General features: G+C 34.5%; 2 protein-coding genes across 2 annotated transcripts; both read right to left on the bottom strand.

Moving 5' to 3' along the window:
• Positions 1-38,663: 38,663 nt before the first annotated feature.
• Positions 38,664-40,214, bottom strand: LOC110655978 (pentatricopeptide repeat-containing protein At1g62590-like). The gene has a single exon (XM_021812478.2). It carries the CDS (start codon positions 40,155-40,157, stop codon positions 38,664-38,666), a length of 1,494 nt encoding a protein of 497 aa, XP_021668170.2. The 5' UTR covers positions 40,158-40,214.
• Positions 40,215-49,010: 8,796 nt separating this feature from the next.
• On the bottom strand, positions 49,011-51,428 carry LOC110656000 (pentatricopeptide repeat-containing protein At1g63330-like). The gene has a single exon (XM_021812505.2). It carries the CDS (start codon positions 51,266-51,268, stop codon positions 49,289-49,291), a length of 1,980 nt encoding a protein of 659 aa, XP_021668197.2. The 5' UTR covers positions 51,269-51,428; the 3' UTR covers positions 49,011-49,288.
• Positions 51,429-72,089: the final 20,661 nt, after the last annotated feature.

The raw sequence follows: 72,089 nt of genomic DNA, 5'->3' as shown, positions 1-72,089 counted from the left end.
ATTTGCCTATCACCTATTGGGGTGATGCACTTTTGACTGCTATATTTACACTTAATCGTGTGCCTTTTAAATCAGTTACTTCCACTTCATAAGAGTTATGGACAACACGTAAACCAGACTTAAGCATCTTAAAACCCTGGGGTTGTGCTGCTTATGTTCATGATCCTTCCCATCAATTTGAAAAACTTAGTCCAAGGGGAAGGAAGTGTATCTTTGTAGGATGTTCTGAATAATCCAAGGGATATGTGTTCATTGGAGGGCAAGACAATGGATATGTGACTGAGTTTGAATCACAAATGTTATATTATTAAAGAATGAATTTCCTAAGCAAGGGGTGATAAGACAAGACTTTTCTCTATATGAGACTTAAGATCAAGATATTTTGGTAATACCAAGTCAACTTGAATCACTTCCAAGTGGGAGCAATATGAACAATGATGAATTAGTTTCAAATGACATTCAATTAAATCCTAAAGTGACTCCATCAATAATTCTTGATCCGAGTGGGAGTACTATAAACATTGATGAGTCAATGTATCAATCTCAGCTCCGTCGATCAAGTTGAAAAAGCATTCCTCGTTATTATTTTGAGATTGAAAGGGAAGCATTTATGGTTACTTTAGATGATGATAAGCCTAAAAATGTAAATGAAGCTCTTACATGCTCGGCTAAGGATAAGTGGGTTAAAGCAATGGAAGAAGAGATGGAGTCTATGGAATCAAACCAAGTCTAGGAATTGGTAGATTTACCAATGGGACGTAAGGTTATTGGAAACAAATGGGTTCTTAAAAGTAAGCGTAAAGATGATGGAAGTATCGAAAGATACTAAGCTCATTTAGTGGCTAAGGGGTATACACAATAGGAAGGTATAGTCTATGAGGAGACTTTTTAACCTATCCTTGGAGTAAAGATTTCAAGGGATCATTATAAGAGGTTACTATCGCTCTAAGAGGTTACTATCTCTTACTTAAGAATCATACATCAAGAAAATTCTTAAGAGATTTCATTTGCAAGATTGAAACCCAATAGATACTCCCATTTCAAAAGGAAACTTTTTGAGCTATAAGTTATGCCGTAAGACTCCACAGGAAAGTGAGAAAATGAAGATGTTCCTTATGCCAGTGTGATTGGAAGTTTTATGTATACAATGATGTGTACAATGCCAGACATTTGCTATGCGGTGGGCATGGTGAGTAGATCAGTCTGACCTAGGACAAGCACACTAGAAAGCAGTGAAGAGGATATTGAGGTATCTTAAGATGTTTGCTAGTTTATAACACTGCAAGTGCATAGATTATGAATAAGTAATACAGTAGTGAGTAGAGTATCATTTCCACGAGGAATTTATAGGCATAAATACTAAGCTAAACAACAATTTTGACTGTTTAAACTATCAAATGTTTTAAGAGATTAATTCTAAACTACTACAACTGCTGAGAATTAAAAGAAGACAAAGCTATAACCTTAAATTTGGAAATCAATTGACCAAACAATTTCAAAATTAAGATTTCACACTTCAACTTTATTATGACTTAACTTCACTTATTTAATAGATTGAGAATTGTTACTTTGATGAAAATTAATCCTAAGATATCTTAAGTACTCTCTTAAGTCACCTAAGGTGTATTTTAATTAATCTAAACCCTACTTTCATGGTGATCAATCTTAATTAAAACTCTTTGAGCTCTCAAATTAATTATGGGATTCTACAAAGGATTTTAGCCTATCTCTAGGTTAGCTTTTCTAGGTTCAAAACTCTGATTTCCAATACTAATCTTCATCCTTCAGTTCTTTAATTAGTATCTTATATCATAATTAAGTGGGTACTAACACATAGCATGTATTAAGAACGCAGAATATTGAATCAAAGAACAAAACTCAAATATATTAAATAACTTCAATATATATCCATAAAATAAATTGAAAGTACTACTCTCCTAGTCCTAGAATTAAACAAATTACTCACTCATGGGGAGTTTAGCAAATATATTGAAATTAAAGTAAAATAACATAAGACAATTTAAAGAAATATAACAAAAGAACCCATAACAAAGATTTTGCATATTTGAACTTTTAGAACTTTAGCTGAGAGTCCTTCTCCTTGATGCTGATATAGATTCTCTCCAAGTTACTTAGAAAACTAGGATTTTTATGTAAACTAAAACTAACTCTAACTTGAACTAAAAGCTCTCTTACATGTTTTGGTATCCTAGTATTTATATCAGGTGCCTCAAAGTCATGTTTCAGAGTCCCAAGAGCCTTAGAAGTCTTTTCAAAATAAGTGGAAGGGAATTAGATTTAAAACAGAAGTCTATCTGCTACAAAGTACACAGCCCTGTGAAACTACATGGCCCAGGATCATATAAGTCTCTGGACTACTTTTGGCTTCATTCACGAGGGAGACAATAAGTTACATGGGGGTAGCAAGTTTACGTGAGGTTTTTAACATGGCCCGAGTGCTATCGTCTCTCCTTGGCTCTCTAGGTCTTTGGCTTCTAAAAGGTTGCACGGGTTTTAGTGATTTACATGGGGTCTATTACATGACCAGTGTACTATGGTTTCTCCATGCTTTCTTCAATTTCTCTTGACCGAGGAGTTACATGAGTTAAGCTCCATGCTTACACGACCCGTGTAATGTTATGCAGTAGCCCTTCTTGCTTTTTCTATTTTCCAAACTTGTCCAATTGACTTCCATGCCTTGGATCTTGCTTAAAACACCTGAAAAAGATACAGAAACATGAATTTATGCAGAGATTAACAAAATTAATAAAAACTAATAAAACTAAGTAATATGTATGCAATTAACTACCTAAATGCTATGAAATACAATGCAATAGTGCCTTAAAATACCTATATAATACAAGTCTATCAAATAACCCCCAACTTGAACCTTTATTTATCCTCAAGCAAATAAAACTTTGAAACTCATTACGGTCCTCTATTTTTCTTAGAAATACAACAACAAACTTGACTTGCATATAATTGGACTCTCTACAACCTTAATACTAATTTCCTTACCTTTAAGGCATAGAGATATCAACAATTGCCTGTTAGAATTTCATCCCCTTGATGGAGTTTCAACTAATCATTCTACTTGCAAGGCCATTAATAAGTCACAAATAACTTGTTTTACTAGGATATATTTGAGAAATACTTACTTTCATAAAATTGCCTCTATTATGCATGATTATGATGAAGTGAGGTGATATATCTCAAACCCCATAGGCATACCTCAGTTTTCTATCTCCACTAATGTAGCATACATTTTTTAAAAGATCAAAAGGTCTTTAAAAGGGTTGTAATGGGGCTAGAGGGTAGTGATTTGGCTGTTAATGAAAGGTCTTTGGGAATGAAAATATGAGGGTTACGATTGTGCAAAGGTTCCAAATACATTAGGTTTATTTTTGTCTGTTTTTGAATGAAAAGGAGGTGCCTTTGGTTCTTAATGCCAAGTATGCTTGCTTGATGCTCACTTTGAGACTTCTTTGCTTGTTTTTCTTTATTTCGTATTTGTGTCCCTTTTTTCCTTACCTCCAAACTCATTGTTTTTGATGGGTTAGAAGGGTAACTTTTTTATGTTTTTGATCACACACTTACACTTAGTTTTGAATTTTGCACCCTCTTTCTATATTTTCTCTCTTTTCACACACTTAGCATATCTTTCACTCATGTATTTTAACTTCCTCATAGGGTAGGATAAGTGTTTAGGCTAGAGGCTAGGATAATATTGTGAGTTATCAAAAATCATTTAAGGGAATAGATGTACGCTCAAATTGGCTGCAAGGGGTGAAAATTTGGTGTTGGGTGGTTAAGACTATGATGAGTTTATAAACAAATAATGCCTTAATTATCTCTTAATTAAGCATATGCTAGGCTTTCACCTTAATAGGTCTGAGAGACATGTTCTAGGGTTTGTGAGGCATATTTTACGTTTATTCATATTTCTAAAATTTTCTCCTAATTTTACAAGTCTATTGTGACAGACTAATGACTATGAAGGGGTTTAATTAGTTTAACTTCACTTAGGCAATTAAATTTTTCACAAATAATATATTAAAGTCTTTTTGCCTATCTAGTTACATCATTTCCTCTTTCCAAGAGAGATCAATTATTAGCTTATTAAGATTTTTTACTTATAGTTCGAAGATAAAAATTCTTTGAAAATGTTCAAAATTTTTCAAAATTTTTCTAGATTTAAATACACATGTAACACCCCCATTTGCATAGCCTGGTAAATTTCACTGTTTCGGTGACCGGTGTCGGTCCGGACAATTAAGGGGATTAGAACCACACTTAAGACAACTAGATAAGCCACAAACACAAAATTTTAAGAACGTCGAATTTAGCACGTTAGAGCTAGGTAAAACTGAAGTTATATTTATTATTGGATTTATGCTAGGTTATGGTACTGAAACACTGTGAAATTGTGTGTTTCAGTGGAAAAGAATACCGGGACAGAACCCGAGGAGTCGAGTCAAGGCCAACAAGCGACTCGCTTGAGGTTTGTGCACAACATCACCATGCTTTAAAGTTCATTGATAAAGTGAATGAAATATGTATTTTACATTTGCTTTGAATTGTTGAATATTTATTTGTGACATTATTTATGATGTTTTGACTTAAATTGTGGAAAGTTAGTTGTGTATATTTGAAATGACAATGTTTAGCAAATTGTTAAGATAAGTTTTGAAACCACAGTGTCATGACCATATATTTGAACACCTCACTAGCACGACTAGTGGGGGTAATTAGTTTCGAATTTTGATTCCTTCTCTGGAGAAGTGTTGAGGTGTGCCAGTAGAAGAGGATGTGAATGGATATCCATATATTTGAGCAAGCTAGCCTTGTGATGTGATTTCTCTTTAGCCTCTGGCTATTGAGATTCTATTTGTTTCAAATGGCATGATCTAACTGTGGTTTTATGAAATGTGTTTTGATACCTCAAAATGAACTTGATTTGCATTAAAATTTCATAATTCATGTTCAGCCAAATTTTTGAATAAATGTGATTTAAGTTTTGCATAAAGATTATTTTAGTATGTTGTGCACCACTGAGTCCTAGTACTCAGCGATAGCTTCTATTGCTGTCGCAGATACAGAGACTAGAGGAGCAGCTGACTGAGCTGCTGAGGTGTGAGGAGCTATCAGCTTGAAGTCACCGGGTATAATTTATACCTTGATTGTAAATATTTATTTTGGTGTATGTAATGCACAGAAATGTATGGACATGTTAAAATGGGTCTTGAGCAGCTTGTACAAAATCTGTATAAAATTCGTAATAAATTTTAGTTTGGATTTTCTTAATGTAAATTTTTATATGATGTATATATAAATTGTTTATCCTTAAAGAAATATGAATGTATGAAATTGATTGATCAGACTTGAGGATTATTGAATTTTGAACTTGAGAAATTGATTGAAATGATTGTGGAATTGTTGAAATTAATTGAGTTTGATTGTGAAATTGAAGTAGTGGTTGAGAAAAATTTTTAGAAGTACTTTTTACAGGTATTTGAAGAACTGTTTTCTCAAAATACAGAGGGAACTCTGTCAAAATTTTTATAAAATTTGCGGAAAAATAAAATGGGCCAAAATTTCCAACTAGCTTTCAACTTAATTACATGTTTTAAATACTTATTAGTAAATGCTCAACACTTGTTAAAAGTAAGAAAATTGTTTTAAAATCCCTTGTAGGGTACTTAATAAATTATCGGTAGGTGAAGTTCGGTAGTTCATTAGGTATTCTACGGGATCATGTTATGCCTTACAAAGGGGTAAGGTGTGACATGTTTTAGTGGTATCAGAGCAAATTTTTGAAGTATATTTTAACTTGAGAATTTGTGTCTTTTCTTTGTTAAGTATAACTGCTCAATGTCCATTTTTGTTACATACAGTGCATTACATCATGAATATAAACTAATGGAGGGAAATCTCCATGTGTTACTTGTTTAGGAGATACCCTAACTTCAGCCTGAAATGGAAGAAGGGGATCGCTCAGTTGAGCAGTCTGTTGAAGCTGAGGCACAAAGGGAAGCCCCAGCTTTACCGAATGTCAGTGGGTCAGTAGCACCAGCCCCACAAATGCTGTAGTTTCCTGCACAGTTCGCACAGCAGATGGCTGCAATGTTTCAACAAATGGCTGGGGGTATGCCTGTTCAAGCTCCACCCCAACCACCTGTGGCACAACCACTGCCTCCAGCCAGACAGTATGATAAATTACTAAAGTATGGGGCTGCAGAATTTAAGGGTACAGTGGACCCTTTATGTCACGACCCAACCTATGGGCCGGACCGGCACTAGGACCTGGGCCAGCCTAAAGCCCCCGAGGCCCGTAGTAAGCCTAACTGTTCATTTACCCAATTCTAAGGCCCATTTGGGCCCAATTTCAAGAAAACAAACGAACAGAGTCCGGCCATAAAATGGACTTACCAACGGGGAGTTTTCGACTCACCCGACCTGTAAACACAACATATAGTCAATTGGGGAGCTCAGCTCACCCTCCACATACTCATTAACATAAAATAAATGGGAGCTCAGCTCCCTCATCCAATCCATCAAACATGCATAGCGTATTTAGTTTACAGGTCCAACATGATAACAATATTACAGACCATAATCAAATAATTTCTGCTAACACATGCGGAAATTCTAGGAGTAATTAAAATTACACAAATATTGATAAACAACCTGCGAGGTAGAAAAGCAGGTTAACCCAGAACAAAATATCCTCCTGTGGCCTGTAAAAATTTTTGAACAGGAGTGAGCGTTCGACTCAGAGAGTAAAATATCAATCTTAACTATAATCTCTATAACTATCTGAAACTAATGCAATCCTGTAGAGTGAAATGCAACATTAACATCATATTCACATCATAGCATCAAAAAGGTAATTTGGAGCACTCACGCACCCTGTAGCATCAATCATAATATATTGGGAGCTGATCCCCTATACAGCTCTCTTAAATCCAACCTGGTGCCAGCGAAGAACTCAAGCCGGACTTTCGCTTAATACCAAATCGGGGTCCCAGCGAAGAACTCAAGCCGTGTCTACCCCGAAGGACCGGGTCCCAGCGAAGAACTCAAGCCGTGTCTACCCGTCCTATCCATAGTCCACACCACATCACACGCACGCCAACGCACGCACACTGCTCCAAATTACCACAACAACACTCATGGCACTTTAACATTTATCAATGCATCATAAATCGTGCCTAGAGTTTAACTACATAAATATATGCATATAAGTGATGCATGGGCATGCTGAACATATAATAATATCGAAATTACAATTAAAATTAATATTTTACTCACAAACTTGACGACAAATTACTGTGGCGGCTGGGCGGAGGAAGAAGGCTGTCCCGGCTCACCTGACAATTACATTACATATATTTAATAAATTTGACTCAATACAACAAAGAAAAAGATCAAGTACGTCCTAAGTCGTGCCGAAAATCCGGCAGAGTCTCCCCTATACCTAGGACCTTCCCAACCTGCAAAAGGGCTAAAAACGCACTTCTATATTCACAATCCATATATCAACAGTTCAATCATATCACACAGCCCCTCCTGGGCCCATTAAATCAATCATCCATCACAACACGCAAAATTTCAATTTAGTCCTTATTATTGATCATTTTTGCAAAACCAGCACAAACTAGCTCTACACATTTTAAAACTCTGCCCCACTGTCCTTAGCTCTATTAAGAAGCTATTGCACAAAGAATCGTAATTTTCTAAGCTACCACGATTATTTTATGGATTTTTAATCCTATTTAAGCACTATAAAAGTACGAAATAACAAGGTTCGGGTTTACCTTTGCCGATTCCGACTTGAACGCGCTCGACGTCGACAATGGGGCTAGCCAAAACCTCGCCCAATTCGGAGACTTTTTCAGAACGGTCCATTCGCCCGAATTTGCGAACCGGTCAATCGCCGAATTTCCGTGAATCGAGGATACCTACACAAGCCCATAACACGGGGTTAGTACATAAAATTTTCATAATTTTCTAAGCTCATTTAATGCTCGAAAATACACCGCGAAGTTCGTGGGACCCACCAAAAACGGTGTCGAAAAATTCGAAATTTATGTCGCTATAAGCTCTCGACGAATGGAGCGTGCTGGTGGCCTCGGTTTTCTCGTGGGATTCACGGTTTTCGAGAAATCTAGCCCAAAAGTCGAAATGGGCTAAAATCTTCCCGAGCTAAAATCGGACAATCCGCTCGATGGATTTCGGCGTTCTTGGTGTCTATGGAAAGCTCTCGCCGAGTAGATGATTTTGGACACAAGACCCGGTCCAATCGGTGGCCGGATCGGCCGGATTTGGCCGGGGAAGTCGAAGCGGCGCGGCGCGCGCAGGGGGAAGATCGCGCGCGTTTTCCGCTGCTCGCTCGTCACGGCCGCCGGGCCGGGAGGCGCGCCAGGGGAGGACGCAGGGGAGGCGGCTGGCCGGCGGCAAGGGAGGGGAGGAGAGAGAAACGAGAGAGAAGAGAGGAGAGGGCGTCGCGCGCGGGAGGAAGGAAAAGAAAAAGAGAAGAGACCGGTCCGATTCGACCGGTCCGATCCGGTCCGGTTCGATTCGGCCGGTTCGATTCGAAATACAAAATTTTGAATTTTTACTCTGCCTCGGGACCGAAAACGAGGTCCAAAAATTCCGAAAAAATTCCATAAAACTCAGAAAAATACGTAGACTCCAAATATATTTTTAGTTTTGCCACGTGGTCTTTAAATTAATTTTTAAAAATCATCAAAGTTTATATTTTCGGAAAATCGAACCCGATTTTTAAAATCCGAAAAAAAAATCTCAAAAAAATTCCTAAAATTTAAATAAAATTAAAATATCAAAAATACTCATAAATAATAAAATTTGGGGTGTTACACTTTAGAGGCAGAGCATTGGCTTGAAAGAATGGACAGAGTGTTTAAGAAACTGCACTACCAAGATGAATTGAAGTTTGAATACTCTGTGTCGCTACCGCAAGGGGATGCGTATGATTGGTGGAAGACCATCCCCCACAGCTTGGCTGAACCACGATCTTGACACAGGATGACTTCATCGAGAGTTCGCATAAAATACATCCCAGATGCATATATTGATCAGAAATTGCAAGAATTTTTGAGTTTGAAACAAGGCAACAGAACAGTGGCAGAGTATGAGAGGGAGTTCTCCCGCTTAAGTCACTATGCAGGGAGTCTCCTCTCTACCAGCAAGGCAAGATGCAAGAGATTTGAGACTGGTTTGAAGCTGAGCATAAGGATGCAAGTTGTGGGATTCAGACACAGCAACTTCTCAGAGCTCATGTCTCAAGCACTTGAGCTGGAGAGAATAGAATCAGAAGCAACCCCAGTGAAAGAAAAATCAGAGAAAGCTGAGAAATCAGAGAAAGACAAGGGGAAAAAGTCAGTAGAGCCGAGTTCTGGTGGTACCTCTGGAAAGAAAAAGAAGTTTAGTGGACCCAGCAGGGGTCGAGGTGGAAGATTTGGTAGAGGCAGATTTTCTAGACAGAGACCCCCTAGGTCTGGACAGTAGTCAAGCAGAGGTTCATACTCTGCCCGCCCCTGTGAGACTTTCGGCAAGGTTCATGGGGGGGAATGTTATTGGGCCACTGAAGCCTGTTTTAACTACGGAGGCAAGGGTCATTTAGCAAGAGACTGCACTAGTGCTCCGTCTTCGAGATATGGTCCAGCTCCTACTACTGCCGAGGGATCTATTCAGAGTCCTACTCCTAGAGGTTCACAGTCATTTGGTAGAGGAAGAGGCAGAGGTAGAGGCACTGCTTCAGGCAGTCAGGGCACAGTTGGTCAATCAGCACAAGGAAGTGCTTCAGCCAGAGTCTACACAATGAGACAGCGAGAAGAGGCTAAGACTTCTGATGTGGTAGCTGGTACATTCTCTGTAACACCCCTATTGGTATAGCCTGGTATATTTCACTGTTCCGGTGACCGGTGTCGGTCCGGACAATTAAGGGGATTAGAACCATACTTAAGACAACTAGAGAAGCCATAAACACAAATAATTAGTAATGTTCAATTAGTTAAGTATAAATAAGAAAAACAGAACATAAGAGGTTAAACGAGCCGAGAGTCACAACAATGAGTGACCTCCTCGGGAACGACTGCGAAGTCGTTTTAAACTCAAATTTGAACCGTAAAATGTGACGTTGCGGTCCTTAGGACCCTTATGAACACAGTGGAAAAGAGAAAATCACGAAAAAGAACTGTTAAGTCAGTCAAATAATTAGGTCAGGGAGCCAGAAGAAATATTGGATTATTTGCAAACCGGGATGAATCGGCGAGGGGCAATTTGGTCAATCGACCGAGAGTGACTCGACCTAATCACAAATAAAATCAGAGAAAAGAAAATTTCGGAATCGAGAATTAAAATAAAGAACTAATAGAAAAAAATAAATAGAAAAAAAAAGAAAGAAGATGGAAAAGTCAAAGGTGATGACATCATGCATGATGTCATAAAGGATTAATTAATTTATTTTATTAATTTGAGATTTTGGTCTTCTAAAAGGGGATAAGATTAAAGAAAATAAAACAAAAAAAAATTATTAGAAAAGTCTTCTTCTTCTCCCAAAGTGCCGCCACACCTTCTTCCCAAAACCCTCCATGAAATCCTTCCATTTAAGCTTACATTTAAGCTTGATTTTCTCCACTTAATCAACATAACTCCCCTAAAAACTTCACTAGACCTTACAATCTCAACTTAAGAACAAGAAAGAAAGAAGAAAGGAGGAGAGGAATTGAAGAATTGGTGTTTAAGTTGAGGTTAGTTTATTAACTTGTCATTTTTCCATATTAAATGCATATGTGATGATTGAAATGAGCTTAGAGTTAATTAAATGAAATGAAAATATGGGGGGAAGGACTATTATTGAAATTTTGTCCAGCTTGGAGGGAGTTTGATTTTGTATGGCTTGAGGGTTTTGAATGAGTTTAGAAACCTTACTTAGTTGATTGATTAGCATTAAAACCATTAAATGTAATTAATTGCATGAGATGAATGAGTTAGGGTTTGAATGTTAGGGTTTGTGAACCAAATTTTGGAGAAATGCTTAAATGATGACTTTGGTCTATTGTGAGATGAAAAATGGTCAATAATGACCAAAAGAGATGTGTGGAAATTGTGAGAATGGAAGTTACATTCGTAGGTCAAATGGTCATGCTGCTGGCAGCATGACCAAACCAACTTTGAAGGACCAAAATGGAAATTTTACAAGTCCAATTGATATGCCACCAATTGGAGATGAAAATAGACATAAAATGACACAATTTTCATTAAGGAACCATGCCCAAAAACTGACCAAAACTTGGTGAACCAATTGACCAAAGTGAAATGAGAGCAGGCTGCCACTGCACCAAACTGATCAAATGAACAGTAGTCATAATTCGAGCTAGACAGGTCAAATTGACCTGAAATTTTACCAGAAATTAGATAAGATATAGATCTAAAACTTTCATGAAGAACACCAACCCAAATTATGCCATTAACCCATTCAAATTATTGAGCAAAGTTGAGTTACTGTACCTGCAAAACTGCAGGATTGCCATTTGAGCAGTAATGTTTGAATGGCTATAACTCTCTCTAGAAAACTCGGATTTAGGTGATTCTTAAACCGATGGAAACCTAAGACATAGTAAAACATTTCATATGAAGAAAGTTAGACCAAATTATGAACTTAACTTGATCAAATTACTGAACAAAATTGGATAAAAAACCTGCCAGAACCATAGTTGCAGTATGAACAGTGCACGTGAACAGTAACTGTATTTTGGCTATAACTTGAGCTACAAAACTTCGATTGGGATGATCCAAAAATGAGAATACACTTAAGACAATAAGGAACATTTTCTATGAAGGAAGTTTTGCCAAATTCCAACAGTAGATTGACCAATGGAACAGTGCAACTTCGGAGCAGCAAAACCGAAAATTGGCAATTTTGCCAAAATGACCTAAGCTTTGAGAAAATGACCAAAACCAACAAGTTTAATGACCAAAATGTGGTATGTGGGTGAAGTTGGAGTTCCCATACCTATTAAGCCTTAAAAAGTCAACAATTTGACTTGAATAGTATAGTGAATAGTAACCCGAAACACAAAAACTTCGAGAACGTCGAATTTAACGCAATAGAGCTAGTTAAAATGAAGTGAAATTTATTTTTGGATTTATGCTAAGTTATGGTACTAAAACACTGTGAAATTGTGTGTTTCAGCTGAAAAAGACTTGGAAGCCCTTAAAGACTGAGTCAAGGCCTATAGGAGACTCCAGTCAGGTTTGTGCACAATAAATTTATGTAATTGTTTTCCAATTGAAAATTTGAATTGCTATACTTTATGAAGTCGCTGTGTTATTTATGAATTGTGTTGCCACTTTGTGACTACAAAAATGACTTTGAAAATTGTTTGGGATCTCTCATAAATTATTGAAAATAATTGTTTTAAATTGATTTTGGATTCACTCTTAGCATGACAGTATCACATTTCCTCCTCCATTTATGGGGTTGAGATCGTTTATTTTCCTCCCCCTCTGGCTTACCAGTTGAGGTTGTAGATCGAATGAGTACTCATTAGCTAGCTAGCCACCTCCCTCATTGATTTTCATTAATGGGGTTGAGATTGCTTTGTCGTGGTGTACAACGCGGCATTGATCGGAAATTTTGTGTCATGGCTTAAGTTGTGTATGACTTGGCAACACTGTGTTTATGAAATTGTTTGACTAAACTGTGTTTAATAGATTATTTGACAAAATGATGTTATTATGAACTTGGATATTTGTGAAATGTGATTGAGAAATATTTAAAGTATGTTTGGCAATGAATGATTTATTTATGGCATTTTAAATTTTTATTGTGAACCACTGAGTATTTTTATACTCAGCGATGGCTTATTTTGCTGTCGCAGATAAGAGCAAGGAAAAAGCAGCAGAGTGAGCTGCTACTGAGTTGAAGATCACATCAAGCTTTTGTACGGGTATTATTTTATACCCTTGTAAATAATTTTGATGTAAATATGGAAATGTTGTATGTATCAATATAGTTGAGCAGTTGTAAATAAATTGTAATAATATTATTTTGGATTTTCTATGGTAATTTACTATTTGTACATATGAATTTACTACTTTATGTTTTGTAAATGAAGATATTAAATATTTTAAGATGAGAAATCTTGATTTGTATTGTGAAATTATTTGAAGTGCCTTGATTGAGTTGATTTGAGAATTATTGGTGGTTGGGAGTTGTGAAACATTTTGGGAGTGTTTTTCTCAGGTAATTGAAGAACGGTTTCCTCCAAAAACAAACGGAACTCTGTCAAATTTTTTATAAAAATTGCGGCAAAATTTAAATGGACAAAATTTTTACTAGTATTTGAACTTTGAATAAATGGTTTTTAATTTCTACCAAAATGCTCACCACTTCCAAAATGTAAGAAAATTGTTTTAAAATCCCTTGTAGGGTACTTAATGAGTTATCGGTAGGCGAAGTTCGGTAGTTCATTAAGTATTCTACGGGATCATGTTATGCCTTACGGAGGGGTAAGGTGTGACATTCTCTATCTCTAATCAAGAAGTATTTGTATTGTTTGATTCGGGATCAACCCATTCATATGTTAGTGCTAGCATAGTCAGTTTTCTTGCTGTTCCATGTGTGCAAATGGGTTTTGAAGTGCTAGTAACTAGTCCGTTAGGACAAGAGGTCCGGGTCAACAGAATCTATAGAGACTGTCCTTTGGTGATCCAAGGACATGTTTTCCTGTCAGACTTGATTGAAATGCCCTTCAGAGAGTATGATATCATCTTGGGCATGGATTGGTTAGCCAGGCATCATGCCATGATTGACTGTAGACTGAAGACAGTCACTTTTGGTCTCCCTTTGTACGGTGATGTGGTAATACACGGGGAGAGGCATTTACTGCCATCAAACATCATTTCGGCTGCACTAGCCAGAAGAATGATCAGAAAGGGATGTGAAGCATACTTGGCACATGTGATAGACACCCAAGTGGGGAGTCCAACACTAAGGGACATCCCTACTGTATGTGATTTTCCGAATGTATTTCCTGATGAATTGCCAGGATTACCTCCAGAAAGAGAGGTGCAGTTTGAAATTGATGTTATGCCTGGTGTGGATCCAATCTCCATAACGCCATATAGAATGGCACCTGCAGAATTGAAAGAGTTGAAAGTGCAGTTGCAAGAATTGCTTGACAAGGGCTTTATCCGCCCTAGTGTGTCACCTTGGGGAGCGCCAGTGTTGTTTGTAAAGAAGAAAGATGGCACTCTCTGCTTGTGTATTGATTATCGGCAGTTAAATAAGGTGACAATAAAGAATAGATATCCATTGCCCCGCATTGATGACTTATTTGATCAGTTGAGGGGTGCAGCTGTGTTCTCCAAAATTGACCTGAGATCAGGTTATTATCAGCTGAAAGTACAAGAGCAGAGTATTCCTAAAACTGCCTTCAGAACCCGCTATGGCCATTATGAGTTCTTGGTCATGCCATTCGGGTTAACCAATGCTCCGATTGCTTTTATAGATCTGATGAACACTATCTTCAGACCATACCTCGACCAGTTTGTTATGGTATTTATAGATGATATATTGGTCTATTCGAGGAATGCAGAAAAGCATGATAGACATCTGCGGATTGTACTGCAGACTTTAAGGGAGAAACAACTATATGCCAAATTATCGAAATGTGAATTTTGGCTGAAGGAAATATCCTTTTTGGGGCATATAGTATCAGAAGAGGGCATCAAGGTAGATCCAAGTAAGATTGAAGCTGTCCTTAATTGGAGGCCACCCAGAAATGTCACAGAAATTCACAGTTTTCTGGGTTTAGCTGGATACTATCGTAGATTTGTGAAGGGATTCTCCATGTTGGCATCTCCATTGACCAAGCTACTTAGAAAAGATGTGAAATTTCAGTGGACGGACAAATGCCAGCAAAGTTTTGATGAATTGAAGAGATGTTTGATAGAGGCTCCAGTCCTGACTTTACCTACCCCGGGTACAGAATATACCGTTTATTGTGATGCTTCTCACAATGGGTTAGGCTGTGTATTGATGCAAGATCGAAATGTCATTGCCTATGCATCACGCCAGCTAAAACCGCATGAGAGGAATTATCCAACACATGATTTGGAGCTTGCAGCTATTGTGTTTGCTCTTAAGATCTGGAGGCATTATTTGTATGGAGAGAAGTGTTACATTTACACATATCATAAGAGTTTGAAGTATTTGGGCACCCAGAAAGAGCTGAATTTGAGACAAAGGAGATGGTTAGAGTTGATAAAAGACTATGATTGTCTGATAGACTATCAGCCAGGGAAAGCTAATGTTGTGGCTTATGCCTTAAGTCACAAGACTATGGCAAGTCTACGAGTTACTCCTTTGTCTTTGGTACATGAGTTGAGATCATTACATGCCAGCTTAGAGATTAATGATGATGGGCAGACAGCAGTTGCATGGCATGTACAGCCAGTATTGATTGATCAGATTAGAATTGTTGCCCAGAATGATCAGAAGTATCAGAAGTTGATGGAAGAAGTCCGACAGGGCAAGAAACCAGAATTCTCAATCAGAGATGATGGTCTACTGCTACACCAGGGCAGAATATGTGTTCCTAATGATGTTGAATTAAGGAAGATCATTTTGAAGGAAGCACATGAGTCTCCTTTTGCCATGCACCCTGGTGGCACAAAAATATATAGGGGGCTAAAGGAGCATTACTGGTGGATGGGTATGAAAAGAAATGTGGCAGAGTTTGTATCCAAATGCCTAACTTGTCAGCAAGTAAAGGCAGAGCATCAAGTACCCACTGGGTTGTTACATCCACTACCAGTACCAGAGTGGAAATGGGAGAGAATAACGATGGATTTTGTAATGGGACTTCTGCGGACACAGAAGAGTCATGATGCAGTTTGGGTCATTGTTGACAGACTAACCAAGTCTGCTCATTTTCTGCCAGTTCGGGTGGACTACAGTTTAGAAAGATTGGCCAGGTTGTACATTGATGAAATTGTGAGACTGCATGGAGTGCCAGTATCCATCGTATCAGACAGAGACCCTAGGTTCACTTCTAGATTCTGCGGTAGTCTTTAGAGAGCCCTAGGAACTAGATTGAACTTCAAGATCTTGCATTCCATCCACGCATGCATGGCCAACTGGAGAGGGTAATTCAGATCTTGGAGGACATGCTACGGGCTTGTGTGATTGAGTTTGAGGGCAGTTGGGATACACACTTGCCTTTGATTGAGTTTGCTTACAACAACAGCTACCAATCAAGCATTGGGATGCCTCCATATGAAGCTTTGTATGGCAGAAAATGTAGAACCCTGTTGTGTTGGGATGACGTGGGTGAAAGAAAGATGATCGGACCCGAAGTTGTTCAGCAAACTGAGGAGAAAATCAGGGTGATCCGAGATCGACTTAAGACTGCATCAGACCGTCAGAAGTCCTACATTGATCTGAAAAGAAGGGATATTGAGTATGCAGTAGGTGAGAAAGTTTTCCTCAAGGTTTCTCCTTAGAAGAGAATTATGAGATTCGGCAGAAAGGGGAAACTGAGTCCTCGTTTCATTGGGCTATATGAGGTTCTGGAAAGAGTGGGTCCTTTGGCATATCGGTTGGCATTACCTCCAGAGTTGGAAAAGATACATAATGTTTTCCATGTGTCTATGTTGAGGAGGTATCGATCAGACCCATCTCATGTACTACCAGTAGAGGAAATTGAAGTGAATCCAGACCTCACTTATGAAGAAGAACCCATAGAGATTCTGGCTTATGAGGTGAAGCAGCTACGGAACAAGCAAATACCGTTGGTAAAAGTGCTGTGGAACCATCATTCGGGCCAGGAGGCTACTTAGGAATGAGAAGAGGACATGAGGAGACAGCACCCACAGCTATTCAAAGATTAGTACCAGGTAAAATTTCGAGATGAAATTTATTTTAAGGGGGGGAGAATTGTAACACCCCTGTTTGCATAGCCTGGTAGATTTCACTGTTCCGATGACCGGTGTCGGTCCGGACAATTAAGGGGATTAGAACCACACTTAAGACAACTAGATAAGCCACAAACACAAAATTTTAAGAACGTCGAATTTAGCACGTTAGAGCTAGGTAAAACTAAAGTTATATTTATTATTGGATTTATGCTAAGTTATGGTACTGAAACACTGTGAAATTGTGTGTTTCAGTGGAAAAGAATACCGGGACAGAACCCGAGGAGTCGAGTCAAGGCCAACAAGCGACTCTCTTGAGGTTTGTGCACAACATCACCATGCTTTAAAGTTCATTGATAAAGTGAATGAAATATGTATTTTACATTTGCTTTGAATTGTTGAATATTTATTTGTGACATTATTTATGATGTTTTGACTTAAATTGTGGAAAGTTAGTTGTGTATATTTGAAATGACAATGTTTAGCAAATTGTTAAGATAAGTTTTGAAACCACAGTGTCATGACCATATATTTGAACACCTCACTAGCACGACTAGTGGGGGTAATTAGTTTCGAATTTTGATTCCTTCTCTGGAGAAGTGTTGAGGTGTGCCAGTAGAAGAGGATGTGAATGGATATCCTATATTTGAGCAAGCTAGCCTTGTGATGTGATTTCTCTTTAGCCTCTGGCTATTGAGATTCTATTTGTTTCGAATGGCATGATCTAACTGTGGGTTTTATGAAATGTGTTTTGATACCTCGAAATGAACTTGATTTGCATTAAAATTTCATAATTCATGTTCAGCCAAATTTTTGAATAAATGTGATTTAAGTTTTTCATAAAAATTATTTTAGTATGTTGTGCACCACTGAGTCCTAGTACTCAGCGATAGCTTCTATTGCTGTCGCAGATACAGAGACTAGAGGAGCAGCAGACTGAGCTGCTGAGGTGTGAGGAGTTATCAGCTTGAAGTCACCGGGTATAATTTATACCCTGATTGTAAATATTTATTTTGGTGTATGTAATGCACAGAAATGTATGGACATGTTAAAATGGGTCTTGAGCAGCTTGTACAAAATCTGTATAAAATTCGTAATAAATTTTAGTTTGGATTTTCTTAATGTAAATTTTTATATGATGTATATATAAATTGTTTATCCTTAAAGAAATATGAATGTATGAAATTGATTGACTGTACCTTGAGGATTATTGAATTTTGAACTTGAGAAATTGATTGAAATGATTGTGGAATTGTTGAAATTAATTGAGTTTGATTGTGAAATTGAAGTAGTGGTTGAGAAAAATTTTTAGAAGTGCTTTTTACAGGTATTTGAAGAACTGTTTTCTCAAAATACAGACAGAACTCTGTCAAAATTTTTATAAAATTTGCGGAAAAATAAAATGGGCCAAAATTTCCAACTAGCTTTCAACTTAATTACATGTTTTAAATACTTATTAGTAAATGCTCACCACTTGTTAAAAGTAAGAAAATTTTTTTAAAATCCCTTGTAGGGTACTTAATGAATTATCGGTAGGTGAAGTTCGGTAGTTCATTAGGTATTCTACGGGATCATGTTATACCTTACAGAGGGGTAAGGTGTGACAACACAAGTATGATAGAGGTATAATAAAGTAATAATAAAGATGAAATGCAATGCATGAATGCACCCCTTGAACTCAAATTTGGCATTGTCCTCAATGGCAATATATTATGCAAGCTAAATAAAGATGAAACAATAAACACAAGATAGTAGCAAAGCATATATATATATATATATATATATATATATATATATATATATATTAAGGAAGGCATATGAGCATTATAATCATAGTTTGTACAAAATAAGCCTACTAAGCTAGGTAGTAAATAAGACACTAAGGCCTAAGCCTGTACAATGCATCAAAATATGTCCTAGTCTACTGTCTTATGCCTAGAAAGTTTGTGATGGTGAAGAAGGTGCCCCTTCATCCTGCTTCTTGAGGATCATATCTAGTTTATTGTGGACCTCTTGGAGACTATCCTCTATGGCTCTAAATCTATCTAAAATAGTAGTCTCTAGGGTCTCATTCTGTTATTGATTGTCATCTTCATCTTTTGTAGGTATGTGAGAATGGTGTCTACAGGTGGTGGCGTGTATGGAGAGACTCTATCTAATTATCCTTCAAAGAGGGGGTCCAACTCTAGTGTGCTTAATCCTATGCTATGGAAGAATCCCCTTATTCTACTACTGCTAGTGTCCTCTTACAGATGACATTCCCTTCTGCATCGAGTAGTAGGCATGTATCCCTAACTCTTCTGCATAATCCCATAGATATACAGATAGTCTGATCTATATTGGTGGTGCCTGGGATGGGGCACAACCTAACATGCACTAGCACAAACCCATAGTGCAGGGCTAGTGCTATGATGAAGCCTCCTACCACTATGTAACAAGTGGCTTAATGAGAAATCCTCCTTAGGTGCTAGCATAAGAAGTATCTGGTGTTGCATCTCCTACCATTCACCATGCACCATAAGAAGAACAATTCATTGGCATTAACTATGGCTAAGCCATCACTGCACCCCATAATGGTGTGAGTTGCAAGTCTGTGTAAATATCTCAATGTTGGGTTGGCCAATGCTGATAACTTCAATCGACTAGAGTTGTATATCTTGGTGTTTGGGGCGATGGTCCTCCAAAAAGTGATACTATCATACTCCTGTCTATTTTGAGAGATCTCTTGGAGTCCCTCACTATCGAACCCAAAAATAACATTGAACTCATCCATGTTTATAACCTTGTCCATGCCTAAGAGTTTAAACTCAATTCTTCCTTTGTTTCCCCCATTTGTGGCTTGAAGTGTAACACCCCTATTTGTATAGCCTGGTATATTTCACTGTTCTGGTGACTGGTGTCGGTCCGGACAATTGAGGGGATTAGAACCACACTTAAGACAACTAGATAAGCTATAAACACAAATAATTAGTAATTGCCAATTAGTTAAGTATAAATAAGAAAAACAGAACATAAGAAGTTAAACGAGCAGAGAGTCACAGCGATGGGTGACCTTCTCGGGAACGACTGCGAAGTCGATTTAAAGTCAAATTTTGAACTGTAAAATGTGACGCTGCGGTCCTTAGGACCCTTACGAATGCAGTGGAAAAGAGAAAATCATGAAAAAGAACTGTTAAGCCAGTCAAATAATTAGGTCAGGGAGCCGAAAGAAATATTGAATTATTTGCAAACCAGGTTGAACCGGCGAGGGGCAATTTGGTCAATTGACCCCGAGAGCTGACTCCTTACCTAATTGTCAAATAAAAACGGAGAAAAGAAAATTTCAGAGTCGAGAATTAAATTAAAGAACCAAGAAAAAAAAAGAAAAAAAAAAGAAATGAAAATGAAAATGTGAAGGGAGATGACATAATGCATGATGTCATAAATAGTATAATTAATAAATTCAATTAATTAGATATTTTGGTCTTCCTAAGACATAAAAAAAGAAAGGAAAAGAAAAGAAAAAAAAAATAAACAAAAGTCTTCTTCTTCCTCATCCCTTGCCGCCCTCACTCTCTCCCTCACATCTCCATTTTTAAACTTCCATTGAAGCTTGCACTCAAGCTTAAATTCCTTCACTTAACCTTAAGATTTTCCATAAACACGTCATCAAAGCTTGTTATCTCAACCTAAGAAGAAGATTGAAAGAGCAAAGAAAAAGAAAAAGGAGGAGAATTGAAGAATTGGACATCAAAGATTGAGGTTAGTGATTTAAGTTGCAAAATTAGTTTATTAGTTGTGTTTATAGCCTAATTAACTTAGAAATTAACTTAAAATGAAATGAAATAAATTGTTCAAGGACCAAGCTGAATTTTGGCCAGCATGTGTATGAGAGTATTATTGCATGGTTTGATTGAATTAGAAGGGAATATAAACATTAAGGAGTTGAATGACTATGGTTAAAGGCTTTGAATTAGTTAAATGCAATGAAATTGTAAACTAGGGTTTGGACACTTAGGGTTTAGGGACAAAAATGTGAGAAATGGGTAAATGATATGTTTGACCTAGTTTGAAGTGGGAAATGGTCAATGGTGACCAAATGAAGTGTGTTGGAAGTGTTGGAGTTGAGATCAAATTCGGATTAAGTGTGGTCATGCTGCTGGCAGCATGACCAAGGTCCCTTTGAGGGACCAAAACTGAAAATTTACAAGTCCAATTTGTATGAGACCAATTAGGCATGAAAATAGACACAAAATAACACAATTTTCATTTAGGAAGCATGCCCAAAAAGTGACAAAAACCTAGTAGAACAAATTAACCAAATCCGAAAAATCTCAGTCTGCCCTGTACAAACTGACCAAATGAATAATTTTTGTTCATTTGGCCATAACTTGAGTTAGACAGGTCTAAATGACCTGAAATTTTACCAGTGGACAGTTGAGGTATGAACCTAAAACTTTCATGAAGAACACAAACTAAAATTATGCCATTAACCAAGTCATTTGGCCACCCAAAGTTAGTGACCTAAAACTACCAGAACCAAAAATTTGCCCAGAAATCTGGGTTAAGTCCAATCCGACAGCCATGGTTCAAATGGCTATAACTTGAGCTACAAAACTCCAATTGGAGTGATTCAAAAAACTTAAGACAATAGGGAACATTTTCTATGAAGAAAGTTTTGCCAAATTCTAACAGTAAAATGACCAATGGAATAGTGCAACTTAAGACACCAAAACTGAAAATTTACAAATTTGCCTAAAAGACTTAGAATTTGAGTAAACAACCAAAACCAACAAATTTAGTAATCAAAATGTAGTATGTGGGTGAAATTAGAATTCCCATACCTATTAAGCATTAGAAAGTCAACAAATTGACTTGAATAGTATCATGAATAGTAACCCCGAAATACAAATTTTAAAGAACGCCGAGTTTAGCATATTAAAGCTAGGTATAAGTGAATTTGAATTTATTTTTGGATTTACAATGAGTTATGATATTGAAACACTATGAAACTGTGTGTTTCAGCTGAAAAGAACACCGGGAAAGAACCTGAGGAATCGAGTAAAGGCCAAGAAGCGACTCGCTTAAGGTTTGTGCACAACTAACTCTTTTGTTATTTTTCAATTCCAAATTAATTTGAAATAAATTTATTGTATGATTTATGATTTTTGTTGTGTTGAGAATTTTAACTTATTGAATGAATTTGTATAAATTAAATGTATTTTTTCTTATGCATTTAAGGATTTATTGCATGGTTTTGAGGATTGTAAATTTAAAGTTTGATGTGTTGCCAACCTTGAGCATGAATTTATGATGATTAAATATGTTGATTTGTAAACACTTTGTGATTAGAAATTGTTTTGACTATGATTTGAAACCATAGTTGACATGGCAAAATTTGTTGTGAATTCTCATTAGCTTATCTAGTGAGATATCTCCTCCACTTGATGGGGCGAGTTCCTTCCTATCTGGCTTGCCAGTTGGGGAAGAATTTGAATGAGTACTCATATATACTAGCTAGTCTTTGTTTCTCCCTTTTAGCCTCGGTTATTGGGAGAATGTGAAATGTCGTGGTGTACAACACGGCATCTATTTGAATTTTGGGTCATGGGATCAACTGTGTGAATTGTTGGCAACGCCCTTTAAATTATACATAATTTGATAAATTGTGATTAAAATAAATAATTTGTTAGTGATTCAAAATATTTTTGTATTGTTTCATAATTTAAAAGAAATGTAAATAAATAGTTATTAATTGATCAAAATGTTATTCAAATGAATAATTTGCATGAATGAAAATAATGATTTTTGTATGTCATGAATTTTGAAGAAGAAATTTTAAATTTTTATTCATTATGAATTGTTAAGAATAATTTGTATTAAGTTTTAAATTATTAGTTTGTGCACCACTGAGTTCACCACTCAGTGATAACTTTGTATACTGTCGCAGATATAGAGACTAGAAGAGCAGCAGATTGAGCTGCTGAGGACAGGAGAGCTACCTGCTTGAAGTTATCAGGTATAATTTATACCCTGACTGTAAATATTCATTTTGATGTATGTATTGCACGTAATTGTATGAACATGTAAAATCGGTCTTGAGCAGCTTGTACAAAGTTTGTATAAAGTTGTAATAAATTTTAGTTTGGATTTTCTTAATGTAAATTTCTAGTATGATGTATATATAAATTATTTTATCATTAATGAAATATGATTGGTAGTATTTTATTTTAAATTGAATGAAATTCATTAATGGTATTTTGATAATTGTTGGATATTGGAAATGGTGAATTTGAATTTTGGAAGTTGATAAATGTGTTGAAATTGATTGAGATGATTGTGACTTTTAAAGAAGTTGTTGAGAAAAATTATTGGAAGTGCTTTTTACAGGAATTTGAAGAACTGTTTTCTCAAAATACAAACGGTGCTCTGCCGAAATTTTTATAAAATTTGCAGAAAAATAAAATGGGCAAAAAATTTTAACTAGTTTCAACTTTGAATAAATGATTTTAATACCTATTAGAAAATGCTCACCACTTATCAATAGTAAGAAAATTGTTTTAAAATCCCTTGTAGGGTACTTAATGAGTTATCGGTAGGTGAAGTTCGGTAGTTTATTAAGTATTCTATGGGATCATGTTAGGCCTTACAGAGGGTAAGGTGTGACATGAAGGATGACCTAAAAACTACTCAAAAATTCTAGGGTGGTGTCCCTGTATGTTGGGTGGCATAATTGGGCAAATTATATCCACCCAATATTGTCTAAGAACCTACCAGTTCTTTTTTGAGCCCGGGTTGCGGTAGTAACTTTGTATCCATGTATTTTATGGTTATTATCCTCCTGTTGTTCAGCCTAGCACAAATATCTCTATGGGCGGCATTCTTAAACTATTAGGCCAAAGCAAAATTGGGTTATGGCTGAGGTTGGGGTTGGGGTTAGGGTTCTTCCTATCTTGCTTATCTTATTCTTAGCCTCTGGGTGGTGATGGTGAGTCATTCCTTCCCCTTAAGGAAGAACCTATCCTTCCTGCAGATCTTTTGGTGGGAGCCATTGAGAGAGTTATCAAGAAAGGGTTAGGATTTATGAGAGAAATTAAAGGAGAGGGAGCATTTTTTTAGTGATTCTTGAAGAGAAAGGAGTTTTATATCTTTGGAATGGGTTTTGTAATATTTAAATAGGATCTAAAGAGATGGGCATGTCAGTTTGAGAAAATTTTTCATGCCTCTTTGGTATGATGTCTATGAAGAATTAAATGGGGCTGGGTGTCACTACTCAGGTCTCCCCGTGTAACTTTCTATTTTATTTTTTTTGAAGTAGGGTAGGTTATACAGACCATGTAACACTACACAGGTCAGACTCATGTAACTTTCTATCTCCCTTTTCTACTCCTCTTTTAGCCCAATCAACTTACACAGGCCCATGTAGCATTGTATGGGGCACCCTGTGTAAGTTTTTGTTTCTCAAAATTCCCATTCTTTTTCTCCTTCCTTGGTTACATGGGCTGTGTGTCCTTGTACGAGTCACCCTGTGTAATTTCTTAGAATGCATTGATGTGTGTGTTTTTGTGCTCAGTAGGTTACACGGGGCGTGCTTCAAAGCACGGGGCACCCCGTATAATTTTCGGGACCAAAGTTCAATGCATTTTAATTCCCTCTCTCTTCAAGTTTCAATGCTAACTTATTTCTAAATATATGAATGAGAAGTCTAACAAAGGTTAGCAACATAAACACTTCCCCAATTTTGAAATTCTCTCCCTTGTATGGTTTTAACTTGTTATCTCCATCCATTCTTTCCTCTCCGCTCTTTGCTTTTATCTATAATGTTCAAAGTTAGAGTTTAGGATCCTTATAAAATTTAAAGAAAGCAAAAATGAAATAAACTAAAAAAGAAATCTTAAAGTCTTGGGTTGCCTCCTAAGGAGTACTTGTTTATAGTATTTAGCTTAACTGTTTCTCTTAGCTCATTGTTATGTAGGTGGGTTGCTAAAGAAGTGTATTACTCCTTTCTCTATTGGCTATCCTGATAAGTATGGCTTGAGCCTTTGGCCATTGACCTTGAAAGCTCCTGAGGTTTTACTCCATACTTTTATTGCTCCATGTGGGAAGATTTGCAAAACCTTAAAGGGGTCAGACCACCTAGATCTTAGCTTTCCTGGGAATAGCTTTAATATGAATTTAAAAAGCAGGACAAAATCTCTTTCTTTGATTTATCTTCTTGTGACATGCTTGTCATGCCAGCTTTTGGTCCTATCCTTAAAGATCTTTGCATTTTCATAGGCGTCTTGCCTAATCTCTTCCAATTCATTGAGCTGTAGAAGTGTCTTTTCTTCAGCAGTCTTTAAGTCAAAATTGAGGGTTTGAATTGCTCAATAGGCTTTGTGCTCAAGTTCAACAGGGAGGTGGCATGACTTCCCATACACTAAGCGAAAGGGGGTGATTCTAATAGGTGTTTTGAAGGCAGTGTAGTAGACCTATAGTGCATCATTTAATTTCAGGGACCAGTCCTTCCTTGATCAATTTACTATCTTTTTAAGGGTCCTCTTCAATTCTCTATTTGAAATCTCCACTTGTCCACTTGTTTGAGGGTGATATAGTGTTGTGTAACACCTCAAACCTTTGAGCTCTGAATAGTATCATTGTTAATCTGTGACTAGTACTATTCAAAGATATCTTGAGAACCAAAAATAAAGAGAAAATTAATTGAGATAGAGGCAATAAAAATTCAAATGAACCAAAGACCTAAGGACTCATCGGGTATTATGAAAAAGAAGGATTAAGACCTAATGAGGGGCATTTTGGTCAATTCACTTTAAGAGTCGATTTTTAACTAAAATGTCAATTTAATTAAAGGAAAATAATATATTGAATTATGAAGATATTTTGAGAAAAATTAAGTGAAAATGTAAAAAGAAAAGAAAAGAAATAAAAAATTAAGTTTAATTACATTTATGACAATTAAAATTATAGTTTAAATAAATAAATTTTAGGGATAATTATATAAGGGATAAGATAAATTTACACTAAAAATTAAACTGTCATTTCCTTTCTTTTCCCCCCATTGTGCTGCCACCCCTCTCTCTCCCTCTCTCTCTTTCTCTCTTCTTCTCCTTCCGTCTTCTATCATTGATTCCCTTCCAAGCTTTTGATTCCCTTGAATTTCCTCCATAAATCCCATAGCCCACTAGAAGAAAACATCAAAGAAAACTTTGATTGAGGAATTAAAGCAAGAAAAACAAGAGGATTGGAAGAAAATTTGGAAGTTGGAAAAAAATCATCAAGAGGTAAGTTTCTTTTATGCTTCAATTGTTATACAAGCTTTAAATTAAGTTAGATTTTGATAAACATCACATGAGAAAGTATGAGAATCATGCATATATGAAGAGGTGTGATTTTGGCCAATTTGGAAAAAACTTAGGGTTTCATGTATTTTAGTTAAATTGATGTTGAATTCAAATTTAATTGAAGTGGTATACATGTTTAGGGTAATAGAATTACCTAGGAATTACATAAATTGAAAAAATTAAAAATTAAGGTTCATGGCAAATTAGGGCTTTTATTATATGAAGTATAATTGGTGTTTCTAATGGCAATTTATGGTCATTTAAAGTTCTTTGAGTGCGAATTGTCAATGGTAAGATGAAAGGAATTAGTGAAATGGTATGGATTGGGAAATTGCAAACTAGGGTTTATGTAGAATTAGGGCTTTGATATTATGTTATACAATTGACAGTTATAAGACCTAATTATGGTCATTTGACATATTTTAATTGAAAATTTATGTTGAATTGATGAAGTGTACATGATTGGTGAAGTAAATGTTAGGGAATTGTATGAATTGTGAAGTTGGGAATTTGTGAGTTTGAGGAAAATTAGGGATTTTGTGCTATGAATTGCTATGGAGATATTAATGTTAAATTATGGTCATTTGGGGTGAGTTAAATGTGAATTGGTGTTGGTTAGTGGAAGAAATTAAGGGGAGTGACAATTGAATCTTAGGGCAAAATTTTTGGACACTGAGTCTAGTGCATTTGGCAGCTCATAAGTTGAGCTACACAACTCCAATTGGTGTGAAACAAATTGGAAATGAAACTTAAGACATAGGGGTAGAATTTTCATGAAGATACCCTACTCAGAAAATGACCATAAGCTATCCTAAATGAGCCTTGAACCTGGAGATGGAATTCTGGAACCTGCAGAATTAGGCATGTGAACAGTAAAATTTGCATGGTCATAACTCTCTTTAGAAAACTCTAAATTAGGTGATTCTTAAATCGATGGAATCCTAAAACATATTAGAACATTTCATACGAGGAACTTTAGGCTAAATTATGAACTTAACTTAATCAAATTGCTGAGCGAAGTTAAGTCAATGAATCTGCCAGAGCTAAACTTGCAGAATTTGAATCACATAAATAGTAAATTTTGCAATATCATAACTCTCTCTAGAAAACTTTAAATTAGGTGATTCTTGAACCAATGGAAACTTTAAATATAGAAGAACATTTCATATGGATAACTTAGGGCCAAATTATGAACTTAACCTAATCAAATTATTGAGCGAAGTTAAGTTAACGAATCTATCAGAAATTTGGATCACTTGAATAGTAAACTTTGTATGGTTATTACTCTCTCTAGAAAACTCTAAATTAGGTGATTCTTAAACCAATAGAAACCTTAAACATAGCAGAACATTTCATATGAAGAACTTAAGGCCAAATTATGGACTTAACTCAATCAAATTGTTGGGCAAAGTTAAGTCACCAAATCTGCTAGAATCTACCCACGTGAACAGTAACTACTGTTTTGGTCATAACTTGAGCTACACAACTCTAAATTAGGTGATTCAAAAAGGAAAATAAATTTAAGACCTAGATGAACAATTTTCATGAGAGCACCTCACCAAATTATGATCGGAACTAGGCAAAAAAATTTAGTTCAAAGATAAGGGCACCAAGCTTTCTAAAATCCAAAACTCTTTAAAATTTACAAAGCTAACTTGGGATGCATTGGACATTCATGTAATGAGTACTTGGTAGCAATTGAGATGAGTATTGAGGTATTCTATTTGTGTGTTTTAAGTAGAAAAAGAAGTTGGGATGGACAAGGAGAAATAAGTAAGGAGAAAATACACCATTGAAGGTTTGTGCACAACTAAACTTTTTCTTTGTTTTTAAACTTGTAAATTGATTGGAGTGAGTTTATTTGAATGAGTTTGCTTTGAATGAGTTTACTTTGAATGGGATATGGTTTTTCTCTTACATTTGAGAAATTTGGGTGTTGCCACCTCTATATGGGTTTTATGATGATTTGAATGTATTTATTAGTTTGCAAATGTGACCATTGATCGAGAAATTTTGAAAAGTTATTTTGAAACCACAGTTAGCATGACAGTCCCTTTCAAAACTCCCAGTAGTAACGGCTACTTGGGGTTTGATAATTGGCTTTGATTATGTTCTCCATTAATAACGGTTAGTGGGGTAAGATTATATGAGTACTCGTTAGCTAGTTAGCCCTTCCCTTATTAATAACGGTTAGTGAGATTGAGATTACTTTGTCATGGTGTAAAATATGCATTGATCGTGAAATTTTGTGTCATGGTCTAAACTGTGTGTTGATGTTGGCAACACTTATGCTTTGTGAATTGTGATTTGTGAAGTATGATTTCTCATTTGAAAGGTGATTTCAATAAATAGTTCTTATGGACTTAGAACTATTGCAATGTTTACATGCTTAAGGAAAATATGATTTATTATGCTTTGACAAGTTGTACTTTATTTTAAGTTTTTATATTACAAAATCCCTAGCATAACTTGAAACCAAATCTAGGTTATTGGATGTATAGTATAAGTTAAATTTATATTTAAAGTATTTAAGTATGAATTTAATTGTGAGAAATTAATTAATAGAGATTAATTAATTAATTTAGATTTGATATAAATTGATTATAAGAGGAGAAATAATGATTTTGGGTTGAGAACTCAAAATTACAACATAAGGGTAATTTGGTCATTTCACATGGTGACATGTGGCACCATGAGATGGTGACACATGGCACCATATAAATTTGCCATTTATCTTCCTATCATGCAAGGTGATCAAAGTCAAGATTAAATCTAGCTTTAAGACTTGGCTTAATGTGATTAGGTCAATTAAAATTAAGATGCAATTAGGTGATGACATGTGACAAGGGTTTTAAGTGATGACCTAATTATAAAAGGGAAAAGAAAGAAAAATAAACACTCTTCTTATTCCCTCAAGTGTGCCGCCACCTATAGCTCTTTCTCCTCTCTTCATCTTCTCTCATCAATTCAAAGAGAATTGCCCATATTTCTTTGAATTAAAATTGCTAAAAGTTGTTTCTAATGTCCTATGCACATCTACGATCTCTCTAAAGGCAAATCCCTAATTTCTAATTGGTTAGCAAGGCTTGAGAAGCTAGTTTAGGGGCTGCCATTGGTGATCTTAGTATGGACAAGCTAGAGGGACAACTCTTGGGGTCCTAGGTGCTTCACAAAGGTACCAATTACATCTATAGTGCATCAAAATGTTAGTGCACATATTATTCTTTTAATCTAGGGTTCTAATGAATTAATTTATTAATTCAAAAATCTTAAATGGCAAACATAGATCCTAATACATATTAAAAGAGTTTTAATATGCAATTGAACATTGAAATCAATTAGGCATATAATAGATGTGGCATGATGCATGAAACCCTAGAAAAAAATTTTTGAATTCAATGTTCTAATCTAACAATTTACATGCTTCTGCTCCTTCAATTGGTATCAGAGCCACTATATTTGTCATTTAGATTGTTTAATATCTGATTTAATTGTGTGATTTGATCAAAAGTTGATTTATTCATTACAGGTTGGACCAACAATGTGGCGGCAAGGTATAGAGCACCATTGGTGCACATGATTTGGTTCATTCAACCATGCGCATGGTTTTTGGGCTTGAGTGTGGGCTTGGTTTCAAGGCCCATAATTAGGCCCATGACTAATTAAAATGTTTAATTAGGAGTTTTAATCACATAATTAAATTTTGACTCAATTGTTTGAATGAGATTCAAATTTAAATTTTTAAATTTGTTTGAATGAGATTCAAATCTGAATTTTTAAATTTGGTTAAATGAGATTCAAATCTGAATTTTTAAATTTGTTTTGAATAAGATTCAAATTTGAATTTTTAAATTTAGTTGAATGAGATTCAAATCTGAATTTTTTAGTTGAATATGAGATATTTAATTTAATTTTAGTATGTATGTTTTATTTAATTGTTGAATGGTAATATGCATTATGGATGATCATGGACAATAAAAGACCAATGTGATTGGATTTATTTCTTTTATTTTTCTTTGGTTGTAAAATAATTAATTTTATTTTGGTGGCATTGTATTATAATTGTTGTAATATTTTTGGGTTGTAATTTCATTTATTTGAGGACTTTAAAGTTCATGTTCTTGTAAATCTACCTTGGTATACCAAGGATTACTATATAATTGGATTGCAAGAAGATCAAGGAGGTTAAGAGCATTGGTGGAACCAGTGAGAGGAATTCAAGATCAAGTGTTGATTATGTACTCCTTCAGCAACTCTTGTAATATAAATAAATGAAATGCACCTAGGAATGCCCTGATTCAATTCTTGGTGGCTCAGAATTGAATCCCTTAGAAAGTCCATGATCATACCATTTTATATGTTTATCCATGTATGCATGAGATGTATGGGAATGTATACAAGTATATGATATATGCATGCTAATTGGATAATATGCAAAGTGAGACCATAATAGTAAGTAAGCCGACCACTAAATCTTCCAAACAAATGATTAAGTTAGAAATGGTATAATTAAGGTAATTATATCATGGGCCCTCCATTGAGGCAATTATTTTAAGAAATTTTAAATACTTGCATATGATGCAATTAATTTAAGAGATTTTCATAAGAATAATTATTAAGCATGAGATGTTGTAAATATGTAAATGGTTTGGTGGCCAATAATGGATGTGCCTGAGGACATTAAAATTATTTGCATGTTTACTGGCTCAATGGGATCAACTTAACTAATGCAAGATAAGTCAATAATGAATGTGCCTGAGATTTTGAGCATTAGGGGCTAGGTAAAGGATTGAACCTCACATGAGATGTGATGGGCAAGGAGTTACTCACTTATAGTTTATTGTAATTCCAATAATGGATGTGCCTGAGGATGATCAATAAGACTATAAGAATTCAATCACCCACTAGAAATCCATCCAACTAGGATTTCCATTTCCTACTTTGGAAGTGTAGGATTCGCTAAGTTAGTGAGAGGACCAATTTGATTCAAAGACCATAATCATTTTGGTTAATTATATGATATATTTACTAATTAATCTAGTTATTTTCTACAGTTATTCTTCTGATAATAATGATCACACAACAACCATTGCCATCCAATATCCTTACGAGCATACTTGATCACAATAGGTTGACAGGACCTAATCTTTCTGATTGGCTCAAAAATTTGAAACTTATCCTGAATCTTAAACATATAGGATATGTTCTAGACTCAAAGGTTCCTGGTCCTTTACCTCCAGAGGCCACTCAAAAGGAATATGAAACTTTAAACAAGTGAAAAGAGCATGATATGAGAGCCAAGTGTTACATGCGCGCTTCTATGAGTAATGAGTTACAGAAGTAACATGAAAATATGCAATATGCAAGTGAGATCCTCCTTCACCTGCAAGAATGCTAGGTATAAGATATCTAGACAGCTATTCTGCATGAGAATGTTTAAGGGATAGAATATTGGGGATCATGTTCACAAGATGATTCAGCTGATTGAGCAGCTGGAACATCTTAACTTTCACATGGATTTCCAACTACAGATGGATTTGATCCTACCGTCCCTACCTGAGTCATTTGGAAATTTTATGACAAATTTTCATATGACTAAGCAGGAATACACCTTGGCCGGTTTACTTAACATACTGGTTATTGCCCAAAAGAATATGCCAGGCAATAAAGGAAAAGAGGTAGCTTTGATTGCATCTTCTTCTGCTGAAAAGTCCAACAAGAAAAAGGGCAATAAGAAAATGAAACCTCAAATTCCTGGTCCTTCCAAGAAGATAGCCAAACAGAAAGGGAAGACCAAAGCTAATGGAGGCAAAGGAAAGTGTTTCCACTGCCAGAAGGATGGGCACTGAAATAGGAACTGCCCAGAGTATAGCAAGTAGTAGCAGCTTACAGTAATGAGATATTAGACTCCGGGTAGGCAATGGCTCAATGGTTGAAGCTTTAGCCATAGGATCTAAATCTTTATACATGTGTGGGCATGTTTTGTATTTAAATAAGGTTTTGCATATACCTGATACTTTTAAGAACATCATTTCTATATCTAGTTTGACTAGAGATGGTTATGACTTTTAGTTCATAAATGATGTTTGCAATATTTATTTTGGAAATAAATATATTAGTTCAGGTTATATGCATGATGGACTTTATTATTTAGATAATAATGTTAAATACAAATCTAATGCAAGCAATCTAAAAAAATGCAATGCCATGATGAAAATCAACTCAAGTTCAAAATATCTTTGGCACTTAAGATTAGGTCATATTGCAGAAGATAGGATTACAAAATTGGAGAAAATGAGGATTTTATCCTCATTGGGTTCTGAACCTACTCTAACTTATGAATCCTGCTTTCAAGGCAAAATGACTAGATCACCCTTTGTTGGACCAGGACTAAGAGCTGAAAATATTTTGGAGCTAATACATAATGATGTATGTGGTCCATTTAAGGAAATAGCTAGAGACAGTTTTCATTACTTTATTACCTTTACTGATGATAAATCAAGACTTGGGTATTTGTATTTGATGAAGTACAAACATGAATCCTTTGAAAAGTTCAAAGAATTTAAATCTGAAGTAGAAAATCAAACAGGAAAACGTATTAAAGCTCTTCGATCAGATCGTGGAGGTGAATACTTGAATATTGAATTTGATGAATACTTGAAAGAGCATGGCATTGTTTCCCAACTGACTCTTCTAGGAACGCTACAGTTGAATGGTGTATCTGAAAGGAGAAATCGTACCCTATTAGATATGGTACGTAGTATGATAAGCTATACTGATATGCCAATCTCCTTTTGGGGATTTGCATTAGAATCAGCTTTGCATATTCTGAATAAGATTCCATTAAAATCAGTTTATTCCACACCTTATGAGATATGGCATGGAAGAAAACCAAGTCTTGAGCATGTTAAGATTTGGGGTTATCCAGCGTATATCAAAAAGCTGAACACTGATAAATTAGAAATCAGATAAAAAAAAAAAGTCAATTTGTTGGATATCCAAAAGAGAGTTTTGGATATTATTTTTATTTACCTACATCACAAAAGGTTGTGGTAAGTAGAGATGCCACATTTCTTGAACAACAGTTTGTTCAAGAAGGAGGCAAAGGAAGGCAAATAGAGTTAGAATTGGAGAATTCTGACCAACCAATAGATCAAATAGATATAGATCCTTCTAGTCAATCTACACCTATTAATGAAACATCTACAGTAATTCCTCGCAAATCAACCAGGATATCTCACCCACCAGTGAGATATGGTTTTCTTCATGAAGAAGAATAAGAGTTATTTACTCATGAAGAAGTAGATCACGGAGATGATCCACTTACCTATGAAGAAGCTATATCAGATATAGACTCTTCAAAATGGATTAATGCTATGAAATCCGAAATTGATTCCATGTATAAGAATCAAATTTGGGATCTTGTGGACCCACCTAAAGGTATTGTAGCTATAGGAAATAAATGGGTTTTCAAGAAAAAAAATTAGTTTTGATGGAAAGGTAGAGACCTGTAAAGCAAGACTAGTAGTGAAAGGGTTTCGCCAAAGGCAAGGAATCGACTATGAGGAGACTTTCTCGCCTGTTGCCATGCTTAAATCAATTAGGATTCTATTAGCAATAGATGCATACTATGATTATGAGATTTGGCAGATGGATGTCAAAATAACTTTTCTCAATGGATACATTGAAGAAAACATTTTCATGGAACAACCGAGGGGTTTTGAATCCCAAGATGGTTCCAAGGTATGCAAGCTAAAGCGATCCATTTATGGGTTGAAAAAACTTCGAAGAGTTGGAACATCCATTTTGATAAAGCCATTAAGTCATTTGGTTTTATCAAAAATGAGGATGAGCCATGTGTATATAAGAAGGTTAGTGATAGTGCTATCACTTTCCTTATCTTATATGTGGATGATATTTTGTTGATGGGTAATGACGCAGGTATGTTGACAACTGTAAGGTATGGTTATCAAATACATTATCCATGAAAAACTTAGGGGAGGAAACCTATATTCTTAGGATTCGCATTATAGAGATAGAGTGAAAAGAATAATTAATTTATCCCAAAGTTTATTCTTGAAAAAGGTGTTAAAGAGGTTTAACATGCTTGATTCCAAGAGAGGATTGTTACCAGTTAGACATGGTATCCACCTTTCTAAAGAGATATCTCCAAAGACATCTGAAGAAAGAGATAAAATGGCCAGGATTCCATATGCTTCGGCTATTGGAAGTTTGATGTATGCAATGTTGTGTACTAGGCCGGATATCGCATATGTTGTTAGTTTGACTAGCAAGTTTCAATCCAATCCAGGTTTGGAACACTAGATAGCTGTCAAGAATATCCTTAAGTGCTTGAGAAGAACTAAGGATTTATTCTTAATATATGGAGGTAGTGACTTACAATTGGATGGTTATATTGATTCTGATTTCCAATTAAATATCGATGATAGAAAGTCTACCTCTGGGTATGTGTTCATTTGTAATGAAGGTGCAGTCAGTTGGAAGAGTTCCAAACAGAGTACGACTGCAGATTTCACTACAGAGGCTGAGTATATTGCTCCATCAGATGATGCAAAGGAAGCTGTTTGGATAAAGAAGTTCATCATGGAACTTGCAGTAGTTCCTTCCATTGAGTTAGCAGTTCCACTCCACTGTGACAACAATGGAGCAGTCATACAGGCTAAGGAAACCTGGTCTCACCAGAAATCCAAATACATAGAAAGGCGCTACCACATAATCAGAGAGATAGTTGGGGGAGGCGATGTAGCCATGCAGAAAATAGCATCAGCTGCAAATCCAGCTGATCCATTCACTAAGCCTATGTCACAAGCTCAGCTATACCGACATCTTGAGAAGATGGGTCTAAGATATTGTAATGAATGGCTCTAGTGCTAGTGGGAGATTGTTAGTAGTATGCCCTAGAGCATATCATTTAGTATGTATCTTGTACATGTTTTATTAATAAAAAGGCATTTTCACTTTTCCCTTTACATAATATATTTATATGTAATAGAAAAGGTCCATTGATATTTTGTTAGAAATTCTATTCTTAAGTTGTTAAGAATATGAGTGACAGTATTTCTAGCACAAAGTATCATAAATTGGTTCACAATCGAGGATACTTCACAATAAGGACATGACTTATCTAGAAAGATTGTGATCATGTTTGTTCCCAAGTTATTTATATGAGATGTAAATAAGATGGAATGGTGAGTCTCATGCCATATAACAAATATGAAAGACACTTATGCATGATAAGTAGGCCGAACCAGTGACACTTATGACAAGCACATGGAGTTTACTCTTGTTAATGCATTATCATAAATCATATTAGTGCATATAATCTTTAGACCTGAGATAGCATAGTTATCTTGTATATAGGTGGTTTGAGTTTGATACTACTTTCATACTTGTACTGTGCATGGGTATATAGGCATGTGTTAGCTCCTACTAGTTATATATAGAGGTAGGTGTTAATCAAGATAGAATCTGTTACCCTAAGTAAATAGGGATAAAATCCTTTGTTCATTTAATTGTTCTTGATGTTTCAAGTTCCTGGCCAGGACAGACAGATTTAGTCAAAAAAGAGTTTCTGACAAGAAAATCTTTTTAATCAAGAATTGGAATTAAAAGAGAACATAATATTCATAGCAAATGGGGTTTGACATAAACCATGACTCCAACTCGAGTTTGGATTTTGTAACAAAGAGATTTTAGTGCATGGTAACATATGATTATAGGTTCATTTAAGGTATTCCTTATTACTGATTGGGTGGCCATGGCATGTTATGCTAGGTGTTAACCATGGTCTATGAGGTGCCTAAGATGATTTAGAGAAATCATTTATGGTAAGAAAAAGTTCTGATAATATTAAGAGTTGATATCATATCTCATTGCCAATTAGTGATGAGTCTAGTGAGTCACACACATGCACAAGTAATCAACAAGTTAAATGTGATTTAATTGATTAATTAAAGAGTTTAATTGATTAATTAAATAGGTTTGGTTTGTAATTAGATTGTAAAGTCCCTAGCATGACTTGAAACCAAATCTAGGTTATTGGATGTATAGTATAAGTTAAATTTATATTTAAAGTATTTAAATATGAATTTAATTATGAGAAATTAATTAATAGAGATTAATTAATTAATTAATTTATATTTGATATAAATTAATTAGAAGAGGAGAAATAATGATTTTGGGTTGAGAACTCAAAATTACAACATAAGGGTAATTTGGTCATTTCATAGGGTGACATGTGGCACCATGAGATGGTAACACATGGCACCATATAAGTTTGCCATTTGTCTTCCTATCATGCAAGGTGATCAAAGTCAAGATTAAATCTAGCTTTGACACTTGGCTTAATGTGATTAGGTCAATTACAATTAAGATGCAATCAGGTGATGACATGTGGCAAGGGTTTTAAGTGATGACCTAATTATAAAAGGGAAAAGAAAGAAAAATAAACACACTCTTCTTATTCCCTCAAGTGTGCTGCTACCTATAGCTCTTTCTCCTCTCTTCATCTTCTCTCATCAATTCAAAAAGAATTGCCCATATTCCTTTGAATTAAAATTGCTACAAATTGTTTCTAGTGTCCTATACACATCTACTACCTCTCTAAAGGCAAATCCCTAATTTCTAATTGGTTGGCAAGGCTTAAGAAGCTGGTTTAGGGGTTGTCATTGGTGATCTTGGTGTGAACAAGCTAGAGGGTACCAATTACGTCTATAGTGCATCAAAAGGTTAGTGCACATATTATTCTTTTAATCTAGGGTTCTAATGAATTAATTTGTTAATTCAAAAATCTTAAATGGCAAACATAGATCCTAATACATATTAAAAGTGTTTTAATATGCAATTGAACATTGAGATCAATTAGGCACATAATGGATGTGGCATGATGCATGAAACCCTAGAAGAAAATTTTTGAATTCAATGTTCTAATCTAACAATTTACATGCTTCCACTCCTTCAGAAGAACTGGAGGTTTCTTAAGGAAAGAGACAGGCTATTCATGTCAATTCATTCACATGCAGGCAAAGCAGAAATACTTAAATATAAGGCATTTTGACATATGGGACACTAGGCAACATGTTAAGTGCATAGTCCTATAGAAACTAAATTAGATGCCTAAGGTAGCTTAAGCGCACATGTCAATATGAACATAAAAGAAAATTCACATTTATATCAAAAGGAATGGCACAACTACATATCGTTCAGAACTACTATTAGCATCCTTTATCCCAGCAGAATGAAATTATAATGCATGCAATTCTCAAAAATGTTATGAAGACCTAAGGTTCTGTTGAACAAGAACCTAACATGGAACTCCATCAGAGACCTTCAATTTAAAGAAATCTGCCATTCTCTCAAGAAGTGGATAACCGAGTGGTGCTAAAAACATGCTTAGGAACCCTCTGATCATTAATCTTAAAATCATAACAGAACACTGGAAAAAATAGGTGGACAGGATGACCTAAAGAAGCAATTCCAAGTTTGAAATGCAAGTCTCATGCCAAACTTACAGGAAAAGTTATGAACCACCAAGGAAGCACAGTTTGCCTAATAAGTTCATAAATCCAAACTCGTACTATTGTCACCTCACAAATTTTCATCTTTGCAAAAATCATATGACTCGCATAATTTGATTGATAAAGGGCCTCAATTATATTAGTAGAACCATGGAACATTATATTTACAATCATCAATTCTCAATAACCAGGCATAGGTTTTCAACAGGACCAAAGTTTGAAATCACAAAAACCACTTCTGGGTTTAGAGAACGTAAAAAGTCTGAAAATAATTGTAACTTAAGAAAGCACCAGCTAAAATTTATTTAATATCCCCTTTGCAACTTGGTTATAGTTAGAAATAATTATCACCATTAAAATTATCATTCGTGGATGCTAAACTGAAAGATACAGTCAAATCTTATAGCATAATTTAACTCAATAGTGTCCTTAAATTAGATAGTAGAACATTTCCCAATTAAATAGATATCCAAATTGAAGGACTTTGCTCTTCGCTCGCCAATATTGCATAAAGTAAAAAAAAGAGATAATATATTCATGAACAGCATAGAAAAATGAACATTGTATAGGGAGAGAAATAGAGGACTTGTAATGGAAGTTTGCAAGTCATCACATTCTACCATCACACATGGAATCCAAAATGTTAATGTGCATGTACAACCTAAAATCATGAGTACTAATCCTAAACAATTTCTAGAGTACAGAAAAAGCTACCAACTAGCAGCATTGTAATTGCACTAGTGTTGGGAAAGATTAAAGCACCAACAACTCACAACACAAATCTTACGCTTTTGTTGATCTGGCATTGATTGTTAAAATCTCACTTCATATTTACACCTTTAGAATCTTCAAACTTGTTTCATAGTTTTCTCAAAATATGATCATCATTGTGCAATAAATGTATTACCAATTCAATGGTCGTGGCATTGGTAGAGAATCCCTTACCAACCATTTCTTTAATAAGTTGACATGCCCTTGGTACATCCTTATGCCTAAGAAACCCTTGAATAATCACATCATAACACCAATCATCCGGTAAACATCCAACCCATTCCATTTCTCTAAAGACCTTGTATGCTTCATCTAGTAATCCTTCTTTACAAAGTCCTTTTATCATCGCAATATATGTAAAAATATTAGGCTGTAAACCTTTTTCAAAGAGAATAGAAAATAGGTCCTTGGCATTATTAATCTTCCTAGCCTTAAACATGCCATCGATCAAAATGTTATAGATCATAAGATCAAGCTCCAAATTACTATTTTCCATTGCTTTAAATAGTGTGAATGCCTCATTAAGGTCCCCCAATTTGCATGAGCCATGAATCATAATTGAGAAAGTTATTATATTTAGCCGCTGACCATGAGAACACATGTTCTTGAAAAGCTCTTGTGCAGTTTGCATCCTCCCAGCTTCCCACAGGCCCTTTATAAGAGTATTAAAGGTAACAGAATTAGGAACTAAACCTTTTTGAGGCATTTCATCAAAAAGTTTCTTTGAATTATCTATCCTTCTGCTCTTGTAATATCCATTAATCAAGGTGTTGTAGCAAAAAACATAAACTATTCCATCAATTACCATCATATCAAATATTTTTCTAGCATCATTCATTTGACTATATAGGCAATATGCATCCATCAATGAGTTGTAAGTGCAATCAGGCTTTATGCCCCTTTTAACCATCAAATCGACAATTCCTTGACCCTCTGAAACCATCCCTTCCTTAGAAAGAGTGCCAATCGATATGTTAAAGGTAAGAACATTTGGTGACATGTTCTGCCTCACCATTTCATTCAACAATGCCAAAGCTTCCTTCGCTTTGCCTAAATAGCACAGACCATGAACTATGGTGCTATAGGTGATCGCATTAGGCTTCACACCTCTTTGAACCATTATCTTGATTATACTTTGAGCATCTGAAACCAATCGTTTCTTGCAAAGAGTGTTAATCAATATGTTGAAGGTAAAATCATCAGGTGATATGTTTTGCCCCACCATTTTTTTCAACAAAGCCAGAGCTTGATTATGTTTGCCTAAATTACAAAGACCATGAATTAAGCAGCTATAAGTAACCACATTAGGCTCCACACCTCTTTGAATCATTTGAGTGAAGAGGTCTAAAGCCTCAACAACTAGCTTATCCTTGCAAAGAGCATCAATTACTGCAATGTAGGTCATGACATTTGGGTCATAACCTCTCTCAACCATTCCCTTTAGCAATCCAACAGCCACATTTGCTTTCCCAAATTTACAAAACCCGTTAACTATAACATTGTAAGTATGAAGATTAGGTTGATAACCTACTCCAACCATGTCATCGAAAAAATCTACTGCTTCATAGATTTGACCCTTCATACTAAGCCCATTGATTGAGGTAGTAAATGTCACAATGTCAGGCTCCAATCCAAATTTGAGGACTTTCCCCAAAATAGAGAAGTCAAAATTCACAACGTGCAAGTAATAGAAGCAATTAATCAAGATATTTAGAGAATAAATATCATGTGGGATCCCTAGTAATTCAATAGTTTTGGACAAGGAAAAGACAGTGTGATGTTGTTTCATTTTCACAAGAGCAGATAAAAATCGATTAAATTCAACTCTAGAAGGCAGAGGATGCATATGAATTATGTTATTAAAGGAAGATAAGGCATCATCAAGGTGCGTAAAAGAAGCAGATTGAACTTAAATCTGAAGAAACGTGAATCTTTTTGTGAGGCAGTGGAACCAGGACTAGAAGAATGGAAACAATTGGCAAATAATAATAGGGCTAGAGATTGAATGGTACCCATAGCCCTTCGCAGTTGAAGGTAAAGCTCCTCCAAGGTGCCGTTATCATTGATTTCTCCTCTATAATTTTTTAGGTTTGTTTGGATCAAAGCTGGAATGGGAAAGGAAGACCATAACTCATGAAGTATAATGGTAGGTGATTACTGTAAAGCAAGCAAAGGAAGGGTAAGATAGTAAACCACACATTTTTATTAATATTTTAATTAAATTTACATAAAAAAATTGGGGCAAAGCTTTAGTAACTGTGCTTTGACTTCTTAGCATATAAATTACTAGCGGTATGAATGATGTTAAATTACACTAATGTGATATTCTGATGTGGTACTATACATGACGTGGGATGTTAACGTGACATTATATATAATATGATGGTGACATGATATTTTGACATAGTGTTATATATTATGTGGTGTTGATGTGACATGCTAATATCATATTAGCAATTTATAAAACATTGACACAGCTATTTTATATGATAGCAAGAATTGGTGTACATGAAACCGTCCAAACCTATGAAACCATACTAACCCGAATTAATTTTTATGATTTTCATTTGAGTTATATTGTTTATGAGTTAAAAATTATATAAATCGATGTATTTTAATTTGATTTTGGTTTTAAAAATTATCATAGTAGCGTAGCCCAAATTAATTCAATTTTATGATTTTCATTTAAGTCTTATAATTTATGGGTTAGAAATTATATAAACCGATATAATTTGGTTTGGTTTTAATTTTAAAAATTACCAAACTGACGTAACCCAAACCGATACTTATTAAAGATACATTTACTATAAGTAAATGTTTGATATAGTATGTAAAGAAATTTGCAAAAACTTATTATCAAGAAGTCTAATTTAAATTAAATGCGTTGCATAGAATTTTTTTTTTTTTTTTTTAATATATGTATAAGTAAGAGCTGAGCTAAAAAATCTTAAAAATTATTGCATGAATTTAAAAAAAAAATTAAAAAAAGCACAACTTAAATTATCAAACCAAATCCAACCTATTTTATTGTAAAACTTAATATATTAACTTTGTATTTTATTTTGTTAGTTTCAATTTTAACACTTTTCAAAGGGACTTAATCGGTTTGCTTGGAGTAATGCACATTCTTAATAGCAGGCGCACCAAGTAAAATTGAAACTGCATTTTTTTTTTCTAATCATCTTAATAAATTTAATTTTTTATAAAATATTTTTTAATCGAGAAGGTAAAATATTATTTTTGTATTAATGTGGAGAAATAATTTATTTTTCTTGTGAAATTAAATTAAGATTATTAGAATGTTGCATTTATTGGCTAAATTAAATTAAAAAGCACAAATCGTATGCTTTATTTTAAAATTAGGGATAGCTAAACTTTGAAAAAAAATAATACATTACTTTTCTTTTCGTTCACTTTCACGTTTATGCTTTGGTTGGATTATTTATTATTTTATTTTAATAATATAATTTAATATTTTTTCTATATTATAGCTTATTGAATTAATATGAATTATATCGAATAAATTGCAGGTAGAACAGAAATTACTGGCAAATTCTATCATCCTTTGAAGCAGCATTAAAACACATAAATTTCACATTTCCACTTCACCTCAATGACCTTCAGTAATTCCAAGTATACTCTAGAAACATAACATTAATAGAGAATCCCCCTTGATAAATACTTATGCTCCAGCCCTTGAAGTTCACATCATAACAACAATTATCTGATTAACAACCATCCTCTTCCATTTTACAGTACGTGATCTTTCTTTGTTGGTGTGTGATCTTGATGTAAACATTATGTCATTGATCTTCAAGATCGTAGAATAACTTATCAATTTATGGAGCAAGCTTTTGAAACTCAACTCAACTGAACTTAACTCAATTAAGTTTTTATCCCAAAAATTTGAGGTCGGCTATATAGATTCTCTTTCTCCACTCTAAATGATTTTGGGTTAAATCCTCGGAAATGTGTAATGCTTCTAGGTTATGTTGTACTACTCTCCTCTAAGTCAATTTAGGTCTACCTCTTCTTTTCTTTCTATCCTCTAACCTAATGTGCTCTACTTGTCTAACTGGAGCATCCGTATGTCTACGCTTAATATGACCAAACCACCTCAATCTCCCTTCTCTCAACTTATCCTCAATTGGCACCACTCCTACCTTTTCTCTAATACTCTCATTTCAGACTTTATCTAGTCTAGTATGTCAACTCATCCACCTTAACATTCTCATCTCTGCAACTCCTATCTTAGACGTATACGACTCCTTCAATGCCCAACACTCACTACTATATAACATGGCCGGTCGTATAGCTGTACAGTAAAATTTTCCTTTCAACTTATTGGGAATCTTGCGATTATATAAAACTCCTGTGGTACGTCTCCATTTCAGCTATCCTGTTTTAATCCTATGAATAACATCTTCCTCACATCCCCCATCTACTTGAAGGACTGAGCCGAGATATTTAAAGTGATTACTTTGGAACAGTATTACTCCATCCAAACTAACTCATTCCCTATCACTAGTTCGACCTTCACTGAACTGGCAATACATGTATTCTATCTTTGTTCTACTTAACTTAAAGCCCTTTGACTCTAGAGTACTTCTCCAAAGCTCTAGCTTTCTATTGACTCCTTCTCGCGTCTCATCTATTAGAACTATATTATCCGCAAACATCATGCACCAAGGGATACTCTCTTATATATGTTTCGTCAATTCATCTAAAACTAATGTAAAAATGTAAGGGCTTACAGCTGAACCTTGGTGTAATCCAACTGAGATAAGAAAATTTCTTGTGTCCCCTCCCACTGTACGCACAATAGTAGTTGCTTCTTTATACATATCTTTCAACACTTGTATGTACCCAATAGATATCCTCTTTTGTTCTAACACTCTTCATAAAACATCTCTTGGAACACTATCATAAGCCTTCTCCAAATCGATAAAAATCATGTATAGATCTTTATTCACATCTCTATATTCCTCCATCAAGCTTCTAATGAGAAAGATTGCTTCCATAGTTGAACGACCAGGCATGAAGCCAAATTGATTGGGGGAGATAGAAGTATCATGACGTAGTCGATGTTCCACAACTCTCTCCCACAACTTCATAGTATGGCTCATGAGTTTAATTTTCCTTTAGTTTGAGCAACTCTGTATGTCTCCCTTATTTTTAAAAATAGATACTAAAATACTCCTCCATTCATCAGGCATTTTCTTTAAGTTTAGAATCTTATTAAATAATTTAGTTAACCATGCCACTCCTATATCTCCCAAACACTTTTACACTTCAATTGGTATTCCATTGGGTCCACAGGCTTTACCCACTTTCATTCTTTTAAGTGCTTCCTTTACTTTTAAAGATCTAATCCTTCTAGTATAATTCGCATTCTTTTCTATTGCTATGTAGTCTATATTCATGCTATTACCATTTTGACTATTATTAAAGAGATCATCAAAATAATTTCTCCATCTTTCTTTAATATCCTCATCTTTCACCAACATTTTTTCTTATTTATCCTTAATGCACCTAACTTGATTGAGATCTTGACATTTCTTTTATCTTCTCCTTGCTAATCTATAAATATCTTTCTCTCATTCTTTAGTTCCAAGTTTCTCATATAACTTTTCAAAGGCCTGTGCTCTTGCTTGACTAACTGCCTTTTTTTTCTCTTTCTTTGCTATCTTGTACTGTTCATATGCCTCATTATTATCACACTTAGGTAATTTCTTATACCATTTCCTCTTTCTCTTCACTACCTTTTGTACTTCCTCATTCCACCGTCATCTCTCTTTTGAGGGTGGTCCATGTCCTTTAGACTCTTCAAGTACTTTTCTAACTACTTCTCTAATCTTTGATGCCATCTGTATTCATATATCATTGGCATCCATATCCAGCTTTCATGCTTCGGACTCGATAAGCTCATTTTTTAACTTCACTTGCTTTACTCCTTTGAACTCCCACCACTTTATTCGAGCTACACTATTTCTTCTAACCTTACTTGAATTGTTCCTAAACTTGACATCCAAAACCACTAACCGATGTTGACTTGTTAAAGCCTCTCCCGGAATGACCTTGCAATCCTTGCATAGAACTCTATTTGTCTTCCTGATTAAGAGGAAGTCAATTTGGCTTCTATGTTGCCCACTTTTGAAAAGTCACTAAATGTGATTCTCTTTTTATAAAGTAAGTATTTGCTAGTATTAGGTCGTATGTCACAGTAAAATTCAGGATGCTTTTTCCCTCCTCATTTTGGCTGCCAAAACCAAAACCTCCATGAACATTCTCATAACCTTGCCTATCACTTCCTATATGTCCATTCAAATCTCCACCAGTGAAAACATTCTCTTCATTCTGTATGCTTTGCATTAGATCATTCATATCTTCCCAAAACCTTTGTTTACTCTCACTATCTAGTCCTATTTGTGGGGCATAAGCACTAACTATATTTATTATTTCTCCTTCTAGTACTAGCTTTACTAGTATAATTCTATCTCCTACTCTTTTCACAACTATTACAGCATCTTTCAATGTCTTGTTCATAATTATGCCCACTCCGTTCTTGTTTCTCTCCTTTCCAGTAAACCACAGTTTGTACCCTGAATTACACATTTCCTTGTTTTTCTCTCCTACCCATTTAGTCTCCTAAATGCAAGCAATATTCACCCTTCTCCTTTTCAAGGTATCCACAAGCTCTATTAATTTCCCTGTAGGTGATCCAACATTCCAAGTATCAACCATGATTCTCTTCCTATCCTGTTCCTTCCTAGTTGTTTCTCCTTCTATGATATCTTCTATTGTTCTCTATGCCTATCTTATGTTCTATTCCACTATATGTTCTACTATCTGTCCTATGGACTAACTTTTTTACCCACACCCATCCATGATGTGAGAACCCTTGCTCATTTAACACCACACTTGGGCACGAGCATGGTGCGTTCTTTCGGTGAACGCCCTACCCCCTTGCATATTTCTCACTACACCCAGGCTCCGATGTAACGCGTCGTAAGTAGAGGACGCCCCAACATTTATATCATTTGAATCCATATCATAAGGTGTGACGAAATTTTTACGTTGGTTATCACCTACCGCAACCCTCCTCCTTTATCTGGGCTTGGGACCGGCTAAGCGCAAACTATTTAGATGGAATTGGAGTAGGCTTTTGAAAAAAATGGCAAAATTCAATTCTTCATACAAATTCTAGACAGTAGGCCTCATATGATTCTACTAACCAAATGACCATTAGTTTTGCATATGATGACCTCACATCTATGCGAGTGAAGAAGTACATGCTGCAGTGTATCATATAATTTGCAGTCTGCAGGTTACCTGTTTACAATGAAGAATTGCACTATTGGGAACTTCAGGAGAATGAAGTATAAGAGAACCAAAAATGTTACAGAAATTAAGAGCAAGTCATGTTTATTTACTAAGTTTTCTACTTATGCATTCCTAAAGAAGATTTGTTTGACAAAGGTCTCATGTCTCATTATTGCTTTTAGTCACCGGTTAAAGACATTTGGGATAGAAGGGTAAATTGTGGAATTTTTGTTAGATTAATGATCAATTTTGTCTCTGTATTTTTGGGACAGGTCCAATTTAGCCTAATTATAAGTTTTTTGCCAAAATTGCCCACAAGCTTCGTTTTAAGCTCAATTTACATCCTGCAATTATCAGAGAATTCTCTATGAAAATAGCAAGCTTGAGGAAATTAATAAAAAAAAGAGGAAAACAAACAAAAATTTAAGAGAAGTTTTTTATTAGACAAAATATTATAAGAAACGCATTCTTTTCTTTACCATTTCTACTTCTTCATTCATCCTTCAATGGCTGGTTCACAACCTTCAAGCAGGTCATATTATGCTTGGTATCACAGGCATCACATCCAAAAACCCAGTTAATAAAAGAAAAAGAATAAGCAAGTCCCAAGCCTCACATGCTGACCTTATAAAAATGGCTATTGAATTTCAACTCTTAAACAACATAAAGAGAAATATCACAATAGCATAAGGGAACAAAATATATAATTTCCAATAACAACAGTAAATATGCTTCAGAATTTAAGTAGACTGAAGATATCATAATATATTTTTGTTTACTTTATCATATTCGTTCTTGGTAATCAGCAATCACACTTACAAGCGCTGTTACAAACAATATATGCATTGCACACAAGTAATTAGTCAAGTATATACACAACAGTAGCTTTCTCATAGTACAAGTAGCCAATTCAACAACTAGATTTGCCCAGTGACCTGAAAAATCTAATCATATCGTTGAAAACATCTTCCTTTCCTCCTACACTTGTGAGGAAGTCTAGATTATCATAGTTCTCCAGATAAAGCAACTCAGGTTTGGACTGCAACTCCTTTAGAGTGGGCTCCACATCTGCGACGTCTTGCAGAGCTGAATATATTATAAGATCCCACTGCCATCAGTTTTGCAGAGCTGAAAATCTTTCTTTTAAGCTGATGATAAGGAGGTAGAGGCAAAGGATTTGACTACCATAGTTTCTAAAGGTTTAAAATAAGCATTTTGAGAGTTTAACTCAGTTTGTTAAAACCTAACAGGGAAAGTTGTAAAAAAAAAAAAAAAGAAAAGAAAAAAGAACTTCCAAGTGCAGAACTTAAAAGATGAACTTGATTGGAATTTGCATATATGACTACTAAAACAAGGTATATGGAGCATACTCTTGAAAAGAAGATGCAGATTTTCATGATGCGTGAGCTGTTAACGCAACAAATCTGCCTGCAATGTTATAGAATCCCTATTTTAGAAGGTAAAATAGCACATATATTCGAACATTTAAACCATAGCATAACTGCATCTTTATTTAATTTATCCTCTACTAATTGTGAAGCCAACTGTAAGCTTGCTTTTAAAGACCTTTTAGTTTTGCTGTGAATTTAACTATTACCCAAAAACTTTGGACACATCTAAGATTTCCATGTGCTGGCTTCATAAAAAGAAGCAAGGCCTCACAACTAAAAGCTTCAGATACCATATATCTGCTCTTTAAGCACCTGAATAGAATAACTATTTTATCTAGTCTGACACACTACTTTAAATTCAAGGTCCCAGGATAATTATGTTTCTTGAGGAATAGATATAAAATTAATGGTAGTTGACTTCAAAATTCTCTAAAATTTAGATCGCAATTGCAGCATTAGAAAAATGGTCTTGGTTAACATTCTCACAAATAAAGAGAGCTGAATTTATATATCTTAGCTGGATATCAAAGGCAAACTTAGGCCAATCACAAAATTCCTAGAAGGTGGAGATGATGGGAAAGGTCGATGGCCTTTCCCACATTTTCTGACCAAGAAGAAACACAGGCTTCTTGAGAACAGAGACAGGCTATTCATGCATGTCGATTCATTCACGTGCAGGCAAAGCAGAAATGCTTAAATATATCGCATTTCAATATGTGGGACACTAAGCAGCATATTAAGTGCATAGTCCTGCAGAAACTAAATAGATACCTGAGGTAGCCTATGTATGCATGTCAATATGAACAGAGAAGAAAAATCACACTTATATCAAAAGGAATGGCGCAGGTACACATCATTCAGAACTACTATTAGCATCCTTTAGCCCTGCAGAATGAAATTATAAAAAAATGTAGTTCTCAACAATATTATGAAGACCTAAGGTTCTGTTAAACAGGAACCTAACATGGAACTCCATGAGAGACCTTCAATTCAAAGAAATCTGGATAACCGAGTGGTGCTAAAAACAACCTTAGGAACCCTCTGATCATTAACATCCAAATCATAAAAGAATACTGGCAAAAAGTTTGTTGGACAGGATGACCCATAGAAGCAATTCCAAATTAGAAATGCAAGACTCAGGCCAAATTAGAAAAGTTATGAACCACCAAGGAAGAACACTTGATGAGTTTATAAATCCAAACTCATACTACTATCACCTCACAGATTTCCATATATGCAAAAATCATATGGTTAGCACAATTTGATTGAAAAAGAGCCCCAATTATATTAAGTAGAACCATGGAACATTATCTAGTCAATCATCAATTCTCAATAACCATGCATAGATTTTCAATTGCCCTCAGGACCCCAGTTTGAAATCACAAAAACCACTTATGGGTTACGAGAATATCAAAAGTTTGAAATACTTGTAACTTAAGAAAGCACCAGCCCAAATTTACTTAATATCCGCTTTGCAACTTGCTTATATTTAGAAACAACGGTCTCGATCAAAATTATCATTCATGGATACTAAACTGAATGACATGGTCAAATCTTACAGAAAAATTTAAATTAACAGTGTCCTTAAATTAGACAGCAGAACATTTGCCAATTAAACATAAATCCGAATTAAAGGACATTTCTCTTCGCTCACCAATATTGCATAAAGTACAAAACAGAGATAATATATTCACCAGCAGCATAGAAAAATGAACATTGAATAGGGAGAGAGATAGAGGACTGATAATGGAAGTTAGCAAGTCATCACATTCTACGTGACCATCACACACGGAATAAAAAATGTTACTATGCTTGTACAACCAAAATCATGAGTGCTAATACAAAAAAAGCTACCAACTAGCAGCATTGTAATTGCACTAGTATTGAAATAGATTAAAATACAAATAACTGACAACACAAATCTCATGCTTTTGTTGATTTGGCCTTGATTGTTAAAATTTTACTTTACAATTTCGCTTTTAGAACCTTAAAATTTGTTTCATAATTTTCTCAAAGTAAGATCACCATTGTGCAATAAATGTACTACCAATTCAGCAGTCGTCGCATCGGCAGAGAATCCCTTACCAACCATTTCTTTAATAAGTTTTCTTGCCCTTGGTACATCCTTGTGCCTAAGAAACCCTTGAATGATTACATTATAACAACATCCATCTGGTAAACATCCACCCTCTTGCATTTCTCTAAAGACATTGTGTGCTTTATCTATTAATCCTTGATTACAAAGTCCTTTTATCATCACAGTATATGTATAAACATTAGGCTGTAAACCTTTTTCAGAGAGCCTAGAAAACAGTTCCTTGGCATCAATAATCTTCCCAGCTTTGAACATACCATTGATCAAAATGTTATAGATCACAAGATCAGGCTCCAAATGACTCTTTTCCATTGCTTTAAATAGTGTGAGCGCCTCATCAAGGTCTCCCTGTTTGCATAAACCATGAAGCAAAATTGAGAAGGTTATTATATTTGGCTGCTGACCATGATAACACATGTTCTTGAAAAGCTCTTTTGCAGTCCGCGTCCTCCCTGCTTCCCAGAGGCCCTTTATAAGAATATTAAAGGTAACAGAGTCAGGAACTAAACCCTTTTGAGGCATGTCATCAAAAAGTTTCTTTGCTTCATCGATCTTTTTGCTCTTGCAATATCCATTAATCAAGTTGTTGTAGCTAAAAATATCAACTATTCCATCTGTTACCATCAGATTAAATACTTCTCTAGCTTTATTCATTTGACCATGCAGACAATATGCATCTATCAATGAATTGTAAGCAATTGCATCAGGTTTTATGCCCCTTTCAACCATCATATTGACAACTTCTTGACCCTCTAAAACCATTCCATCCTTAAAAAGAGTGTCAATCACTATATTGAAGGTAAGAACATTTGGTGACATGTTCTGCCTCACCATTTCATTCAACAACGCCAAAGCTTCCTTCCCTTTGCCTAAATAGCATAGACAATGAACTAAGGTGCTATAGATGACCACATTAGGCTCCACACCTCTTTGAACCATTATCTTGATTATACTTTGAGCATCCGAAACCAATCCTTTCTTACAAAGAGTGTTAATAAATATGCTGAAGGTAAAAACATCAGGTGATATGTTTTGCCCTACCATTTTTTTCAACAAGGCCAAAGCTTGATTCTGCCTTCCTAAATTGCAAAGACCATGAATTAAGCAGTTATAAGTAACCAAATCAGGCTCCACACCTCTTTGAATCATTTGAGAGAAGAGGTCTAAAGCCTCAACAACTAGCTTATTCTTGCAAAGAGCATCAATGATTGCATTGTAAGTCACAACATTTGGCTCACAACCTCTCTCTACCATTTCCTTTAGCAACCCAACAGCCACATTTGCTTTCCCAAATTTACAAAACCCGTTAACTATCACATTGTAAGTATGAAGGTTAGGTTGATAACCTCCTGCAACCATGTCATCGAAAAAATCTACTGCTTCATAGATTTGACCCTTCACACTAAGCCCATTGATTAAGGTAGTAAATGTCACAATGTCAGGCTCCAATCCAAATTTGAGGACTTTCCCCAAAATAGAGAAGCCAAAATTCACAACGTGCAAGTGACAGAAGCAATTAATCAAGATATTTAGAGAATAAATATCATGTGGGATCCCTAGCAATTCAATAGTTTTGGACAAGGAAACGGCAGTGTGATGTTGTTTCATTTTCACAAGAGCAGATAAAAATCGATTAAATTCAACTCTAGAAGGCAGAGGATGCATATGAATTATGTTATTAAAGGAAGCTAAGGCATCATCAAGGTGCTTAAAAGAAGCAGATTTGAACTTAAATCTGAAGAAAAGTGAATCTTTTTGTGTGGCAGTGGAACCAGGATTAGAAGAATGGAAACAATTGGTAAATAATAATAGGGTTGGAGATTGAATGGTACCCAAAGCCCTTTGCGGTTGAAGCTGGAAGCTCCTCCAAGGCGCCATTATCATCGATCTCTCCTCTGCAAAATTTTAGGTTTGTTTGCACGGGAAAGAGGGATAAGAAACGAAGGCTGCATCTCGTGAAATTAATACTGTTGTATTACCAGTCTTTTGCTTATGCTTTGATTTTGTTAGTATTAATCTAAAAGATTTGTTACATTCTTTATTTAAATTAAGTTGATTTTAAGTAGGTGATCGTATATAAAGTATATTATAGAATATTATCGAAAAGTATGGCATTTTATTAATGTTAGTAAAATTAAATTATTGTATAATTTCTCCTCTCCATTAAAGCTAGTAAGGGCATGAGCTAGGGGTGGTCACGGTTCAGTTTTGAATTAGAATCGAATCGAAATTGATTCGATTAAAATCGAATTAAAATTAATTAAAATCGAAATTGATTTCGAATTGGATCAAAATCGTCCTTCTGCGGTTTGATTTATGTTCATATTTTTTAAGAACTATGAACCGGCGGTTTCGAACCGGATTGAACTGACGATTTCGAACTGGATTAAACTGACGATTTAAATATAAAAAAATTCAATAAATATGTTACCTCACTCGTAATTCATTTATATATATCATTAATTCTTTACACAATTATTCTCTGTATTTTTTTCAATTCTTAATATTTTTTCAATTTTTCTCAAATTCTCTAAATAATTATTTTCTACACTCATTTTAATTTCCAATACTCTCTCAATTTTCCTACTTTATTATTTTATATACTTACTGAAATTTTCAATACTACCTCAATTACTTTGTTATTACTTTAAATCCTCAATAAAATTTCCAATATCCTCTATTTTAATTTTTTTTCCCTTTTATACTTTTTAATTATCAATTATTATATCATTTTTAAAAAAAGGCAAGTAATAGAACTAAAAAATTTTAATTCCTCTAAATCCTAAAGGGATATTTAGGCAAAATTAAGTTCATACACTTTTTACTAATTTCTTTAAAAAAAATTAATTTCATCTCTAGTTTTTTAATCAGGTTCAAGTCTTTATTTATTAAATTTTTCTTAAAGATAAATTATTTTCTTTCTTTTTTTTCTTATTTTATTTTGATTGAAAGATTTCTAAGAAAAATTAAAATATTTTTACAAATATAACTTAAATTTTGAATCAATAAAATTTTTCTCTAATTTTTTTTGTCTAAGCTACCCTTAAATCATCCTTAAACCGCTTCCAAACCGTCCTCCAAACTGTTTTGAACCGTTCTTTTTCGAACCGCCCTTCAAACCGTTTTAAACCGGGGCTCAAACCAGAACCGGCAGTTCAGGAACCGTCTTCCAAACCGTCCCCTGGCGGTTTGGTTCAGGTTCATGATTTCATTGAACCTAAACCGGCGGTTCCTGAACCGTGGCTACCCCTAGCATGAGCAGTTACAAGTTTGGATAACGACAATTATGAAAATGAAGAGAAAGAGAGAGAATAAACGTGTGGGACAATAAATTTGAGAGCTTGTACCGGCCAACTTCATTGGATTTTTTCGGCAATATTAGTGGCATTAGAATCCTTGTCCCACGAGTTTTCTTTTGATACCTACCTTGTGTCCAATGGTGGCGGGAGAAAGGAGATCTGAAGAGAGAAAACGGGCGACAACAGATTTTCTGGCCACTTTCCCAACGATCTAACTTTGGGATTGATGATCTGAGATCATTGATGAACTTAACATGTCAAAAATGTGATCATTGGATGGCTTAGATTAGATTTTCGAGCATTTTTTATCGTCACTTTTGAGAATTATTTTCATGATAACCATTTACGTGTTTTAGGTTTCGTGTAGGTATCTTCGAATCTACGATAGTTCACCATCACCAATGCCAAGTTTCTAGTCCATCCAAATGTTTGGTGGCCCGTCTCAGTACATGATTAGTATTACAGTCAAATATAGCATTTTTAGATGTTTCGAACGCGTTTAAAATAGTAGAATTGGCAAAGATAAATCTGAATTCAAGTTGTGTGATTTTTTTCCTAGTTTTAGCTAGCTGATTAATTTATAAAATATTCCTAGTTTAATGAGATTAAGTAAAGTGAATTTAATTTATAAAAGAATAATAAAAATGACCTCCAAGAATATTTTTTTTTTCAACTTTTAGAGCACCAAAAATATTTAATTGGATTATAGCAAAATTTAGGAACAGAGCTGATTTGGATATCAACACCTAGATTAGGTTTCTTGTAGGCCCTAAATGAGCATATGATGATTGTTGTTGTGGGTCTGAGGTCAATTGTTGAGTTTTCTTGTAGGGGTTAGGTTCTAATTATAGGAAACTCTACCGAAATTTTGACATGATCCTGAAACTGTTATTTTGCTTTTTTAATTATTTAATTATTTTTGTGTTAGTCATTTGATTAAGATTAGTGTGTCAATATAGATAAATGGAACCGGCCGTCTTTTTTTTTTTTTTCAATCGGACCAACTACAATTAGGTCATCAACTCTAGGAATTAGACATTAATTATTTGTGCAATTTCAATATTATTTATATATTCAGCATGCTTATGCATTTCATAAATATTAATTTATGTATATAATTAGTAAAATATATAAGGACATTCTTATTATTATATATTTAATTATTATTAATTATATATGTTTGTTGTCCTAAAGATAATTTAGAGCCATGCATATTCTATATTGACCTAGGGAAAGCACCACTTAACATAAGAAAAAAGCATAAAAACCAATAATTAAAAAAAACACTTTATAATCTCCTCCACTGACGCATTTTTTTTTCTTTGTGTACGAGCACCTAAGATAGGAAAAAGACAAAAACAAATGGGAGCAGCAAAGCAAGAGCAAGAAGTAAAGAAGAGAAGCCAAAAAAGAAAAGAAAAAAAAAAGGGAGTGAGTCGGTGTTGTTTTGGAAGGCTACTACACGAAAAAAAAAATCACTAAAGAAGTCAACTAAAAAGACTTAACTGCCCTCACAAAAGCACAAATCTCTCTCAAAGATATCGTCTAGATATGTAATAGGAAGCACTACCACTATAAAAGGCCAAAAGGCTCTAAATAGACATAGCAGGCTCTTCAATCATGAAGGATAAAATTGTATTTCAATCTCTTCAAATCAATTGAGATTGCACTATTTACAAGAAACTGCCCTTTATTATATAAGTATGTAATATGGTACATGATGGATAGGAACCGATTAATTGGTTCAATTTTAAAATTTAATCGGTTCGGTTTATAATTTTAATAATTTGGTTTAATCTTATTTTCATAAAAATCAAAAAAATTATTAATATATAGGAAATCAAAAAAATTCGAATCGAAAAATCAAAGAAAGAATCTAAAGATTTTTGAGTTTTGATTTCCAATTTTTTTGTTTTTATGTTTTTATTATTTAGATTTAATGTTAAAAATATGAAATTTTATAAATTTCTGATTTAAAACCGAAACGAACCAAATTTTAATTTATCGATTCGATTCGATTTTCTCTTATCAATCGGTTCGGTTCGGTTTTTAAAATTTTCGATTTACACCCCTAATGATGGATATGAATTGGATAAGTAGATGTGGCTTGAGTTAATCTCACTAGGTGTTGTGCAAAATCTCAAAGATGCACGGATCGTTAACAATTAATAAAGTAGTGAGTAGAGTATCATTTCTATGAGAATCATGTTGAGTACCAAGTTATAGTAATTTTAATCATCTAGATAATCGAATTGTATATAAATAGTAATTAAATCTAAATTAAAAGAAATAAAATCTAAAATAATTAAATAATCTTGAATATTAATGTCATGACCCAAATTCTAGGCTGGACCGGTACTAGAATTTGGGTCAGCATAAGGCCCCCAAAGCTCGTAGTAAGCCTAATTGTTCTAACCCAACCATAAAGCCCATACTCTAAGTCCCATTTCAAGGAATCAACCAGATAGAATCCAGCCATAACCTGAACTATCCAACGAAGAGTTTTTAGTTCACCCGACCTATAATCACAGAATACATCAAATTGGAGAGCTCTGCTCACCGTCACAATCTTCAATCAATCATATAATCAAATGGCAGCTCAACTCCCTCATCCTCAAAACAATCCATCTCATACATTCAAAATATCCATAAAAATTAAGTTCCAAAGAAAATAGATCATTATAGTCCCATAAATTAAAAATAACTCTAGCACATGCGGAGTTCTAAATTTTAAATCAAGAAAATGAAATACAAGGTACGACTGCTGATAAACATGCGAGAAAGAAAACAGGTTATTCTGAAAATGAAACTTTCCTGTAGCCTAAAAAAAAAAGGGTTAACAAGAGTGAGTGTTCGACTCATAGAGTAAGATATTGATTTTAAATACAATTTCAATAACTATCTAAGGCTAATACATCCCTAAGGATGAAATGCAGCATATATCAATACATTCAACTAAGTTCAAACAATATTCGCACAAAGAATAATTTGGAGCACTCGCACACCCATGTGTCACATCAATCAAATATATATATATATATATATATATATATATATATATGAGAGAGCTAATGTCCTATACAGCTCTCTTAATTCCAACCTTTGCTGGCAAGATCAACTCGAGCTGGACTTTCTCTTAATAATCCAAATGCAAGAGTCAGCGAGATCAACTCAAAGCCGTATTCACCCCGATTTATTACAAAAATAATTGGGCCCCAAGTGAGACTAGCTCAAGCCGATCTGCCCATACTACCCATATCTAGTACCATACCTCACGAACGCTGACACATGCACATAGCTCCAAATTATCCTAAGGCCACACCCACATTAATTTCAGCAAATAATAGTGCAACACAAAGTGTGCCTATAATAGTTATATACATATAATTATAAGTGATTATATGAGCATGCCTTGTATATATAATAATATTGAAATTATAAATAAAATCAATATCTACTCACAGTACACCGGAGACTATTATGGCGGCTGAGTGAAAGAAGATGGTTGACCCTGCTCACCTAAATAATTGTATTATAAATTTATTAGTACTAACTTTAAAGTAAGATTTTAAAGAGACAAAAGACATCCTAATTTATGCCGAAAATCTGATAAAGTTTCCTCTGTACCTAGGACTTACTCAATCTGCAAGGCAACTCAAACAACACTTCTAAATCCAATGGCCTCAAGCCCACATCACAACAATATCATACTGTCTCTCCTAAGCCCACCAAATTAGTAAAAAATTATATAACTACGTATAAAATAATTATTTAAAAATTTAGAGTGTTACATTCTTCTCCCCTTACAGAAAATTCATCCTCGAATTTTATACAATGCAGAACAATAACACAAAGTTACATATTAAACTTATGAGTACTTGCTGCGCCTCTCCTACTCTGACTCCCAAGTACATTCCTCCACAGATTGACTACTCCACAGGACTAACCATAGGGATTTACCTTAACCGAAGCTGTTTCATCTGATAGTCTACTATGGCTACTGGTTACTCCTTAAAGATCAAATTCTCATTTAACTCCACTGCGCTTAACTTGATATCTCATAACTTTAATCAACTTTGGCACTTACCTCACTTTCATTATGCCCTAACGTGTCTCTTAGTGACTTCAGTCCCTATTCCTCTATTTCAATAAAGTTTGCTCCCTAAAGACATGACTTATGTTCCTTATCCTATAGTATCCTATGAGATGCTTTCTTGTAGCACCTATCATATGCATCTCGTTCAAAATCTTTACTTGTCCTATGACCTCAATGGTCAATACCTATGCATCTTCTCATCCCCCTTGATACTTCAAATTTCCAATCTACTTTGTGTCATTACTAAGGTCCTTAGATCAACTCTTGTCAATCTTATATAACTAGTCATGTAGAGTTCCATTCAAGTGCCAAGTGTACCCTACACCATCTATCAACATTAGAAAGTAAACTAGGTCTCTTCTCCTATATGACAAAAGTGTTTATATTCCCTGACAACCCAGTTAATGTGACCTTATCATTTCTCACTCCTTCTCTGGAATGGAAGTATCTTGACTTCTTCCTAAAGCTTCTTATTATTTGATGTATTTTTTAACACATTGGCACTTAGATTGAGGCTCTACTACTCCTTTAATCTATCATCTCACCATAATTTATTTTAAACATCCCTTAATGTGTCCTTAGCATACTTATTCCTCCTTATTCTCATCATTGTAACCAACTCTACCGAGCTTTTCTCTTGTCCTTTGGATCTTATCTACTTCCTTTTCCTATTTCTGCTATTGTTGATATCTTTCCAACCTACTGTACTTATTCTTTAACATTTGTCCTTTCTCATCATTATACCTTTTTCCTTCAAGGATGTCCATCACATCATTAACTTCAACCTTCTTTTTATTTCTTAGTCCTATCTTGATTGCTAGTTCCATTACTTTTGGACTTCTAACCTTGCGATTGGCTCCTACTAGCACATCTTTCACATTATGTAACACTTGTAATTGACCGTTAAAAATTCTTCTTATATCTCCTTTCCCAACTTGACTATCAGAACATTATCATTCCCTACTACCCTTTATAGGAAATTGCTCATCATGATTTAACTTCTGTCAATACTCTGATCTTCCTTTCATACTTAACATTAGGTACACACTTAATGTTATTTTCTTTTAAGGAAAATGTGTATGGACTGGTGCCTACCAAATTCTTAAATACTGGGTCACCTCAACACAATTTTCCTTACTTATGTAGTCTTCTAGAGCCAAAAGCATGAGCTAAACTTGAAGAGAAAGAGAAATCTCCTCCTACAGTTATCAATACACTGTTGTCTATAGAATAATGTTCAACTCATGTCTCTTGGTCTTTTTCTTGAAATTTCATTATCTCTTTCTATAAGATATCAGCTGCAATAATCCTTCTGTTTTACCACTGATTTGCCTGACATATCATCTTAAGATTTACTATCTTTACTTATACTTCATTTTTACCTTTTATGCCAACCCTCGCTCTTTTGCATCCCTATATCTTACTGTATTCTAGAAGATACCTCTCACTAACAGACTCTTCTGGAATTGATTCCAGTCATACTTACTGTTATATCTCTTATCCTTGTACTTTTTAGTGACTTTTGACTATCACTCATACATATCTCTTCCGGCTCTATCTCCTACTGTCGCTCTGTTACTTATTTTCATTCATATTTCCTTATAAAGTGACCTTATTGGTCATATTGAAAATGCTTACCTAACCCTTGATCACAGACCCCATAACTACTATCTCACCATTTCTACTCAGGACCTAAGCCTATGTGCCATTTTTCACCATCCTTTTTGTTCGTCATGCCTATTTAAACCATTAGGTTTACTTTTATTTAACTTACTACTTATTAATTCACTCCTTTGCCTGATAGGACAATTCAAGATACCATTGCACATCCTATAACTTTTGCTTGCTCTGGCTGTATTCCTCAACTAACTTTCCTCACATAGTTAAAAGTTTAAATGGATCTTATCCTAGTGCTACCTACTCCATCTTAGAAACAGGAATAGACAGAGTTTGATCCATATCCTGCAACTCTGAACTCCATGTTTTGGCTCTTGACACTGTCCTAATTATGACCTACTTTAAGTCCTACACTTCTGGATTCTATATCTGATAACTATCCTCACTCATGTAATCTTATTTTGGGCTTCCTAATATTACTTTCCAGTTTATCCTATTTACCTTGCCCAGGATGGCACTTTATGTACATTATATCTCACTTTGATCTTTCTAATCTTGTCCTATTCTTGGCTATTTAGTTTGCTCTTTAATTCATCTCTTTTATCTTACCCAAAATAGAACCTTAATTACTTTATTCCTTAGCTCCATTCTTTTTCTTGACCTGACAACTATGCTAGATAAATGTACTTTTTAGTGTCTCAACTAGGTCATCTTCACCTTTATACTATTCAGAATTAGTCTTTTGACCACTCTGATTAGCACTTCCACTACTATTTGAATTTCTTTCCTATTACATCTGAAACTAACTATCCAAATTTTCATTTATATAGTTTCTTTTATCTACTGATATTCTATGACTTTTTTTCACTTACTTGCAGTCATTGTCCTTTCCTCTGCTTAACTATAAACTACCTTTTAATACCTCAAGGAGAAAATCTATAGGATCCCCTTTTTTCCTTACTACTCTAAAGCTCTGCGTCTATCATGATCTGATCCCTTATGATCCTTACAACAAAAATTGTACTCTCCCTAAGGGGGTACTTGAGCCACTATTCCCTATCGCACCACAGTCCCATTTAGGATATCATTCCATAAATCATTATACTAGTGATACTCTTCTGTCTCTCCTGAGAAGACATTATCATACTCTGCAGCCTACCTGACTACAAGAGAGGTACTACATCTACCTATTACCACAACTATACAAGGCTATCTACTCTCTTTTTATATTGTAAACTTTCCTAGAATGCCATTTTGTACGCTATGAATATTATTCATAACCTCCAGTCTCCTTTAGGGAGTGAAATCATACTTATGCTCCACTGTCACACAAAGGAGATGTTATCTTCATTAAACTTTAGGTAATACGTCCACTGTAACGCCAACACTGCCAGCAATCTCATACCAGAGACCAGATGATTCCACTAATTAGGGGTTATCATTACATTGCAACCATACTAAAAACCTCTAGTCTCGTTCCACTTATGTTATAACTCTATGCTCAAGTTAGGATAACTGAGTCACTAACTTTAGTTATCACCTAACTATGACCTTTGATGTTCTATCTCTAAGGTCTTAAACCCTAACTATGAGTTTTTTTAACTCCCCTGCAGAAATAAAACTCTGTCTTGAGATAACTATACTAAAATATAGGTTGTTTGCAAACACCCTCATCATGGTGCACCACAGGGAAGCACACAGCTCTACACAATAGTCCTATGTTGGTACTGTAATCTGCAGCTTATAGTACAAATATTGAGAACATTGCATACTTACTACGATATGTCCCAAAAGACCACTTTCCCAATCTTTTATCTCTCTCAGATTTACTGATATTATAACTTTCTTTGATTAGGCTATCCATTGATGACTACTAGTAGTGATACCCTCACTCTCATCTAAGGTAGCTATACTGTCAAAAGTCACCTTTATGTCCTTGTGCCTTGCACTAGATAGGCACGCCACTTAAACCCATACTGACTGAAACTTAGCATTTTTTGGAGTATGTATCCCCATGGCAGACCTTAACACTTTTGCTAACTCTAGTTCACATCACCATGTACTCCATGAAAACTATGATACTAAACTGAAGCACTCTTAATTACCCAAGGAATAACGTAGAATCTAAAAATAAGAAATTACAGAAGAAGTCGAAACAAGATCCTATACTCTGCATGTGACCTCTTAACAAAACTTTTTAAAACCTTAGACATGCACTTCCCGTTAGTAGTATGCCCTAGAGCATATCATTTAGTATGTATCTTGTACATGTTTTATTAATAAAAGGCATTTTCACCTTTCCGTTTACATAATATATTTATGTGTAATAGAAAAGGTCCATTGATATTTTGTTAGAAATTCTATTAGTAAGTTGTTAAGAATATGAGTGATAGAATTTCTAGCACAAAGTATCATAAATTGGTTCACAATCGAGGATACTTCACACAGGACATGACTTATCCAGAAAGATTGTATTCATGTTTGTTCCCAATGTATTTATATGAGATATAAATAAGATGGAATGGTGAGTCTCATGCCATATACCAAACATGATAGGCACTTATGCATGATAAGTAGGTCGAACCAGTGACATTTATGACAAGCACATGGAGTTTACTCTTGTCAATGCATTGTCATAAATCATATCAGTGCATATAATCTTTAGACCTGAGATAGCACAGTTATCTTGTATATAGATGATTTGAGTTTGATACTGCTTTCATACTTGTACTGTGTATGGGTATATGGGCATGTGTTGGCTCCTACTAGTTATATATGGAGGTAGGTGTTGATCAAGATGGAATCTGTTACCCTAAGTAAATAGTGATAAAATCCTATGTTCATTCAATTGTTCTTGATGTTTCAAGTTCTTGGCCAGGATAGATAGATTTAATCATAAAAGAGTTTCTGATGAGAAAGTCTTTTTAATCAAGAACTGGAATTAAAAGAGAACATAATATTCATAGCAAATGGAGTTTGGCATAAACCATGACTCCAACTTGAATTGGAATTTTGTAATAGAGAGATTCTAGTGCATGGTAACATATGATTATAAGTTCATTTAAAGTAAGCCTTATTACTGATTGGGTGGCTATGACATGCTACACTAGGTGTTAACCAGAGTCTATGAGCTGCCTAAAATGATTTAGAGAAATCATTTATGGTAAGAAAGAGTTCTGATGATATTAAGAGTTAATATCATATCTCATTGCCAATTAGTGATGAGCCTAGTAAGTCACACACATACACAAGTAATCACCAAGTTAAATGTGATTTAATTAATTAGTTAAAGAGTTTAATTGATTAATTAAATAGGTTTGGTTTGAAATTAGATTGCAAAGTCCCTAGCATGGCTTGAAACCAAATCTAGGTTATTGTATGTATAGTATAAGTTAAATTTATATTTAAAGTGTTTAAATATGAATTTAATTATGAGAAATTAATTAATAGAGATTAATTAATTAATTTATATTTGATGTAAATTGATTAGAAGAAGAGAAATAATTATTTTGGATTGAGAACTCAAAATTAAGACACAAGGGTAATTTGGTCATTTCACAGGGTGACATGTGGCACCATGAGATGGTAACACATGGCACTACACATAAGCTTGCCATTTGTCTTTTAATCATGTAAGATGATCAAAGTAGATTAAATCTAAGTTTGACGCTTGGCACAATATGATTGGGTCAATTAAACTAAGAGCCAATCAGAAGATGACATGTGGCAAGGGTTTTAAGTGATGACCTAGCTATATAAGGGAAAGGATGAAAGAACAAAATAACATCTGATTTCTTTCATGAGGTGCTGCCATCCTTATCTTCTTCTTCATCTCTTCTTCTTCTTCTTTCATCAATTCAAAGAGAATTGTCCATATTCTCTTGAATTAAAATTGCTAGAAATCGTTTCTAGTGTCCTATATACATCTATAACATCTCTAAAGGCAAAACCTTAATTTCTATTTGATTGAAAAGGCTTGAGAAGCTATTCAAGGGACCACCATTGGTGATCTTGGTGTGGACAAGCTAGAGGGACAACATATGGTGTCCTAGGTGCATCCCAAAGGTACCAAACACAACTACAGTGCATCAAAAGGTTAGTGCATATGCTCTTGATTTAATCTAGAATTCTAATGAATTAATCTGTTAATTCTAAAATCTTAAAAGGAAAATGTAGATCCAAAAACATATTAAAAGTGTTTTAATATGCTATTGAACATTGAAATCAAATAGGTAAATAATGAATCTTGTATGATGCATGAGACCTTAGAAGAAAATTTTTGAATGCAATGTTCTAATCTAATAATTTTTCATGCTTCCGCTCCTTCAATTGGTATTAGAGCCATTATATTTGCCATTTAGATTGTTTATTATATGATTTAATTGTGTGATTTGATCAAAAGATAATTGATCTATTACTGGTTGCCTTCACCAAGAGTGGCGGTATGGTGTAGTGACCACAAAGCATGTGCATAGTTTGAGCACCATGGTATGCGCAAGGTAAATGGGTTTTGTATGTGTAATTATTGTATGATCTAAGGCCTATCCAATGACTAATTAAAGTGTTTAATTAGGAGTTTTAATCACACAATTAAATTTTGATTCAAATCTAAATTTTTAAATTTGTTTGAATGTGATTCAAATCTGAATTTTTAAATTTATTTGAATTATATTTAAATCTGAATTTTTAAGTTGAATATGAGATATTCAATTTAATTTAAGTATGTATGTTTTATTTAATTATTAAATAGTGATATGCATAATGGATGATCATGGCCAATAAAAGACCAATGTGATTGATTTTTTTCTTTTATGTTTCTTTGGATTGTAAATTAATTAATTTATTTTAATTTATTTTAGTGGCATGTATTATAAAGGTTGTAATATTTTTTGGGTTGTAATTTCATTTATTTGGTTCTTGTAAATTCGCGTTGGTATGCCAAGGATTACTATGTAATTGGATTGCAAGAAGATCAAGGAGGTCAAGAGTATTGGTGGGACCAGTGGGAGGAATTCAAGATCAAGTGTTGATTATGTACTTCTTCAGCAACTCTTGTAATATGAATGAATGAAATACACCTAGGAATGCCCTGATTCAATTCTTGGTGGCTCAGAATTGAATCCCTTAGAAAGTCCATGATCATACCATATTTATTGTTTATCCATGAATACATGAGATGTATGGGATTGTATGCAAGTATATGATATATGCATGCTAAATGGATAATGTGCAAAGTGAGACCATAATAGTAATTAGGACGACCACAAAATCTTCCAAACAAATGATTAAGTTGGAAATGGTATAATTAAAGTAATTATAACATGGGCCCTCCATTGAAGCAATTATTTTAAGAAATTTTAAATAGTTGCATGTGATGCAATTAATTTAAGAGATTTTCTTAAGAATAATTGTTAAGCATGAGATGTTGTAAATATGTAAATGGCTTGGTGCCTAATAATGGATGTGCCTGAGGACATTAAAATTATTTGCATATTTACTGACTCAATGGGATCAACTTAACTAATGCAAAATAAGTCAATAATGGATGTGCCTGAGATTTTGAGCATTAGGGGCTAGGTAAAAGGATTGAACCTCACATGAGATGTGATGGGCAAGGAGTTGCTCACTTATAATTTATTGTAATTCCAATAATGGATGTGCCTGAGGATGATCAATAGGATTATAAGAATTCAATCACCCACTAGAAATCCATCCAACTAGGATTTCTGTTTTCTACTTTGGAAGTGTAGGATTCGTTAAGTTAGTGGGACGACCAATTTGATTAAAAGACCATAATAATTTTGGTTAAATACATGATACATTTACTAATTAATCTGGTTATTTTCTGCAGTTAATTTTTTTGATAATAATGAGTACACCACAGCCATCACCATCCAATATCCTTGCAAGCATACTTGATCGCAATAGGTTGACAGGACCTAATCTCTCTGATTGGCTAAGAAATTTGAAACTTGTCCTGAACCTTGAACATATAGGATATGTTCTAGACTCAAATGTTCCTGGTCCCTTACCTCCAGATGTCACACCCTACTCCTCGTAAGATATAACATGTTCCCGTAGTACACCTAATGAATTACCATACTTCGCCTACCGGTAACCCATTAAATATACTACAAGGAATTTTAAAATAATTTTCGTTCATTTTTAAATTGGTGGGTAAATTTTTTTCAGATATTAAAAACCTTTATTTAAAGTCCAAACATAAATCAAATTTTTAGATATTTAAAATCTCTGTAATTTTTACAAAAATTTCGGCAGAGTGTCGTCTATATTTTGAGAAAACAGTTCTTCAAAACCTGAAAATAAAGACACTCCCAATATATTTCTCAATCACATCTCCATTATTCAATCTCATTTCACAAATCAGCACAAACAACTCAATACACAGTTTAAATTAAATCAAACATTGAAACCTCTCATCAAGGTAATAAAATTAATATTTACATTCATGGGATCGTTAAAAATTTAGTAGTGTAACACTTTATAAATACATAAAATCTCAAGATAACCTTATAATAATTTGCATTTAATTATAATCCAAAAATTTATTACAAAAGAGTTGGTACAACTGCTCAAAGTAAATTTCATACATATAATTACAGAATTACATCAAAATCTAAAGTACAAGGGTATACCTATGATATACCCGAAGATAGTCTCACTATGCCTTTCAGTAATCTTGCTCAGCTGCTTTATATTTTCTTTCACCTGCGACAGCATATAAAGCTATCACTGAGTAGTGAACTCAGTGGTACACAAACTAATAATTTAAAACTTAATACAAGTTATGCTTGACAATTCATAACGAATAAAAATTTAAAATTTTTAAATTCTTCAAAATTCATAACATTCAGAAATCAATATTTTCATTCATGCAAATTATTCATTTGAATAACATTTTGATCAAATAGTAACTATTTATCTACATTTCTTTTAAATCCCGAAATAATACAAAAATATTTTGAATCACTGATAAATTATTTATTTCAACCACAATTTATCAAACTATGCATAATTTAAAGGGCATTGCCAACAATTCACACAGTTGAACCCATGACCCAAAATTCAAATAGATGCCGTGTTGTACAGCACGACATTTCACACTCTCCCAATAACCGAGGCTAAAAGGGAGGAACAAAGACTAGCTAGTATATATGAGTACTCATTCAAACTCTTCCCCAACTAGCAAGCCAGAGAGGAAGGAACTCGTCCCATCTAGTGGAGGAGATATCTCACTAGACAAGCTAATGAGAATTCACAACATATTTTGCCATGTCAACTGTGGTTTCAAATCATATTCAAAACAATTTCTATTTACAAAGTGTTTATAAATCATCAACATATTTAATCATTATAAATTCATGCTCAAGGTTGGCAACACATCAAACTTAAAATTTACAATCCTCAAAACCATGCAATAAATCCTTAACTACATAAGAAAATTTACATTTAATTTATACAATTTCATTCAACAAATTAAAATCCTCAACACAACAAAATTATAAATCATAAAATAAACTTGTTCAAATCAATTTAAAAGTGAAAAGCAACAAAATAGTTAGTTGTGCACAAACCTTATACGAGTCGCCTCTTGGCCTTGACTTGATGTCTCGGGTTCTTTCCCGGTATTCTTTTCCACTGAAACACACAGTTTCACAGTGTTTCAGTATCATAACTTATCATAAATCTAAAATAAATTCAAATTCGCTTTTATCTAGTTTATATATGTTAAACTTGACGTTCTTCAAAATTTGTGTTTCGGGGTTACTATTCACTACACTATTCAAGTTAATTTATTGACTTTCTAAGGCTTAATAGGTATGGGAATTCCAACTTCACCCACATACCACATTTTGGTTACTAAATTTGTTGGTTTTGGTTGTTTTCTCAAATTCTAAGTCTTTTAGGCAAATTTGCAAATTTTTAGTTTTGGTGTCTTAAGTTGCACTGTTCCATTGGTCATTTTTCTGTTTGAATTTGGCAAAACTTTCTTCATAGAAAATGTTCCCTATTGTCTTAACTTTATTCTCCTATTTGAATCACTCCATTTGGAGTTTTGTAGCTCAAGTTATAGCCATTTGAATCATGGCTGCCGGATTGGACTTAACCTAGATTTCCGAGCAAATTCTAGTTCTGGCAGTTTTAGGTCACCAACTTTGAGTGGCCAAATGACTTGGTTAATGGCATAATTTGGGTTTGTGTTCTTCATGAAAGTTTAAGGTCTATATCTCAACTTTCCACTGGTAAAATTTCAGATCATTTAGACCTACCTAGCCCAAGTTATGGCTAAATGAACAAACACTATTTATTTGGTCATTTTTGTACAGGTCAGATTGCCAATTCCGAATTTGGTCAATTTGTTCACCAGGTTTTGGTCACTTTTTGGGCATGATTCCTAAATGAAAAATGTTCCATTTTGTGTCTATTTTCATTCCCAATTGGCTTAACACCAATTGGACTTGTAAATTTTTAGTTTTGGTCCCTGAAAGGGACCTTGGTCTTGTTGCCTGCAGCATGACCCTAAGCAATCCGAATTTGCATTTGGTTCCAACACTTCTAACATACTCCAATTGGTTATAAATGACCATTTCAGATCAAACTAAGTCCAACACACCATTTAACACATCCTCACATTTTTGTCTTCCAAACCCTAGGTCCAAACCCTAATTTTCATAAAATTCAAACCTAATGCATTCTAAACATCTATCCATTATCTACACACATAATTCAACTTAAACAACCATTCAAATGCATCAAATTCATTCATTCTCAACCCTACATGCTGCTGGCCAAAATTTATATAGTCCTTTAACATATCATTTTGTTTCATTTTTTAACAAATCATCACTCAATCAAGTTGCCTAAGTATAAATATAAAGATACAAAAAGAGAAATCAAACTAACCTTACTTGGAATTTTTCACCTCTTCAAAACTTTCTTCTTTTTTTTTCTTTTTGTTGTCAAGCTCTTTATCAAGGTTTGAATACAAGGTTTAATGATAGAAATTTAAGTTTTTATGGTGGGATTTAGAGTTTGATCAAGCTCAAAATGAGCTTTAATGGAGTTTTAAGGGTGAGAGAGCTTTGAGAGAGGGAGAGAGAGAAATGGACGGGAATGAAGAAGACTTTTCCCTTTTTTTTTTCTTTATGTTTTTAGTCTTATGGAAGACCATAAAATCAAATTAATTAAATTTATTAATTATATATTTGTTGCATCATGCATGAGGTCATGCATGATGTCATCACTTTTTACTTTTCCATTTTCCTCTTTTTTTTTATTTATTTTTCCATTAGTTCTTTAATTTAATTTCCGATTCCGAAATTTTCTTTTCTCTGATTTTATTTGACAGTTAGGTCAGGAGTCAGCTCTCGAGCTCAATTGACCAAACTGCCCCTCGCCGGTTCAACCCGGTTTGTAAATAATTCAATATTTCTTCCGGCTTCCTGACCGAATTATTTGACTGGCTTAACAATTCTTTTTCGTGATTTTCTCTTTTCAACTGTGTTTGTAATAGTCCTAAGGACCATGGCGTCACATTTTATTGTTCGAAATTTGAGTTTAAATTGACTTCGCAATCCTTCCCGAGAAGGTCACCCATCGCTATGACTCTCGGCTCATTTAACTTCTTATGTTCTGTTTTTCTTATTTATACTTAACTAATTAACAATTACTAATTATTTGTGTTCAGGGCTTATCTAGTTTTCTTCAGTATGGTTCTAATCCCCTTAATTGTCCGGACGGACACCGGTCACCGGAATAGTGAAATATACCAGGCTATACAAATAGGGGTGTTACAATTCTCCCCCCCTTAAAATAAATTTCGTCTCGAAATTTTTTTACCTGGTATCAATCTCTGAACATCTGTGGGTGCTGTCTCCTCATGTCCTCTTCACGCTCCTAAGTAGCTTACTGGCCTGAATGATGGTTCCTTAGCACTTTAACCAATACTATTTACTCATCGATTGCTCACCTCGTGTGCCAAGTTTCTTATGAGCTTCTATCATAAGTTAGATTCAAATTCATTTCAATTTTAGAGGTAAGCAAATCTGTTTGCTAGTGGATCCACTCTTTCTAGGACCTCGTATGATCCTATGGGTGAGAACTTAGTTTTACTCTTTTCTTATCAAATCTCTTGATCATTTAATGCAACCTTTAGTTTAGTTTAGAATATTTTAGTCTTTTCTTGCTGTTGTTTTAGCAATTATTTTCCTTTGTAGTCTTTTTTTTTTAAATGACCTTGTTGGTCATATATGAACTGTTTATCTCTTTCTTGGCCATAGGTCCATAACCATTATCTTACCATCTCCATTTATGACCAAGGCCTATGTGCCATTTTGCACTATCTTGTTTGCTTTTGTTTAACTTATTTTCTTCTTGATAAAATAGTTCGGGATATTGTTATGCGTCTTAAGTAAGTTGTTTGCCTTGGTCGCAATTCCTCATCTAGTGTTTTTCTCATTTCTTACTGTTCTATTTGTTTTTTTTTTTTTCATAGCTTAACTTTAATTATTTTATTCCTCAATCTTATCTTCTTCCTTAACTTGACTGTCAAGTCATGGTTTAGCACCTCTTATCATCCCTAATAAATCCACTATACTTCAATATTACTTTGATTTGGTCCTCTGACCATTCTAGTCAACACTTTAACTAATATTTATAACGTTTCTTTATTACATTCGCACTAACTATTCTAATTTTTACTTCCACAACTCTTTTATCTATCAATATTCTATAGCTTATTTTTCGCTGGTTTGCGATCATTACCCTTTTTTTTTTTTAACCATAAACAATTCTTTAATCTTAAGAAGGGAGTCTACCGGACTCTCCTGTTTCCCATGCTATTCAAAAGTTTCGCTTGAATTCTAATCTAATCCTTATGATCCGCACAATAAAATTGTGCTCTTCCTAAAGAATACCTAGCCAACTAGTTCCCATCGAATTACTGTTATCAGTAGAATATCATTTCTTAATTATTTTATAAGTTATAATTGTCATCCATAGCATCCTGTCTCTTCTAGGGGAATAAAATTATATTTTGTGTCTTACTGCTACACAAATAGAATACTGTTCCTTACTAAACTTTGAGCAAAAGATCCATTGCAATATTAAAACAACTATAAACCCCATATCGGAGACTGAATGACTTAGCCCTATAGGTGTTATTTTTAAATTTTTACCATGCTAAAATCTCCAGTCCCATAACAATTCTTGATGTATTGTAATTCATGCTAGGGTAACGGAGTCTTTAACTCTCACTACCTTGCAACTATGATCTTTTGATATTCTAATTATAGAGTTTTAAATCCCGAATTAGGATTTTCAAACTCAGTTTTAGTAATAAAACTCTATTCTGGTATATTTATACCAGAGCGAAAGTCATTCATAACTATTCTTATCCTTATGTACTATTGGGTAGTACGTAGCTCTACACAATAAATCTCAAGTCAGTACTGTAATCTGCAGCTTACAGTACAAACATAAAAAATATTACATAGTTACTACGATACATCCCAATAGATCAAACTTCCCTATGTCTTATTTCTTTCAAATTCACTAATATCTTAAACTTATTTTGATTATGGTACTTACTGACATCTATCAATAGTAGTACCTTTACTTTCATCTAGGGCAGATATATTGCTATAACTTACTTTTTGGTCCTCTTGCCTTACCTAATTAGGCTTACTAATTAACTTTATAATTTATCATAGTCTAGGAAATGTCTCTCACTAGAAACTTTTCCAAAATTAATTCCAATCATGCTCATTATTGCAATTCTTATCCTAAAAGACTAATTACTAACACATTAAAATTTATCTCCATGCAAGGGAATAGCAGTAGAACATATAATTTTAGCATTAGCATATAAACAAGTAGAGCCGGAATCAAATAGTATATAATTATTCCTTTCACAAGTTAAGAACATACCAGCAACTACATCTGAAGTCTCTGCTTCTTCCCCTCGATGCATGGCGTTCTCTCTTTCTAATATATTCCTTTGCTCGGGTTGGTCCATTGTGCGAGGATTACCCGAAGTGCTGTCTCTACTTTTACCTCTGCCCCTACTAACTATTAATGAGCCTCTAAAATCAGAATCTTGAACTGATTCCTCTGGTGTAGTATGTGGCATAAATCGATGTGTGCTAGCACAATCTCGAGCGAAATGTCCAATTCCACCACAATTGAAGCAGGCTCCAGTGACCCTATGGCAAATACCCCCATGAAATTTTCCACAAACGTCACAGATATGGATAGGGTAGGAACTTCTGGTTCTTTGACGAATGGTTCTTGATTGCTTCTGCCCTGAAGATCCGCCTTTGTCATACTTAGGAGCTCAGGGTCCCTCAAAATCTTTTCTCTTTCCCAAATTACTACTCGAACTTTGACCAATGGGTTTCCCACTTTTCTCTTTTTCATGCTGCTCTTGAGGGGGTTGAGTTTGTACCTGGGCCTGGGCTGACAGATTATCAGCCATTTACTGAAACAACATGGCCATCTGCTGGGCCGTTTGTGCAGTAATTTGTATAGGAGGGACTGGTGTAGTTGGACCTCCAACGCTCTGCGAAACTGGGGCCTCTCCTTGTACGTTAGCTGTATCAGATGTTAGTAGTATGCCCTAGAGCATATCATTTAGTATGTATCTTGTACATATTTTTATTAATAAAAGGCATTTCCACTTTTCCATTTACATAATATATTTATGTGTAATAGAAAAGGTCCATTGATATTTTGTTAGAAATATTATTCTTAAGTAGTTAAGAATATGAGTGACAATATTTCTAGCACAAAGTATCATAAATAGGTTCACAATCGAGGATACTTCATAATAAGGACATGACTTATCCAGAAAGATTGTATTCATGTTTGTACCCAAGTTATTTATATGAGATATAAATAAGATGGAATGGTGAGTCTCATGCCATATAACAAACATGATAGGCACTTATAAATGATAAGTAGGCCGAACCAGTGACACTTATGACAAGCACATGGAGTTTACTCTTGTCAATGTTTTGTCATAAATTATATCAGTGCATATAATCTTTAGACCTGAGATAGCACAGTTATCTTGTATATAGGTAGTTTGAGTTTGATACTGCTTTCATACTTGTACTATGTATGGGTATATGGGCATATGTTGGCTCCTACTAGTTATATATAGAGGTAGGTGTTGATCAAGATGGAATCTGTTCCTCTAAGTAAATAGAGATAAAATCCTATGTTCATTTAATTGTTCTTGATGTTTCAAGTTCTTGGCCAGGACAGATAGATTTATTCAGAAACGAGTTTCTGATGAGAAAATCTTTTAATCAAGAACTGGAATTAAAAGAGAACATAATATTCATAGCCAATGGAGTTTGACATAAACCATGACTCCAGCTTGAGTTAGGGTTTTGTAACAGAGAGATTCTAGTGCATGGTAACATATGATTATAGGTTCATTTAAGGTAAACCTTATTACTAATTGGGTGGCCATGGCATGCTATGCTAGGTGTTAACCATGGTCTATGAGGTGCATAAAATGATTTAGAGAAATCATTTATGGTAAGAAAGAGTTCTGATGATATTAAGAGTTGATATCATGTCTCATTGCCAATTAGTGATGAGCCTAGTAAGTCACACACATACACAAGTTATCACCTATTTAAATATGATTCAATTAATTAATTAA

Source organism: Hevea brasiliensis, chromosome 14, assembly GCF_030052815.1.
Source record: "Hevea brasiliensis isolate MT/VB/25A 57/8 chromosome 14, ASM3005281v1, whole genome shotgun sequence".
Lineage (NCBI taxonomy): Eukaryota > Viridiplantae > Streptophyta > Magnoliopsida > Malpighiales > Euphorbiaceae > Hevea > Hevea brasiliensis.
Note: the sequence above shows the minus strand (reverse complement) of the source record. Positions and strands in the feature narration are given on the sequence as shown.

Excerpts from the sequence above, each read along its gene's own strand:
- LOC110656000 (XM_021812505.2), bottom strand. The coding sequence starts at position 51,268 with ATGATAATGGCGCCTTGGAGGAGCTTCCAGCTTCAACCGCAAAGGGCT.
- LOC110655978 (XM_021812478.2), bottom strand. The coding sequence starts at position 40,157 with ATGAAGGGTCAAATCTATGAAGCAGTAGATTTTTTCGATGACATGGTT.